This window comes from Bombyx mori, chromosome 23, assembly GCF_030269925.1.
Source record: "Bombyx mori chromosome 23, ASM3026992v2".
Taxonomy (NCBI): Eukaryota; Metazoa; Arthropoda; class Insecta; order Lepidoptera; family Bombycidae; genus Bombyx; species Bombyx mori.
The window spans coordinates 10,289,672-10,352,456 of NC_085129.1; the positions used below are offsets into that span (position 1 = coordinate 10,289,672).

At 37.1% G+C, this 62,785-nt stretch overlaps 2 protein-coding genes across 2 annotated transcripts; both read left to right on the forward strand.

Annotated features, from left to right (window-relative positions):
- Positions 1–1,697: 1,697 nt before the first annotated feature.
- Positions 1,698–11,762, forward strand: LOC101736110 (protein takeout). Its single transcript, XM_004932614.4, has 5 exons — positions 1,698–1,958; positions 4,943–5,162; positions 7,951–8,081; positions 8,870–9,025; positions 10,475–11,762. Exons 1-5 carry the CDS (start codon positions 1,880–1,882, stop codon positions 10,639–10,641), a joined length of 753 nt encoding a protein of 250 aa, XP_004932671.1. The 5' UTR covers positions 1,698–1,879; the 3' UTR covers positions 10,642–11,762.
- A 14,325-nt stretch (positions 11,763–26,087) lies between these two features.
- Positions 26,088–47,334, forward strand: LOC101736245 (circadian clock-controlled protein daywake). The gene is made up of 5 exons (XM_004932615.5): positions 26,088–26,580; positions 39,065–39,284; positions 44,773–44,903; positions 46,081–46,236; positions 47,130–47,334. Exons 1-5 carry the CDS (start codon positions 26,499–26,501, stop codon positions 47,291–47,293), a joined length of 753 nt encoding a protein of 250 aa, XP_004932672.1. The 5' UTR covers positions 26,088–26,498; the 3' UTR covers positions 47,294–47,334.
- The last annotated feature ends 15,451 nt before the right edge of the window (positions 47,335–62,785 follow it).

Genomic DNA, 62,785 nt, shown 5'->3' on the forward strand with positions numbered 1-62,785 from the left:
TTCGTGAATTAGCAGTTACCAGCCACTTACCCCCAGCCACTTGGCAGACTTATCTAGAGCTTGGCGCATTTGATATAGGGAGCAAGAGATTAAAGTGGAAAAATCTACCCAAATGCTTTGAACGAAAGAACCTGTTTGTTCTCTTCTTAGAGCTAGTGTAGACTCAAATCGACTTGACAACGTTCAAAGATTAGAATGGCTTATCCACGATTTCACCAGCTAAACTTTGACGCTGCTCATTTGCACTTTGTCATTTGCAAATTATAATAAACTAGCGGCCCGCCCCGGCTTCGCTTGTGTAGTAGAGCACGCGATGTAAAAAAATTTAGGTAATTTTTTTACACATTGGGTTACATTATTGGAGTTTCAGTAAGGATCCCATTTTTTTTTCAAAAATATAATAATTATAGCCTATGTCACCCGGGAATAGCGTAACTTTCCAACAGTGAAAGAATTTTTTAAATCGGTTCGGTAATTTCGGAGCCAATTCAATACAAACAAACAAACAAATCTTTCTTCTTTATAATAATATATATATATATTAGTATTAGTATAGAAGTATAATAGACTAATAATAAATTAGAAAATTATAATTAACAGTATTCTTTGCCTACTGTAGATGCGCACATAACGGTGCCCAGCAGCAAGCGTAGTGTGGTTGTTCCAACATCATAAAAATGTAAGTTAACTTTTACACGATCGAGAAGTTAAAAACTCGCGGTAAGCGCATTGTTTAGGGTTTGTTTGTATGACACATTCTCTCATTCACTCATTCGCTCATTCACTCATTGAGTTTTCATAAATATTTATTTTAAAATATATTTGGAAGTCGTGAAAATACTCAGATATCTACTTATTATCTTATATACTTACTCAGTTAAGAATTTAAAATTTGCGCTTTTAGTTACAGATTTATCTTAATGTCAAAGGATCTTGATGATAGTCTGTCTTATTAATGAGAAAGTACACGTGATTATCATTCGTATTTTAAAAAACCGAAAGAGGAAAAATATCAAATCATCTTGTCACTTTTAAAATTCCAACTGTGCAATATTTCTTACATTTAGATATATAGTTATATTTGGTTCTAAATTTACTACATCCACACGTTTTATTACACTTCAGTGGCCAATTTTTTAGAATCCTTAAAACCTTGAAAAGCTTGCATCATACGCGTAATGCAATATCAGTGCAATTCTGACTAGGTTACTAACTAGCACTGCTAACCGCCTTGAATGCATTCTGGTTATGTCTCAATTTTAGTCTAATTACAAATACGTGGCTTACAAAATATTTTTTCTAATTCCTATATTCTTTGAAGAAAATGCTCAAAATATTTTTAAAGATATTTTATTTTTAATTTTTATTTTACTAATTATAAGGTATATATAATTTTAGTTTGATTAACTGAAAACGTATTGATTTTGTTTAGTTGCATAATAATATAGTAATACATTAATTGTATCTCAAGTCTTAAAGAACTTGCTTGTACGAACTTAAAAAACATTGCTCAAAACGTTTACTCTTACGAGATTATAAATGCAGACAAATTTAACGTCTCGATGTGTCCTTGAATAATAATAATAATAAAAAAAACGTAATGGACGTAACTCGACCTTGTCACATGACCCACTTTCCCATGTAACGCACGATCCCACCAACTAGCAATAACGCAACCCGATGACAGGGCTAGCCAGCATTTGTGGAACGGATTAGAAGGCAGCGTTGCGTGAAAAGCGGGCTTCTTGGTAAAGAGCCGAATTTATGCAACCGAAATACAAAAATAATACAATACTGTTTTTCGGTCGTGCCGTTCAGTGAGTGCATACTTGTGACCCGATATTGTCGCACTATCGGATCGGCTCGTGCGGTTAACGGGATGTGTGACAGATTAGTTTTAGTTTTCGCCACGGCGATTGCAGCAAGCTTGGTCAGCGGCTCTGCAGCTAAATTAGCACGTAAGTTATTTTCCGCATGCATAAATCGAGTGGGCAACCTTGGATAATATATTCCTATATTGTATGAAACTTTGCACTATTTTTAGTCGTTTGACATTCTGTATTTTCATTCTGTGCTAAATCAAGTATAGTCACAAGAATGGTGATACCTATGAATGACGACAACCATTCACTATTAAGTCTCCCGTATGCTAGTTACTCTCTACCTTCGAAATCAATAAAAAAAGTATTGAATAAAATTGTTTGAATTACGAACTTGATTGATTTAATGTTACTGAAAGAGACAATACGGTTAAATCAAATACGTATTGGTCAATCAAGTACTTAAACATGTTGTTTTTTTTTTGTGATAAAAAATATTCAGACCGTGCAAAACAATAAGTCAATCCTTTTAAAAGTTTCTGCTTAAAAAAGGACAAAGTACAAGTTTACTTCCCCATACATTAAGTCGTATTAATATTTTATCATTAAAAATCACATTTATGACAAATTACTGAATTTCATGACATTTTAGCTTTTCATGTTAAATACCTATACCGAAACAAAATTATCTTTGACTTAATTCACGTAAAGCCTATACAATATTGATGCTGATATCACTATCGTAAAAATAGTGAGTAAATACTTATAGCAGGGCTTGCACATATGGGTAACGTAAATACTGTCATGGAAGCAAGGTCGATTTCCGCAAAACCTGTATTGGCTTAATAACGACAATGACACACATAAGAAATATTGTAAATATTGTGGTTTTTTTTAATAATTACATACGAGTTTTGACAACATCTATCCACTACTCTGACTCTAGTTTTTGGAATGCATCATTTCTCACTTTTTGTCGTAGCGACATTTTAGTTTTCGTCTCCTCCCTCTTTGTGGGGAAGAAGAGAGAGAGAGAGAGAGAGAGAGAGAGAGAGAGAGAGAGAATACACTTTATTGCACACCAAAACACAATTTACATTCAAAAAACAATAAAAAAAAACAGATACATTTGTGCAATAGGCGATCTTATCATTAAAAGCGATCTCTTCCAGACAACCGTTTAATTTATAGAAATTCTGAAAAATATGTATAAAAAATATAGCAGGTATGTTGCGGTGTACTATAGATAATACATTATCATAGAAAATATATACATACAAAAACAAAATATATACCGTTTACATAATATAATATGAAATATAGTTATATACCAATATTTATACCTTATATAGAAGCAGGGATATGAATGTTCTCTACTTCATACTGTCTTCTGATTACTTCCATTGTGGGATCTTCAATACTTATTTACTTTAGAAATAACACCACATTAACCGTGATTAAGTTATATCCAGCTGAATAAATTAGTCTATGTTTATTTGTCAATAGCTAAATTTAATTATAGCCCAAATGAAGATGGTGATGTTGTCTTTACTCTAGCTTTTTGAGTTACGATTACATCTTCAATATCAGTGGATCCAAGCCACAGTTCAGATATTATTTAATGCTACACCTTGACTTTATTCGAATTTGTCATACAAGCAGTTGACTTGTTTTTGTGGCAAATCAATAGGTACTCGGATTTTGCCAAACTGCCAATTCCTATAAAGCTTTGGGATTTCTGGGAAGAGTACATTGACAAACTATAGATTTGTTTACACAGTTATTCTTTGTGTCCGTTTCTTAACTCATATAGATATGACGTGTCTTTTAACTTATTCTACGTGGACATTTTCTTGTCTAAGTTCCTGAATTGAGGTACCGTAAACATCGTTTCTCTTTTTTTCGTCCATCTAACCATTTTCAATAGATTAGCCACGAGCAAAAATCATTTGCTTAAAACAATAACTTTTATTTGCCATATATGGGACTATTAGGCCTTATTCAAGTGGTTAGGAATGTTTAATTTTTGCATAAAGACTACCCAACAAGCTATTAATTAGAATTAAATGAATTTACGAGGCCGTCCTCTTTGAAATACGATTATTTCTCCTCAACTGTCTGTAGTGACAGTGCTGATTTTATTTATTTCGTTCACCACTTCTTCTTTTGATTGATCAATTTTCAATCTATCATTTCCAAGATCAATACGCCTGTCATTTTATAATCTGACATCTCCTGGTTGAATGAATACAAGAAGAATTACAAAAATATTTAACCCGTTAAAACCACTTAGTTTCGTGTAATTTGGAAGCAATTGTTACTGTTATAGCAATTATTTATCTATCTTATCTACAAGCACGAGATGTAAACAATAAGTGGGACACTGACCCACAATTACTGAAGTTTTTCATTTGTTTTAGGATTTTCAATTTATGATCCATTCAAATAAAACACTTTCTATGACAGACATTAAACTGTGTTGGGATTGCGAATAATTTTTGAGTAAGTTTTATATTACAAAATTGTTTTTTGGAAATTATTTATCCTTTACGGACTTTTAATATTTAACAACTTCTACATAAAGTTTTACTTAATTATACGAACCACAACAAACCAACAGAAAAGAACAAGTATATAAAGATCCTATATACCAAACACTTTAAAACATCATTGGTCCGCCACATTATTTAAATGTCACATTAAAGTCGTCAAAATATTATTATAAACAAACAGTACCAACCTTATAAAAAAGAATGATGTTCATTTTCGTAATATTTACACGTATATTATTAAGGTCACCGCCAAAGAACTTGTCATTAAATACATCGTCATTAAATACATGTCATTTAATACACTAATCGTTATTCCAGAGAATTACCTCATCTGTGTTTGTGTTTGTTCTCTATACTTGTAATTTAATCTTTTTCAGTTTCAACAGCATTGCCAAGTAAGGTTTCAAATGATCGCAAAATATCGACTAAATTATGAACCAATATCCTAGTTTATAACTTCACTGCCCTTAGAAATGGCCTTAGCAATAGAAGATTACGCATTCGACTTAAAAATGTGTGTTAACTTTCTTTCGTTGACTTTGTCCGCTTAAGAATGATTCTTTCTTTCAGCTGATTTCATCCATCCGTGCAACGATACCACACCAGCATGTCTAATACAAGCCACAAAAGACGCTATACCGGAGTTCTCGAAAGGTCTACCTCATCTTGGGGTGCCATCACTTGATCCGTTTATCATTGAGGAGCTGCCTATTCAATTACCAGGAATCAAAGTCACGTTTTATGGTGGAAAAGCGACGGGTTTGAGGAATTGCGAAGTTTTGAATGTCGAGTAAGTAAGCATTTTGATAAGATAAATGGACACTGCCTTTTTGCCAAGGTGAAATAATATAAATATAAATAAATATAAATATTTTACTAACAATCACGCCACGTTAACTGGTCCCGTGATAAGTTCGTAAAGAACTTGTGTTACAGGTACCAGATAACGGAAATAAATGTAAGATTTTTATTATAGACATACATATATTTAATATACATCCATAACCCTGGAAAAGACATTTATATTTATCATACAAATATCTTCCCTTGGCGGGATTCGAACGCACGACCCCCTAGTGTAGTGACCATGTCACTTACGACTACACCAGACGGACGTTGGAAAGACTATATTGCGGCCTATCTTATAAAAAGGCTGCTACAAGATATGTACAATGGTGACGGGAATACCGAGCCGAGCCGAAGACATGTCCTTAGCAGTATGGGAATCCTCAGCGATAGCCAGCGGCTTGACTGTGCCTCTGGCAACGCTGTCTTCCACGAGTGACGGTGTTTAGTAACCATCAAATGAGCCGTGTGCTCTTCTGCCAACAAACGCAATATCAACAAAACGTGTTATAGTACTCAGGGACTTCTGAAGGTAAAACTTCATCAGTCTTTACAATTGAGACAGAGCAAATAAATGAAAGTAGTGGCGTTTACGTTGTCTATGGACCCCGGTGACCATGTAGCACCAGGTCAGCCGTGAGCTGTTTTACTTGGCTGGTAAATAAATAAGTAAAAGTTGACGGTTCATGGACGGAACAACTTCTTAATTCAACAACATGTAAATGGCTTAAACAAAACAGTACGAATTTTTGTCCAGTGTCAGTAAACCGTAGTCGGAGAATGCAGATAATGGTCTTTCTTCTTTAGTCCATTGAAGTACTTCCCGTGGAATGGCCAACATGATAGCCAGGAGAAATCAAAACTCCTTCTCTGCATTTACATTATTATTTATTTATCAATTTAGAATTGATGTAACTAAACGCACAAATGAACGAAATAGCAATTATATTCAGAGTCATCGCGTTAGAATTTCATGCAATCAATTCTCCGGAAGTATTGCCCTCTGGACTGGAACATATCGGGTTTTTTTTTTCGCAAATCGATCGTAGCGATACAACATTTCTAGGTTAGCAATTAATTTAAACGGTGTTTCAAGTTTTCTTTTCGTTTTCCATTAATCAACAAAACACTTTAGTGAAATAATATGCTACATTGATCTGATTAATAATACTCGTAAATACCACTAAAAACAATGTTTTTTTTTGTATTCAATTGATTTGTAATATTCATGAATAAGACGTGTAAAAACAATGTCTTGATCTCTTTTTAAAGTATTGATTATAATACAATAGATAATACATAAATTAAAAAATACATAAGTACATACATAAATTTAAAAGGATTTAAAAAGACTGAAACTCTGTAAAACTGATGAGGTCTCTGACCTTCTTTTGAATCCGAACTGGAATTCTCCAATCGCACAAATTTCAAAACAATGACTGGATGTAAATTTACATGACAACTTGGTCTACCCTTTCACTTATTTCGCAATGGAATCCTAAAGACAGCAATTAAGGAAACCTTGGAAAACAACGCTGCAGTGGCGTTCCCACGGTTCTATCCTATGTGGACTGCGTTGACGAAATCTTTTGTTTCGCTGTCGTACGACAAATTAGTTTTATTATTGCACGTTTACAAAATTCCCAAATAGGTAATTCTCTTTTGCGTTTTATCTTTGAGAGATATATGGTTTTAAAAAAAAAATGCACAAGCCTTTTATAAAAAAAGGTTTTTTATTATTCGTTATTATTCATTTTCAACGAGTATTTTTTCGCCATCGTAAAGGAAAATCATTTATGCCATTTAGACAGAACTCTAGAAATTTTAACGCCACTAGTGCTAAGTACGTGAAGACATTCAACTTCGTTACATCTTTTTTATCTTGCTTGATATATTCCTAATTATGAAAAACCGGTCAGCTAGGCCTGGATATAGCGAGTACGCAGGCTTTTACCTATAGCTGTCAACTGCCGATTTTGTAGCATTGTAACCGAATAGCACATCGAGCAATGTGGAGTCTCGCAGCGTCTTCTTCTTGCCCTTAACGCACATATGAGTTCGGCGCGACATGTCCTCTTTTTTCCATTTCTATCAATATTAAGCTACTTAGGGAATTAACATGAGTTTTACGACCAATCACCTACCTGACGTTACCCCTCCTTGAAAATGCTGTCTTTAGCAGATGATGGTTAATAGAATAAGATTCTTGGTCGCCTTTTGTGACACCCACGGGAAGATATGGGTCAGTCTATTTTATGTCGGGAATCGCATGCCATCTTGCGATATCATAAAACAATAAAGGCGGAGATTGACGAGTAAGGGTTGTTGTTCATTCTGAGTTTCGTCATCGATGTCTTTTCTATGACTGAGGTTGGCTTAACGACGCCATTCTAGTATATAATCTGGGCTTAGTCAGTGTATAATATTTGTCCTGTATTTATTGATAAAAAGGGCCAAGTTCAACTTTATAAAAGCAAAACAAACTGTCAAGCATGTTCTCTGAATTTCAGTTAGCTTATTTTCTTCCCTTTCTTTTATTTTCTTTAAAGACAACGTTAGCCTTACGTTTATATTTTGTTTACTCATCTATGCCAAAAAAAGAAGTTCAAGTCTCAACTATATTTAAACAAAGCATTTTCTACAATAAAAGAATTAAGCCCCGATTCTGCGTTATCATCTACCATTTTTTACTAAGCCAGATAGAAAATAAATATTTGGTGTTTTTTTTCCAGAGCTTACCTTGAGAAGAACGTTTTCAAAATAGAAGTTCGCTGCAACATCACCATCAAGGGGAAATATACAGCAGTAGGAAGATTGTTGTTATTCCCTATTAACGGCGAGGGTGACTCTAAGATTAAAATAGGTAGAAAAAGTTTTTATTTCATTAATCTATACTAATATTATAAGGCTGAAGAATTTGTTAGTTTGAACGCGCTAATCTCAGAAAGTACTGGTTCGTTTTGAAAAATTTCTTCTACTTTCAGTGTTAGATAGCCCATTTATCGAGGAAGGCTATATCACATCATGCTAATGCAATACAAGCGGAGCACCGATAAAGAATGTTCAAAATCGGGGTTATTTTTACCTTTTGAGAGCTTCCGCTGCGTGCGTTGCAGAAACGGCTAAAATTTCGCTAAAATAATGTATGACAGAATTGTTCCCCTTTAAAAGAACTAAAAAAAAGTCCGCGACAGCATATATCTATATGTTAAGGTTGGCTCACTATAACGTTTTTTATGCTAACCAAATTTGTTCTAAAATAAAGCATTATTTGTGAACTATTTCACGCGGACGAAGTCGCGGGCAAAAGCTAGTTTTGAAATAAACAAACAAATCGATTTGCATAGCTAATGTGTATTTTTAGCTGTACAACGTTAATTTTTTACCAGAACTATGGAAGTAGCTATCCAACATACAATGTAAATGCCGCATGCATTCTAGTTCTTAATTGAAGTGGAACTCTCAATTGTATTATTTCACTCTTTAAACACGGACGCAGACTGCTTCGTGGCAGAAATAGACCAGATAATGACCGTACCTATCATTCATACTTGTCCATAGGCTTCCATAGCTGATTAGGACCACGAGCAGCAATAAACATATTTACTAGTAAAAATACTATAATAAGAAATTTATTTCACTTTTTTTCAGTGAACTCTGTAATCAAGCTGAACATTCACACCAAATATTACAAAGATTCAAATGGCCGTGATCATTTTGGCATCAAAAACTATAAATTCAGCTTTGATTATGGCGAAAGGATACATTACACCATTACGAATCTTTTCAAAGGAAACCCAGAATTGAGTAAGTGTGATTTTAGAAAAACAATGACCAAAAAGTCTTCGATCTTAAAACAAATGATGTTGTAGATCAAACTTAAACTATGTTTTTTTCTTAAATTATCAAATTTTAGTAAGTTAACATTTTTTTTATTGCTTAAATGGGTGAACGAGCTCACAGCCCACCTGGTGTTAAGTGATTACTGGAGCCCATAGACCTCTACAACGCAAATGCTGCCACCACCTTGAGATATGAGTTCTAAGGTCTCATCAGCATAGTTACAACGGCTGCCTCACCCTTCAAACCGAAACGCATTGCTGCTTCACGGCAGATATAGGCAGGGTGGTACCTACCCGTGCGAACTCACAATAGGTCCTACCAGCAGTAATTACGCAATTTATAATTTTGCGGATTTAATTTTTATTACACAATGTTATTCCTACACCGTGGAAGGCAGGCACACGTGAAGAATTCTTAAGTATGTATTTCATTAGAAAAATTTATCGGTACCCGCCTGCGGGATGCGAACACCGGTGCATCGCTAGATACGAATGCACCGGACGTCTTATCCTTTAGGCCACGACGACTTCGAATAAAGAACTAAACCTTCCTACTTCTTCGCATTAGGACTTTCGATCTAAGCATTTCTCGCGTGCAGACCAAAAAGTACTAAAAAAGCAAATAAAAATAAATTTTGATTAAGGAAGTTACTGACTCCGACGAGAATCAAGCCCGGAGCCTGTGGCACAATACTGTTTGTTACTAACCAACGAAGCCGTCAATTTCCATGATAACTAGACGTGCCGTGTAATTTTGTCCGTAATTACAATGTACAATTCAGAAATAATAAAACACGTTGCATTTGCCGAGGACAAAGAGTCACTTGCGTCAGTCTGTGCCTTAAATAGTGCCAGTCAATTTGTAGGTCTGTTAGTACGAGTAAGTTAAATAACGAACCAGAGAAATATATGTCTTTAATGTCTACTATGAAGCGTAATTGTAGTACTATTTTTTTAAATATTTTATTTTATAATCTTTATAATATTAAGGCAATAATTAAAGTTATTTTTGTCCACTATCTACTCATGTGTTGTATTTAAGGGTGGAAACTTGCTTGGTTTTTGTTTACCTATTCTATGTGGATATTGTGCTATTCGTATCTCAATTATGTAAATAAAAAGTACACGATGTGATAATTCAGGTTGTAAATTTTATTTGTGTAAGCCTACTCTCATTCCAACTTTCTCTCATTTCCAACTCGTCGCCGTATCTCTTACATGCTATTTTTTTTATTGCCCTTGTAGGCAAACGAACATACGGCCCACCTGCTGGTGAGTGGTTACCGTCGCCCATGGACTTCAGCAATGCCAGGGACAGAGCCAAGCCGCTGCCTACCGCTTAATACTCTCCTAAAGCCTCTTTTGAAGGACATGTCATAGCGCTACGCTAAATTAAATATTTATGTTTTCACAGGTAATACGGTACTCCAATTCCTGAACGAAAACTGGCGGGTGGTCACGGAAGAATTCGGCCAGCCGGTCGTGGATTACGCCTTGAACGTAACAGTAAATACGGCAAAGAAATTCTTCGACGCCGTTCCTTACGACGAGCTATTGAACGTGCCTATCCCAAAATATTAGTTGTGATATTCATAAATAGAAGGCTGAATATTTTGTAACGATTTTGCATTATTTTTGGGGCTTACTTAATCATAATAATTTTAGTATACTTTTAAGTGTAAATACTAAGCTTTAAGCGGGCGTGAAGTGAAGCATAGGCTAGGAGAGAATGCGATGGCAACTAGACGCGATCACCATGAACGTTTTCCATCCCACCTATTAAATAATAATGATACAGATGAATTTCTAAAGCCTTAATTAGTGTCGTTTTGTATTGTCATTAGCGGGGACCTTTTATGAGTACGCACGGATAGGTACCACGCTACCTATTTTTGCCGTGAAGCAGTAATGCGTTTCGGCTTGAAGGGTGGGCCAGCCGTTGTAACTATACTGAGACCTTAGAACTTAGATCTCAAGGTGGGTGGCGCATTTACGTTGTAGATCTCTATGGGCTCCGGTAACCACTTAACATCAGGTGATCTGTGAGCTCGTCCACCCATCTATGGAATTTAAAAAAAAAACATTCCCAAGTACGTGTTTTAATAGAAAAGTGTTACCAGCTTGTGGGATTCGAAGATCGGCACAGTCGCAGCGCTCAATGCACCGGGCGTCTTATCCTTTAGGCCAAGTCGACTTCATCTCACGAATCTGTCATGACCCAGACCACATTTGGTTTGATGTAAACTACACAATTTATTGAAAAAGGAAAATCATATTATAGTTCTATTGGTGAAAGAGTAAAAAATATCATTTAAAAAATAATCGAAATTAGCTCGAACAGAAAAGTAATTATTGTTGCTGAGAACGCAATCACGTTGTTATGCCCATTAAATCCGGTAACTAAGAAGAATGTATGTGTATATATTTCCTTACCAAACCGAAAGAAGTAAGCTCAATACTCAGAACTCGAGAAGACATTAAGAGTAAACCATAACGTGATAATTACCAATCCATCTACGGCTATGTGACTGAAAATTCGGTTTCAAACATCAAAATGTATTTTCATAATATTATACTAGTGTTACAAATAAACTTTAATAAATTAGCAAGTCAAATCGATCCCATTTCAAAAATAAAAACAATTTAATTAAATTACTCTTCACATAATTAGGGACTAACAATAAAATATTTTATAATTACCACTCGACTTGTTTTATTCTATGTATCTTGACGGATAATAATTCTCGTTCGAAGTTTATTCTATTGTTTTAATTTTAGTTATTATTTGAAACTATAAACAATAGCCATCAAATGTGTTTGTAATAAAATTAAGGTCTTCGTTATATTATTAATTATAAGGTTCTTGATGCAAAAAATTACCTTAATCTTTTTAATTTAAAGGTAGGTAGCCTACACACGCGTTTACTAACAATTCAAAATACTGTTAAAGCAGTGAGAGGTGCGGCGCTTAACAGATATATAATGTAACCCCCTTAGCCCAACACTATGGAGAGGACCTTTCCGACTTCATTATAGAGGAGATAAATACTGTTTTGGAACAGCATAAAAATAACAAAGCAACCGAGGATGACGGAATTAATACTGAATTGCTGAAGTTAAGTGGTACATCAGGTGTCAACCACTCCTCCTCAACGTTCAACTGCGTCATCCAAAGTACGACTAAACCGGAAGCTTGGAATAAGGGTACTGTCATTTGGGTACTTTTCTTTATGAAGGGAGACTGTGCTCTTCTTAAGAACTACAGGCCTATTTAAATTTTTAGCCATAATTATAAGCTGTTATCGAGGTTCCTTACTAATCGTTTAGCTTCTAGTTTTGAGGAGTTCCAGCCTCCGGAACAGGCTGGCTTTCGCATTCTGAGATACGTTATTCAAAAGACTAAAGAATACAATCGTCTTCTGTGTCGTGCGTGTATGGATTGCAAAAAACCCAACGACCCCTCGAAACTTCGGCTGCTTTGGAATCCTTACAGCGATTCCTAGTCAATTATCTGTACGTTTAAACGCAGATGAGTTTATATAAAGGCGCCACAATGACAGTTCAGAACCAAGACCGGTAGACAAACCCAATTGAGCTTCACAAAGGAATACGACAGGGTGACGCTTTATCGCCGGAACTGTTCACTGATGCTTTTGAGACTGATGATGAAAAACATCGAAAAAAGACTTCGTCTTAAGCTTTGTCTTCAACTGATGTTAATATCGCAAATATGAAGGAAATAATTACTGATAATCTTGATTCAAGCTTGAGAGAGATAATCGCCGACCTTCTTGTGTCTCACCAGTCGGCCCGTAATATTTTAAATAATCACTTGAGATTTATTCAATAAAATAACGTGTTTTAAAACTCTACAAATATTATCAAGCGACCACCTCATTCACCAAATATGGCTCCAATCGACTTCTTTCTTTTTCTAAAATTCTAATTACTACTTTGTGGCACCCGTTTTCATTCGACATAAGACATAAAGGAGAATTTGAAGCGAGAACTGAGCACAATTGCTGAAAAAGGCGGTTAAAAATGTTTTGATGATTGAATCATTCGTTGGAGTGAATATATCCTTTCGAAACATAGTCACAAACATATGATCAAGGATCATAATTGTCAGAATTCAAATAAAACAGTTGCTGATTTTTGTAACTAATATACTTCTGGTAAGTGTTCACGAATGCCTATCATAATGAATAATCTCGTGTAATGGAACGAAGTAACCAAAGTGCCTATTTTAAGGTTTGAAAAATAGGACTGTCGTTGTATCTATACTAATATTATAAAGAGGAAAGATTTGTTTGTTTGTTTGTTTGTTTCGAATAGGCTCCGAAACTACTGGACCGATTTGAAAAATTCTTTTTCCATTAGAAGCCGACATTGTCCCTGATGAACATAGGCTACTTTTTTAAATTTTTTTTTTAATTTTTTTTTTTTTCGTGTGTGTTTTATTGTTTCCGAAGCGAAGCGAGGGCGGGTCGCTAGTAATACATAAACATCAGCCTCATCATACATCAAAGCGGTTACTTATTCACGTTTCGATGTCATAAGGCAACAGTTTAGTTACCATTTTGCACCAGCTGGGTCGTGAACTTCTCTTTCCATCTAAAGGAAAAACACATCTTCGCATGGTTTTGGAACTGAATGGGGAGACTGGGTAAATAATGACCGAAGACGTATAGTTCTTTCGGTGAGCATAAGTAATCATAGTAGGTGTGATTATTCGAAACGAAATGACACGCGGTAGTGATTCAGAATGTATTATAATGTAGGATGTATTATATTTCATTAGTTGACCTCTTGAGGTCGAGCTGTCTCTAACAATTATCATTTAGGCTCCGGTTAAAATAATCATTGTTTCCACTATCAATACATAGGTATAATAAAACAGTATAATCCGGTTTCTGTACATGAAAAAACACTGCTAAGAAACGATATCTACATTTTCTAGAAGAATTTGCTTAATTACTGTTGGTAGACCGTTTTGTGAGCCCGCATACACCGACTACCGATACTATTATCCTACGTATTTCTGCCATGAAGCAGTTATGCGATTAGTTGGGAGAGTGGGACAGCTGTTGATGGCTTAGACCTCATGTCTCAAGGTGGGTGGTAGAAAGTTGTCGTGGCCTAAAGGAGGGGAGAGGAGACGTTCGGTGCATTCGTATCTAGCGATGCAACGATGTTCCGATCCCGCAGGCGAGTACCAACTTTTCTAATGAAATACGTACCTATCAAATGTTCACTATTGACTTCCACGGTGAAGGAATAACATCGTGTTATAGAAATCAAACCCGCAAAATTACATATTATTTGCGTAATTTCTGGTGGTAGGACCTCTGGTGAGTCTGCACGGGTAGGTACCATCACCCAGCCTATTTCTGCCGTGAAGCAGTAATGCGTTTCGGTTTGAAGGGTGGGGCAGCCGTTGTAACTATACTAAGACCTTAGAACTTATATCTCAAGGTCGGTGGCGCATTTACGTTGTAGATGTCTATGGGCCATGTAACCACTTAGCACCAGGTTGATATTTACGTTTTCTATTGGCCCCGGTGACCACATAGCACCGGGTCGGCCGTGAACTCGTTTACCCGGCTGGTAAATAAATAAATAAAAGTTGACGGTTCATGGACGGAACAATTTCTGAATTCAACGACATGTACCTAAATGGCTTAAAGTAAACAATACGAACTTTTCTCCAGTGGCAGTATACCTACGTTGTCGGAGAATGCAAACGATGGCCTTTCTTCTTTAGTCCACTTAGTGAAGCACTTCCTGACGATAATAGTCAGGAGAAATCAAAGCTCCTTCGAATTTACCTTATTATTTATGCATTGATTTATAATTGATGTAACTAAAGCACGAATGAACGAAATGAAATGGCTATTATATTTAGAGTCATCGCGTTAGAATTGCATGCAATAAATTCTCCGAAAGTATTGCCCTTTAGACTTTTCAGTTTTTACATATCGGGTTTTTTTTTGCAAATGGAACGTAGCGATTCGATATTTCTAGGTTTTTTTGGTCAGGAGGAAATCGCCGGACTTCCGCCCTCCCCTGGGGATGCAGGACGGGGCATGTCGGAGTCGAACCGACTAAAACCTCCTGTCGCTCAACAAGCCGCGTCCGAACCTCTCATGAGACAGAACTCATGAAAAGGCAAAGTGGGGAAAGCGAAGCGCTTAGTGCGGAGCACATCTCTCCCATCACCCTCCTCGGGACGCTGGACCGGACTCTCGGTCGGCAGGCTATCTGAAGCCCGCCTAGATGGCGCCGGTTAGAATGGGTTATCCTACGGAATACCCCGCTGGGTCAGAACCAGCGCGGGTCGAGGATAGCGGACCTTCCATTACCCGCATGCTCTTGCATAAAACGCGTGCAGAGCAGCTTGCACGTTGTCTTCTTAGGTCCCCCTCGCCGGTCCCCAGACAGACATGTGAGGGGGACCTGAAACAATTAGAGGGCCAGGACTTAAGTGCGATCCGCCTCCCTGGCCTCCGCTCGACGGCGGTGGGCTTGTGCGTCTCTCTTGCGCCCCGCCGCCTCCTTCTGCAAGATGGTGCACTCGCAGAAGTCGAGCATCGCCTTCCACGACTCGTCACCGCTGAGCATCGATGCCACAAAACTCGGAAACGACAAGTGGTTTTGCGACGTGGTCACGGCGCCACCCCTTCCATGCAGACGACGAGCGTGTGCTCCACTGTGTCCAAGTTGCAACCACAATGGTGGCATTCTGCAGTCGGCTCGGCTCCGATCCGGTGCAGGAATTCACCGAAACAACCATGCCCAGTGAGCACCTGCGTGAGCCGGAAAATGAGGCGTCCTCCGTCACGATTCACCCAGTCCACAAGGGCTGGGCGAATCGCCTCGACGGTCCTACGACCAGCCGTAGGATCGGCCAGCCGCCTGGACCATGACTCCCTTACGGATCGCAGAGATTGGGCCCTTCGCGCTTTGACCACACTGGGGCTGGGACGCGCCACGCTCCGGGCACGAAGGTCAGCCCGCCACTGATAGTCAGCGGCGAGCGCCTCCGCCTCCAGGACCCAAGGCGACGTCCCAGCCAGTACACACGACGCCACTTACTATCAAGTGGTATCTGCCAATAGGCGGAACTCAAATATATTGATGACAAATTGATGACAATGACGGAACCATTTGCGGTTATCACATTCTGCCTCGACTTATTTTTGTGCAAACCTAATTGCTTAAATATGTTGTGGCAATTCTTTCCTAAAATTGAACACGAAGCGCCGGTGTCCAACAAACCATACGCCTGCAAGTCATTAATTTTTATTCAAATGAACGGTCTGATGTCATTGCTATTATTTTTAAACAGGACTACCGCATTCTGCAATTTAGTTTTATTGCAGCAGCCCTGACTTACTCGTTTTTTGGACGTTTATTACATGACGGGCAGCTTGTTATTTTCACTCACACCTTTCTTACCACATTTATAGCAAACTAGCATTTTCATTTTACATTTACACGTACTATGTTCATGTGAACCACATTTATAACATACATTCCGAGAATGCGACGTGATTTCATTACTTTTTAATTAATTGTTTTTTATTATTATTAGATTTTTCTTTATGCATATCTGCCGAAAGCTGTAATTTGTTAACATTTGGTTCTACAAAGTCGTCGGCTTTAGCCTTCGCACTTTATAACCGTTTTAAAATTTGTTTCAATTCCGGAATCGACTTAACATCAACTAATGCCGGTCACTCACATGCGCGCAAACATTCGTACAATGTACGAAGGGAAGTGTTGTTTCAATCCATGATTAAGGTACGCTACACAGTAGACGTCACGAATTATGAAAATGGCGAAACGTCCGTTACCTTCGCAATCGTGGGCGTGACTGGTCACACGAATGTGTGGGAGACTACACGAATAATCACGGTGCGCGTGCTTTGATGTCCGTTGAAAAACCGACACAGCTTGGAAAACCACTAATGCAGCGAAAACTTTGCTTAATCATTTGCAAATGTCGTCCTACACTTGCGGGCTTGCGTATTCGTGCGACGCGCGAGTCCTGACGAACCTTGTGGAACCTGTTTCTCATACCATGTTCAATAACAGGCACTGGGTATTCCAACAAGATTCGGCACCAGCTCATAGAGCGAAGAGCACACAAGACTGGCTGGCGGCGCGTGAAATCGACTTCATCCGGCACGAAGACTGGCCCTCCTCCAGTCCAGATTTGAATCCGTTAGATTACAAGATATGGCAACACTTGGAGGAAAAGGCGTGCTCAAAGCCTCATCTCAATTTGGAGTCACTCAAGACATCCTTGATTAAGGCAGCCGCCGATATTGACATGTACCTCGTTCGTGCTGCGATAGACGACTGGCCGCGCAGATTGAAGGCCTGTATTCAAAATCACGGAAGTCATTTTGAGTAAACTTTCGTGTCATAAGAATCTATGTTTTGTTAAGTTCATTTTGGTATATGAATGGTTACATAATGAATAAACTTGTTTCAATTATTTTACATTAAATATGTGACAGAATTTATGACCTGACTAGGTATATGTACTCTTTTGACTTTTCCTTTGACTGTTTGGCGCGCCTTCGGAATAAGTCGTCCCTTTTTTTTTTCCTATCTAAGCTAGTAGCCTTGAGATGCTATTCCAGCGTAACCTTAACTAGTAGGTGAGCTCACGGGACTCAAACCTGACGACGTTGCTAACACGAACCCTAGCAAGAGCCGTGCTTCGCAGTATCTACCACCGGATCGGAAACGCGACCCACTGAGAAGATCCGGCGAGAAACTCAGTGGGCTGTGTCTGAGGGTTAATTTACTCGTCGAGCCCTTCGTCGCAAGCGACGGGTTTGACGAGAACGGTGACCTGTGCTTGAGGTACCTAAAAGCACCGTTAGTGGATCGGGAGGATCCGAGAAGACGTGTTTTGGGCGTCCACTGCTTTCCATTCTTTCCACAGGATCGGGAATGTAGTTACCGGCGGCCACGATGAGAGGTTTCTCGTGTCGTGCCGCTTTATCGAAGTGGCGCATCGACGCCGACTGCAGATACTTACTGATGGACTCTAAGTCCAGGTCGTCATGGAGGTCGACGTTCCTGACGAACCACGGGGCTCCGACGGCTATCCTGCAAAAACGGGATTGAATGATTTGAATTGAATTTAAGTGAGTGCGGGCCGCGTGAGCGAACACTACACTTGCACAGGTCATGACGGGGCGTATGCAAGTTTTGTAGAGTGTCACCTTATTTCTCACGGACATTTTACTTCGCCTGCATGTCATCGGGTAGAGACGTCCTAGTATGAAGCCGGCACGGTTTTGTACCGTCTTTATATGGGGGCGGAATGTCATCCTTCTGTCGAGGGTGACGCCTAAGTATTTGACCTTCGGGGCCCACGGTATGGGCTGGTCGTACATCGTGATTGGGCGAATGGCGGAGGCGGAGGTGTCGACGCGCCTAGTCGGGAGAGGGATGCTCAACGTGGTGTTCGGAGGGCGAGCCCTTTTGAAGAGCACCGCTGTGCTTTTCGTGAGGTTGATGTCGATGCGCCACTTCCGGAACCACTGTCCCATGGTGGTAGCTGCGGTCTGAAGTCGCTGATGAAGCAACGCCTTCTTCCTACACGAGTTGTAGATGGCCGTGTCATCGGCGAAGAGCGCCAGATGGGTCTCCGGAGACCGGGGTATATCATTGATATACAAACTGAACAGTAACGGGGAGAGGGCGGAGCCTTGCGGGACTCCGGCTGTGACGTGGTCGTCCCTAGCGCATGCATGCCCTTTTAAACGAACTCGGAACAAAAGATGAACCGATGGAGGGAGCATTTGCCAGATTGACTTACTACGAATATGCTAATTAGCAATACGGTGTTACAAGCATTGCTCTTGCTTGGGCCAGTGATAGCAAACTGTCGCAAGTTCAGCTCCGTGAGCTCGCCTTACTGGCCAGAGCCTATACTCCAGCCCACGTACCTACGAAAATAATTTTTTTTAATGAAATACGTACTTAACAAATGTTCACGATTGACTTCCGCGGTGAAGGAATAACATCATGTAATAAAAATCAAACCCGCAAAATTATAATTTGCGTAATTACTGGTGGTAGGACCTCTTGTGAGTCTGCACGGGTAGGTACCACCGCCCTGCCCATTTCTGCCGTAAAGCAGTAATGCGTTTCGGTTTGAAGGGTGGGGCAGCCGTTGTAACTATACTGAGACCTTAGAACTTATATCACAAGGTGTGTGGCGCATTTACGTTGTAGTTGTCTATGGGCTCCAGTAACTACTTAACACCAGGTGGGCTGTGAGCTCGTCCACACATCTAAGCAATAAAAAAAAGAAAGAAGAAAGAAAAACACCTAGGAAAAACAATATTAGCTTCACCGCTATTAATCTCATATTCTTTCCTCTACGAATTCTATAAATATGATATTAGTTTATATAATTATTATATATTTAATAGAATAGATAATAATCAGAATATTAATAAAAAGATTAATATTTTTAACAAAAGATTATTTTCGTATTTAATTGTTTTCAAAAATTTTGTAATTAGTATGAAAATGCAAAATTAAAAATGTACATATTTATTTGAAATACTTAATAATAATAAATTTAAGATCGAAAAAGTTCTTTAATAAAATATCTACGCCGTAATCAGTATCTAAGTTAAAACGATTTGCAATAGTAAAACGGAATCGTGCAAAGGAACAAATTTTAAACTCAAACGCGCTTAGTCTCTCATTGTTTCGTATTTTGTAGAGCGGGATGCCCAGGGCTATTTTAAATAGTGTTACATCACTTAGTACCGAGCTTAGAACGATCGTTAACGCTGGAAGAGAAAATTTTAAATGATGAGTTTACTTCAACTAAACTTTTTTCATTGCAAAAACTGAAGCTAAATACACTATATACTTTTGCGTCAGAACCATTATTTTATGTATATTTTATTTTACCATAAAAATGCATGTGTTTAAAATTTCAGGGCCTAATGTGGGCTGACAAATGGGCTGAAAAGTCTTATAATAGTTCACGTATAACACGTTAGATAGATTTGTCTCTGATAACCACACATAATGAAGCCATAAACTAATAAGTGACAGTTTTAAGTGTCCGAAATTAAACTTTTATTGCTGCGTGATAAAATCATTATATTTTTTTAATTCACCATGATGGAGTAAATTTTGAACGAATCAACGTTTACATAAAAAATACTAAAAATACAAGGAGCTCAGATATAATTTAAATATCAACAGACGTGCGACTGGGATGTTCAAAATATTTTCTTTGTTCAACGAAACAAAACATTTGTTTCCATTTCCAACCCGTCACCGTATCTCTTACATGCTACGCTAAATAAAATACTTATGTTACCACGGGTAATACGGTACTCCAATTCCTGAACGAAAACTGGCGGGTAGTCACGAAAGAATTCGGCCAGCCGGTCGTGGATTATGCCCTGAATGTAACAATAAATACGGCAAAGAAATTCTTCGTTACCGTTCCTTTACCAAGAGCTATTGAACGTGCCTATCTCAAAATATTAATTGTGATATTCATAAATAGAAGGCTGAATATTTTGTACAAAATTTGCATTAAATTTAAGACTTACCTAATCATAATTATTTTAGTATACTTTTAAGTGTAAGCTCTAAGTTGGCGTGAGGTGATGCATAGGTCAGGAGAGAATGCGATGACAACTCGATGCGATCACTGTGAACGTTTTCCACCCCACCTATTAAATAATAATGATGCATGTGAATTTCTGAAGCCTAATATAGTATCATGTTGTTATTAGTGCTGCTATTGTTATTAGTGCTGTTATTAGAAATGCGGGGTTAACCTTTGCATTAGACGCCTTCAGCTCTAACACTAGGAGCAGGCTTAGGGACCCCGGTAACCGTACTCATCGAACTCGACAAAGAGTTCGACGTGCAACCTAACCCATGCATCAGCTCGCTGAGTTTCTCGCCGGATCTTCTCAGCGGGTCGCGACTCCGATCCGGTATTAGATTCATTCGCGAAGCAGCTGCTCTTGAGCTGTTAGGTCTCCTGCGGAGGCGCTCGGGCAGCTGTTAGCAACTCCCACCCCTTCTGGCTAAGCCTTTGCTCGCCCACCTGTCCTGGAGAAACTGGAAAGGCCTCCGGGCCACCAGTAATCCTACAATCATAAAAAAAAATGCCGTGTGTCATTAGAACTTTATCGAAAGGCCGAAAAAAGAATAAACTACAACTGCCCCATGTTTATTATTACTAACAATTTTTTTTACGTGAAAATCAAATATATCTGTTTTTTTTATTATGCTCTGTCGTTTTTCGAAAATAAGGCAATTTGAGCGACAAGGCCGCCTATCGTTGCATTGATAATAAATTTTCTATCGACCGGTGCCTCCATATGTTTATGTAGTTCTGTAGAATCAGATGAAGGCATGGTGTATGGGTATAAATCCCACCTTTTGAATTTCTTTACGTCTCTACCCGTTCATAAGCTATGAACAATTGATAGTTATTTTCGACGCTATAAATTTGAACCGGCAAAGATGATAGTATAATCGTTTTATTTTGAAACAAAACAAAAAAATATTTTATAATTCCTATTCTGCTTGTTTTGTTCTATGTCTTGTTTATACGGATACTAATTCTCATTCCAAAGTTTTTTGTCTTGTTTTAATTTTAAAATAATTATTTGAAAATATAAACCATAATCATCAAATGTGTTTGTAAAAAATACAGGTCTTCCGTTGTATTAATTACAAGGTTCTTGATGCAAAAAAATGAACTTAAACTTTTTAATTTAAAGTTCGCCTACATACACGTGTTACTGACAATTAAAATTTTTTTTTTTTTATTGCCCTTGTATGCTGACGAGCATACGGCCCACCTGATGGTGAGTGGTTACCGTCGCCCATGGACTACAGCAATGCCAGGGGCAGAGCCAAGCCGCTGCCTACCGCATAAATATTGCTAAAGCAGTGTGAGATGCGGGGCTTAACAGATATGTTATGTAACTGATAACAGACACGGCTCCAAATCCATTGCCCACCCAGAGAATGATCACCGAGTTCCCTTAGTCCGCCACTATAGTGAAGACATATACAGCATCGGTATAGAGGAAATAAGGACTGCTTTGGAACAGCTTAAAAACAAGAAAGCCACCGGAGATGATGGAATCAGTATCGAGTTGTTAAAGGCAAGTGGTACACCAGCTCTCAACCACTTGGGCACAACGTTCAACTCCATCATCCAAAAAACGACTACACTGGAAGCTTAGAGCAAGGGTACTGTTATTACTTTAAGATGGGACCGTACTCTCCTTGAGAACTACAGACCTATTTCATTTCTTAAACATAATTAAAACCTATTCCCCAAGCTTACGCTTGGCCTTTAAACTTGACGAGTTCCAGCTTCCGCAAGACCGGGCAGCCATTGTACTGTAAAAATTGGGACCTTAGAACTATTATCTCAAGGTAGGTGGCGACATTTACGTTGCAGATGTTTATGGGTTCCGGTAACCACTTAACATCAGGCGGGCCGTGAGCTCGATCACCGATTTAAGGAATAAAAAAAAAATTCCACATCCACACGTTGACACAGGTTATACAAAAGACTAACGTACGCTAACGATTAACGTCTTCCGTGACGCGCGTTTCTGCATTAGAAAATGAAAATGGATTAGAATATGAAAATGAAAATGAACTGAGCTTTCCTGAAAAAAGCGCTAAAAATATTTTGATTATTGAATTATTCGTTGGCGTATGTGTTCGTTATAAATTTTGATGAATAACTATAACTTGGTGTATTATCAATCTTTTCCCGATTACAAGGGATTTCGGGGGCGATAAATCGATGTAGCTACGATTTATTTTAAGAAAATGTTGTTTTATTCGTGTTTTCAATAATCAACTTTATCGATAATCAACTTAAACATAACTTTTTTTTATTGAAAGAAAATAACATATAATATAATATAATATCAATATGTAATTCGTATTTAAATATTATATAATTAAAAAAAAACACAATTTATCAACAATAAAAAAATCGAGCAAAGCTCGGTCATCCAGTCATTAGGTTTGAAGTCGTCGTGGCCTAAAGGATAAAACGTCCAGTGCATTCGTATGTAGCGATGCACCGGTGTTCGAATCCCGCAGGCGGGTACCAATTTTTTTAATGAAGTACTCAACAAATGTTCAAAATTGACTTCCACGGTGAAGGAACATCGTGTAATAAAAACCAAACCCGTAAAATTATAATTTGCGTTATTACTGGTGGTAGGACCGCTTGGGAGTCCGCGCGGGAAGTGAATCCGCCGTGAAGCAGTAATGCGTTTCGGTTCGAAGGGTGGGGTAGCCGTTGTAACTATACTGAGACCTTAGAACTTATATCTCGAGGTGGGTGGCGCATTTACGTTGTAGATGTCTATGGGCTCCAGTAACCACTTAACATCAGGTGGGCCGTGAGCTCGTCCATCCATCTAAGTAATAAATAATAAAAAACTTTCTTGACAGAGTTTGTCGAAGACAATGTTTTAACTCATATTAGTTTAAACAAATAGTGTGCTATTTCTAATGGCACTCTTTTACAATTTTGCTAAAACTATCAACAACAATTATACAGAGTATCATTTGAGTCAGATACGCACAAAACACAAAAATAGAAAAAAGGCAATAAAAATGCCCATGTAAATATTTCGAGGACTATTTGACATGAAACGAACGTTCTTTGATAAATGAAACTGAAATAGTACAATAGATTTGCCAATGTTCGGCTATGTGTTATATAGTGTTCACTTTGTTGAGTTCGTATGTGCTTCAGCAACCATTAACTCCAGATAAGCCTTGGAATTGGACACCGATTTAGAGTAACAAATAACATACAAAAGGAATGATTTCCCGTTTAAGTGACGGATAGTTGTTATTGCGTCAATCGCAAATTTCTTCAAGTGTCAACGTCAGCTATATAGCATTGAGAGCTATTTATAAAATCTTAAACACAATCATCACTGATTGTACTGGGGTGTCACCATAGAAAGTATAAAATAGTTACACGCTACTGAGCACGTGTAGCGATGCTCAATTAAAGGATTCAATCCCGGCGGCTCATCCTGGAAATTCGAGGAGATTTAACTCATCGTAAAGACCAAGCCGACACCTAGTGTACTATTATTATCGAGGAGCATAATTACGTCAGAATACAAATAAAACAGTCACCGATTTTTCTAACTAATATGCATCTGGTAAGTGTTCACGATTTCCTATCATAATTTTGTGTAATAGAAGGAATTTACCAAAATGCTTATTTTATGGTTTGAAAAATAGGACTGTCGTTGTATAATACATAAACATCAACCTGATCATACATCAAAGCGGTTACTTATTCACGTTCCGATGTCCAAAGGCAATAGTTTAGTTACCATTTTGCACTAGCTAGGTCGTGAACTTCTCCCTCCATCTAAAGGAAAAAAACATTTTCGCCTGGTTTTGGAACCGAATGAGGAGACTGGGTAAATTATGACCGAAAACGTAGTTCTTTCGGTTACCATAACTAATAATGTAATCATAATTATTATTTTATTGGTCAGGAGGAAATCGCCGGACTTCCACCCTCCACTGGGGATCGCGGGCGGAGCACGTCGGAGTCGAACCGACTAAAACCTCCTTTCGCTCAAAAACCAACTTCCAAACCTCCCATGAGACAGAACTCATGAAAAGGCAAAGGGGGGAGAGTGAAGCGCTTAGCGCGGAGCACATCAAATCTCTCCCATCATCGTCCCCTCGGGACGTCGGACCGGCGGTCATCAGCGCCGCGACCACCAGCCCTCTCGGTCCGCAGGCTATCCGAAGCCCGCCTAGATGACGCCGGTTAGAGTGAGTTATCCTACGGTGGGTCAGAACCAGCCCGGGTCGAGGATAGCCGGCCTTCCATCACCCGGATAATGCAATCATAATAGGTGTGCATATTCAAAACGAAATGACACGCTGTAATGATTCAAGATGTATTATTTCATTAATTGACAGCATCCTCTAGAGGTCGATATGTCACTAGCAATTATCATTTAGGCTCCGGTTAAAATAATCAATGTTTCCACTATCAATACATAGGTATAATAAAACAGTATAGTCCGGTGTCTGTACATTGAAAAACACTGCCAAAAATCTATATTTTCTAGAAGAATTTGCTTATTTAGTGATGGTAGACCGTTTTGTGAGCCGCGATACATCGACTACCGATACTACTATCCTGCGTATTTCTGCCATGAAGCAGTTATGCGATCAGTTGGAAGAGTGGGACAGCTGCTGAAGACTTAGACCTCATGTCTCAAGTAGAGTGATATAAATCACGTTTTAATATGTATATAGGTTCCGGTAATCACTAAAAATCAGGTTTGCGCTGAGCTCGTTCGCATTTAAATGGAATGAAAAGCAAACAAAAGGAAGGGGTAACGAAAGTGGATTTATGCAAGACAAATAAAAAGAACAATATTTTATGTACGTTTGTTTTTTGCGTGCGTCTATGGAACTACAATTATACAAATTATAGATTTGTTTAGAACAAATCTGTTTCATTAAAAACTATGAATTTTTTTTTTTTAAATATGCCATAGGAAGTGAGACTTAGAGATCTAGTATAATATAGTTTTAGACACATCATTGAATAGCAGTCGTCGGTCAGAAATATTGACAATTAAAAACACGAGATTAAGCCGTAAAAGTAGTTTTAATTTTATTTTTAAACTACATATTTGTATAGCGAACAATTTTATTTCTACGCAAGTAGCTCTATTTGTCACTACATTTTAACAGAATTGAAATACAAGGAAATAGTTGAACTACGGGGAAAGATAATATTTTAAGCTACTGTTCATTCAACTGCTGAGCACGCGGCTCTGACCACACGATATTTTTTTTCTTTTGTTGCCCTTGTAGGCAAACGAGCATACGGCCCACCTGATGGTGAGTGGTTACCATCGCTCATGGACGTCAGCTTGCCAGGGGCAGAGCGAAGCCGCTGCCTACCGTTTAACTCTCCACAAGCCTCGTTTGAAGAAGGAGATGTCATGTTCTCGCAAGCGAAGCTACGGGCCTAAAGCTAGCTCCACTTAATTAATATCTGGTGGTCAATGACCATATCATCACAAACTTCTTAGTATTTTAAAGTTTACGTCGAAAATATTCGAAATTCGACAACGGTCAATGGAAACCAGCAAGCGAAAATGCACTTTTTGCTTTTAGCTTTAGACGTATTTTTGTAAGAGCAACAAACATCCATAAGACATGCTTAGATCGACCTACAAACACGCCGAGAGCTGAAGGTCTATGATCAATATTTTTGTATTTAGTCAATATATAGCAGTCGATGTCGCCGCTGCATCCAGTTCTGATTACGGCTTTATTTGTAGAACTTTGATTTCGAATTTTTTTTTTTTTAATCAACATTTGAAATGAATTTCCACATGTCTGTTTATGGTATTACGTTAAGTATTCTTCTACTTTTTTTCCGCAGCGGCTCAACAAAATTAGCACGTAAGTGTTTTTAATTATCTATCTTTTTATATTTTCTTTTATTCGTGAGATATTATGTACCCAAAAAGCGTGTTTTTAATTTACAAATAACTGATGCTTTTGGTCATGATCGATGCAATTATCCACTATCAATCCACAGTTTAGACACTGACTTATTAATTGTTGAAGCTATCCAATCCAACGGAACAAGTTGTTTTAATTTTTTTTATCATTCGATTTGGTTTATCAATATTAACGTCACCGCGTTGTTAAACTCCCATTCCCGCGCTTTTTTAATTGACTTTGTAGGCAAACGAGGTGAGCCGTATCCACCTGATGGTAAGTGGTTACCATCGCGATGCAATGTCAGGGGTACAGTCAAGTCGCTGCCTACCATACCATTACACCATACCATACCATGCTTACCATTTCTGTGAAGAATCTAATCGGTTACTATCACTGTAGCGAGCCTAAATTTTATATACCTATGTTAAATAAATAATATTCAATACGTTTATACATTTAAATTATAACAAAACAAACAAAAAAAGTCCAATAGTCTTTGAGTGATATTTGAATGAATAAATAAACCAATAGATACATACAACAACAAATAGATACATACAAAAACAGGTATAAGTATTAAATTGTTGAAATGGCTTTTTGGAAATAAATATTCGGGTTTATTTATACATAGTTTCGTTCTTAGTAAGCCTATATATAAACATAAGAAAACCAAGGAAACCATTTTAAACAATGACTTATTTAACCTTGCTTGAGGCCAATGTTAACTGGTTGTAATAAAACTTAAATAACCAGTACAATCAATTAGTATTATGACACTAAGCTTTTTATGAATCCGACAATCACCTTCGTAATCTTTACGTTCATCAGTAATAATGATATAATAAAATTTTATAACTTTTTTTTTATTTATTTATTTATATTGAGGTCAGTGAATATTAAGCCAAGGCTAAATATAATTAAGTAATTTTATCGCTTCGAATAATCTATGCGAGATTAGTTTGCGATTTATCATCGAACGTGCAAATTTTTGTACACCACTTATTTACGAAAAATTAAACAAACATCCAATATGAAAATAATAAATGTTCTTTTAAATGAACAAGAGGCTCGAAAATTAATTTTGGTTTAATTATTTTCAATTGTATTATCCAAATGTTTCCTCCACAACATATATTTACCTAACGATAATATTTAAAAAAATGTTAAATATCTGAGTTACCAACTGCTTTAAGCTATTCGATTAAAAACGCTAACATTGTGATCTTATTTACGCTTAATACAGTTTTCGATACATACATCAGATAAAAAAGTGGAGCCTGTGTAAAGCCTTAGATGTTTTTACAACAAGAACCACTCTGTGGCATATACGATGAATAATTAAACCCAACAAATGTTTTTTGAAATAATTATCCCTCTGTGCGCTTGTATATAAAGGCACTCCGTGGTTGCAAAGGTATTGGATTTGTAATTATATATTTCCGCACGGCAGTTATTCTTTTTACATTGTTGCGTGAACGAAGAACGAGCATTTTAAAAATATAGTTTTAATAAAAATCAAGATTTGTACTAATGTATCTATACATTATGTCCTTTATGCGTTCTTAAAACTATTCATCCTATTCATTCGCGAAGTAGTTGCTCTTGAGTTGGTAGGTCTCCTTCGGAGGCGCTCGGCCGGCTGTTAGCAAATCCCACCCCTCCTGGCTGAGCCTTTGCTCGCCCACCTGTCCTGGTGAAACTGGAAAGATCTCCGGGCCACCAGTGATCCTTCAATAATCTATATATAAAAATGAATTGCTGTTCGTTAGTCTCGCTAAAACTCGAGAACGGCTGGACCGAATTGGCTAATTTTGGTCTTGAATTATTTGTGTAAAATTTGTGTGTTTGTGTAAAAAAAATTACAATTTTGTTTTTCCTTCGATGTGTCTCCCGTCGGACGGATTCCTTTTGTTTGTTTTAAGTATATTTTATACAAAAGTTTAGGTCTTTTTTTTATCGATTGAGGCACTACGAAGTCTGCCGGATCAGCTAGTAAATAAATAATAAATAAAATATTCACCCTATTATAATAAAGTTTGGTACAGCAGTTGACATTCCAGGGAAGGCCTGACAGAGAACTATCCAAAATACGATGCGTGTATGTATGTGGTGTGCGAATATGGTGCGCGAGTAATTTAAATTTATCAATGTTTTTCACACAATTAACGACAGCCACCGCGGATCCTGATAGTATTTAATTGTTATAATACTAATTATTCGCCTCGTTGGTTTAGTTTTGACTCTAACTACTACATCAGGCTTGATTCTCGGTTGGAGCTATTAGATATGTGGTTTTGTTATAATTGATGTTATCGGGTCCACTAGGATATTACAATGATAAAGCCTGATATTACAATGATTAGCGGTAGGCAGCGGCTTGGCTCTGCCCTTGGCATTGCTGAAGTCCATGGGCGACGGTAACCACTCACCATCAGGTGGGCCGTATGCTCGTCTGCCTACAAAGGCAATAAAAAATTAAAAAAAAAAAGCCGCCGCCTATTTAAAAACATGAGTTTGAAATCACAATTGCACATATTGTATTATACCTATATATATTAAATAACTGGCTGTTTTACTTATATATCAAATTAGAAAGCTTGACTGCTTCGCTGTAGAAAGGCCAAATGGTAGTTAGTACCTTTTTTAATGATTGAAGGATTACTGGTGGCCCTGAGGCCTTTTCCAGTTTCACCAGGAGCCTGTGCTGGTGAAACTGGACTAATATAGTACTGCCAGACTCCAGTAATGACCATCGGTAAACATATTACCGAACAGATACCGCTCTGGGCACAACTAAAATAGTGCCACGCGCCGAGCTTCGAAACAAAAACACTTAATCTTCAACTCATAACTGCTCGTAATTCTACCTGTTTTTTAGGTAAAGGTAGCCCGCAAAATTATAATTTGCGTAATTACTGATTGTAGGACCTCTTGTGAGTACGCACGGGAAGCTACCACCGCCCTGCCTATTTCTGCCGTGAAGCAGTAATGCGTTTCGGTTTGAAGGGTAGGGCAGCCGTTGTATCTACGAGTATACTGAGACCGTAGAACTTATATCTCAAGGTGGGTGTCGCATTTACGTTGTTGATGTCTATGGGCTCCAGTAACTACTTGACATCAGAAGGGCTGTGAGCTCGTCCATCCATCAAAGCACTAAAAAAAAAAAAAACTTCAGATAATCTGTTTTCTGTCAAATATTTTTTACATCCAAAAGTCTGCCTCACAAAGAAAGCATTATTTAAATTGGTGCATAATCATGATACAATCGTGAATTTCGCACTTAATCGCACGAATCACAGTACTTCCCAGGGGAAATTACACGAAAAGAATGTCGTTCAATGTCTGTCTACGTCATAAAATTATTAGAAGCACCAAATACGCGATTAAGCAATAATGTCTAAAAGATTAAATTGATTTTAAAATAATAATATATTGTCTCTAGAGACATGCACCAAATATGCGATTAATTAAGTAATAATGTCTAAAATATTAAATTGATTTTAAAATAATAATATATTGTCTCTAGAGACATGCACCAAATACGCGATTAAGAAATATTGGTCTAGACATTATTGCTTAATCGCGTATTTGGTGCATGTCTCTAGAGACAATATATTTTAAAATCAATTTAATATTTAAAATAATCAAATCAATAGAGGAATTTAGTTTACAAAAATCTAAGTTTTTCCGAGTAACATTCTAGACATTGTTATTAATGGAACCCACAGTAAATAATTCTACCCATCTAAGCAATAAAAAAAAACTAATAAATTGGATATAGATTTATTGATTTGATTTGAAAAATAGAAGTAGATCTACTTGTGCATCCAAGCATGTGATCTAAATATGATTTAGCTTAGCATTTATTCTAAGTACTTCAGTGATGGTTTTTAAATCAGTGCTATCGAATTAGAAGAGGTATTTTCACGTGTTGTTTAAACATCAAATATCATTTCTGTTTGTTTTGTTTTCGTATTTCATAATACTTCAAACGGTGGTCATTATAGTGGAACATCGCAGCGATATATCACCTTAATCTAATCTTTAAAATTAGTTTCATTACTAACGCAATTTGACGAAATGCATTTTCAACAAATGCTTGTATTTTTTTGTTGCCTTTGTGGGCAGATCACCATAGTGACCCCTTATGATTAGTAATTACCGTCAACCATACGTATCAGCAATGCCAAGGCCACAGTTAAATCATTGCCTAAAGTATTTCGTATATTTGACGACTCAGCGGAGCGTGGCAGGCTTCGACTTTAATAATTGTTACTTTTAATGTAGTATCTGGGGTAGCAAGGGGGCGTGTAAATAGCCCTCCTGCGGCGGGAGCATATAAAGCGGGGTTGTAGAAAGGCGTGTAAATAGCCGTCCTAAGCGGTATGTGACAAATGTTTGTCACTTATAATTAGCGGAGCGGTAAAACTATATAGCGGTAAACAAAAGCTAGTAATCAAACTAAAGATATAAATTAAATACACATAAGCGAGCGGGCGGGCGAATGATTACACGGACACAGCAATAAAATGGCAATAAATTAAAAGAACTTGCACTCACCTGTAGATCTTGCCAGTGACTGTTGTGCGGGCGTCGGCGATGGATGCACGCGGGCGGCGGGAGGGGGTGACGAAGCTCACGTAGCTTTTCGTAAGCACAAGCACCACACAATATACAAGTGCCGCCATCTAGGCAGCTAGCGGTAAAGCGTGATCGATCGGGTAGAACCACGCTTTGGATAGTCGCGGTAATTAGTAACTAACAAACTCCAAAGGTGGCGCCATCCCAATAATTCATTAGCATCCCATTACTAAATCCGCGCGTGACCATCCTGCCCGCCTTGAAAGTTCGCAGGACTTTCAACAAATATATAAAGATACTAAGATAGGAAGCATAAAGCTTAAATAGCGGGAAGTTATTTGAAAAGAAACAAATTTTAATTAATAATAAGCCATCATGAATGTTTACGAGTAGAGTTGAAGCGGTTGATGACATGCGGTACTCTAATTTATTCTAGCGGTAGCGGATATAATTTTACAACTGGACGTTTAAGAAATCCAGATTTCGTTTTTACCAAAGCAACGCGTATAATGTTATCGGCACCTGGATACACCTCTTGTATAACGCCAAGTGGCCAGCGGAGCGGTGGAATGTCATCTTGATGAATAAGAACTACTGTCCCAACCTTCACGGGGTTATCTGATGTACACCACTTCTGTCTGACTTGCAACGTATGCAGGTACTCTAATCTCCATTTCCTCCAATAGGAATTAACCAAACTATCTAACAACGCTTTGCGATTAGTTAGACTCATCTGATTTGCGGACAATTCAGACGCGGGTAAATACTGCAAAGGAGTGGACATCAAAAAATGTGCGGGTGTGAGAATTTCGGGGTTGGGATCTGCGGATAAAAGACATAAAGGTCTGGAATTCATAAGACATTCTATTTGATTCAACACAGTTAACATCTCTTCGTAAGTGAGAATTTGTGCGCCTATTACTCTATTTAAATGAGTTTTAACGGATTTAATGTTTGATTCCCATAAACCTCCAAAATGTGGAGCCCGAGGCGGGATCATCATCCAAATGATTCGGTATTTAGTTAATTCATCATTCCATGCGGATATAAAATTATTTGAAACTAGAAGTTTATACATTTCATCTAACTGAGCCTTTGCGCCAACAAAATTAGTGCCATTATCTGAATACATGAAAGAAACTGGACCTCGACGAGATATAAAACGTTTGAAAGCGGCAAGAAATGAGTCCGTTGACAAATCCGAGGCTAACTCAATATGTATAGCCTTTGTCGTTAAGCATACGAACAGGCAAATGTAAGCCTTTTGTGAATGATGACCACGTTTGCGTACAAGCGTTATCTTAAATGGGCCCGCGTAATCTACTCCCGTGTGACAGAAAGCTTTGGCCTCCATTACACGGCTTGACGGAAGGTCAGCCATCATGGGAGTTGGGTGTGAAGGTGATACTCGAAAACATGATTTACACATATGCACTCTTTTTCTTATAACGTTTCTAGCGGACAATATCCAAAAGCGTTGACGAATAATGGACATCAAAAGGTCCGGACCGGTGTGCAAGTTTGTATTATGAAAATAATCAACAATAATATTTATTATGTGATCGTGTTTTGGCAATAAAGCGGGGTGTTGCGTTTCAAACGGTAAATCAGAGCTCGAAAGTCTACCCTGAATACGCAAAATTCCATCTTCGTCAATAAATGGACTAAGTTTACGAATATTTTTCGAAGGTAAATCTAATTTTCTAATGCTGGCAATATCATGACCAAAATATTTAGCTTGAAGAGCTCGAATAATAGCTTTCTCAGCAGTATTTAAATCGGATGCGGTTACAAACTTGTTTCGCGGTAGTTTTCTTATAAATCGAAGTACATAAACAACACAGCGAAGAAGTTTTGACCATGACGAAATTCTCAACCCAAGTTGATATATTGGGGAATCTTCGACAACAGTTAAAGCGGTAAGTGTTACAGATTTTTTCATTTCAGGTATGTCACTTCCAGATTTACAAGGTACAAAAGGTTCAATAGGCCATTGTGAAATAGGATAGCAGGCCCAAGAAGGACCCTGCCACCAAAGCGAGTTATTAATAATTTGTGACGGTAAAAGACCTCGTGACACACAATCGCTAGGATTTTCCTTACCATTAATATGAAAAAAGCGGTCAGGTGATAAATTCTCCTGAATTTGAGCGATGCGGTTTCCTACAAATATTGACCATCTATGCGGGGAAGATTTAATCCAAGAAAGAGCAATTGTAGAATCTGAGAAAGCGTATATAGCGGTGATAGGATGTAAAGAATTATAAGCGTTATAAATAAGTTTAACTAATTTTGACAAAAGAAGAGCGGCACAAAGCTCAAGGCGAGCTAATGTAGTTATCTTAACCGGAGAAACCTTTGATTTTGAGCACAATAATCTTAAAGTAATATCTCCTGTGGGATCTGTAATGTGTAAATAAACAACGCAACCGTAAGCGTTCAAGCTTGCATCACAAAATGCAACAATATTTACTTCACAGTCTTTAAAAACTCCAATATGGCGCGGTATTGCGATAGTTGAAAGCAATGGAAGCTCTTTCACAAGTGAAGAGTAGCGGTAAATAATTGTATCTGGAGGTGTATCATCCCAGTCTATTTTAGAATTCCAGAGTTCTTTAATAAGCAATTTAGCGAACAGTATAACTGGAGCAACTAAACCAAGCACGTCGAACAAGCGTGCGACTAAAGATAATATTGTTCTTTTAGTGCACTTTTCATTAGTGTTTGAGCTCGTCATAAAAAATGAGTCATTAGCGGGAAGCCACGCAAGGCCTAAAACTTTCATGGTATTATTAGCATCATCAGAGAAGCTTACAGAAGAGCGGTGCGTTTCCGGAAGGCTATTAAGAAAGGCAGTGGAGTTACTTGCCCATTTTGTTAAATTAAAACCTCCTGATTTAAAGAGTGAAATTAGTTGTTTCGATAGTTTGATAGCTGAAATATCTTCGTGTAGGGATGTGACGAGATCATCCATATATAATTGAGACTCAGCTACACTAGCGGCTTCTGGATAACGATAACATTCTTCTGATGCTAATTGACGTATAGTACGCATTGCTAAATAAGGTGATGACTTTAAACCAAAGGGCAGACAGTTAAAAGCGAAAATGCGAAGTTTATCATTTTTAAAGCGGTACAATATTTTTAAATATTTATGGTGGTCTGTGGTCACCCTAATGCGTAAGTACATTTGTTCCACATCAGCGCACAATGCCACAGGGAACAAACGAAAGCGGAGTAAAAGCAAAAATAAGTCTGCCTGTAAATTTGGACCAGTATGCAAGACGTCATTAAGTGACAGTCCACTAGATGTTTTAGCACTAGCATCAAGAACTACACGTAGTTTAGTGGTAGTCTTGCTTGGGCGGATAACTGCATGGTGCGGTATATAATAACCGTTATCGGTTTCCTTAGCGGTGTCGTTAATTTCAGTTAAATAACCTTTACTAATGTAATCCTGTATAACGATATCGTAATCATCGCGGAGTGAGGGTAATTGAACAAACTTACGTTCGAGCGAAAGAAAACGGCGGTGAGCAACAGTATAAGACTTGCCAAGGTCAGCGGGATTTCTACTAAATGGTAACTCAACCGTATATCGGCCATCATTATCGCGGGTAATTGTAGAAATATATTTGTTTTCACACTCGGCTTCCTCAGGGCTAAGATGACGCTCATGAGGAATCTCCTCTAATTCCCAAAATTTATGTAAAAATGACTCAAGGTCTTTATGCGTTATAGATGAGAAAGTTTTATTTAAAGTGAATGCAGAATGAATTTTAGTATTTTCGAAAGCGGGTGGATTATCAATATAAACTGTACTAGATAGTCACAAAGAGGTATTATTATCATTTATAACAGAAAAATTATCATGTTGCGGTTTCATAATGCCGGTGTAACTCACTTCAGGTACGTCACCCATAAGAACATAACCGAAGGTTGTCTCTACGGCAGGTGGCGCTAGTGAGCCGGTATCTATACGATTACCTAAGTATATATATGGAAATAACTGAGCACCTAACACCATATCAATCACACCTGGAACGTTCCAGTTTGAATCGGCAAGCGGTAAATTACGTATATGATTCATATTTGAGGAATTTATAAAATAAGCGGGTAATTTATCTGTAATACAGTCTACTACTAAAGCGTGAATATAATATTTATTAGGAGAAAATCTAGATTCAATATTTAAATAAACATATCCGTGAATCGGGCGAGCGGTTAATCCAATACCTCTAATATAAGAATTATTTAAAGGTATAATCGGTAATTTAAGTAATTTACAACAATTGACAGTTATTAAATTATTTTGGGAACCATTATCTATTAAACATCTAACTATTTTACGTTCCCCTTTATTCGAGTGAGCGTATATTTGAGCGGTTGATAATAAAATATTACTATTCGATTTTATTTCCGAACTGTGAGTCAACGTGGTAGCGGTCGTATTATTTTGTTGTTGTATCGTTCTGTTAGAGTGTAAACAAGTATTCGAAGCGGCATCATGATGATCGTAACTCTGAACAACAGGTTGAGATTGAACCTGGGACCGACCGTAATCGGGCCGCGCGGCATCACTCGGAATTCCATGTACCTGCGACCGACTGACCTGCCTGTCCATATCAGCGTAGTCATTCGATGGACTGGGTACGCTTTTACTTTTTCGATTCGCCCGTTTATTACCAAAACACAACAAAGTATGATGATATTTCTTACAATTATTGCATGTTAACTTTGATTGACATGCTTTTAATGTATGCGATAAGCTTAAACAATTGATGCAACCCTTGTGCGATTTAATAAAATCATAACGTTCTTGCGGTGAAATAATATTTTTAAATTCATTACAACGATATAACTGCGTGTGGTGCGAGCTCGAGCAAAGATCGCACGTAGATAACGAAACCGGTTTGTTAACCCTTTCAGTGCGGACTGGGTCATTATAACTACTAGAAATAAACGATTTGTGATTTTTAGATTTCTCTATGTTACACTTCGGTGCAGAGCGTTCTAATGTTTTTATCTGATCCTGTATGAATTTAATAAACATTTCAGTTGTGGGTATTTCAATACCACGAACCGATGCTTCAAACGAATGTAAAGTTTGAGGATCCAACCTTCTCAGTGAGCATTGTAATAAAATAAAATCAGTCAAATCAAGTAAATTTAATTGTTTTAAAGCGGCAATCGAAGATGAAATTTTTTCAATATACATATTTAAACTATTTGCGGTAGGTGAACAATTTTTTAAATCTAATATATTATTCAGATAATGACATCCTAAAGCTCGTTTATCCTGATATTTACTAATTAGATTCGACCAAATAATATTATAAGTTTCACCTGTGGGTATTATACCAGCGGTTAACTTTAATGCACTATGTGTTAATTTGCCCATTAAATACTGCACACGTTGCGCATCAGACAGTTGCGGGTTATCGTGGATGTTAGCTTTAAAAGCCTGGTAAAATGTTTCCCATCCTTCAAGAGAGCGTCCGTCAAAGGAAGGAAGTGAAATGGTTGGCAATGTTACATTTATGGCGGCGGTAGTTCTCATTACATTTGACGAATTACCAATTGTAATTTTGTTACGAGCGCGTCTTACGTAATTATATAACGTGTCAAAAGACGATAAAGCTGCGTATTCAGGCTCAACTTCGGGGTTTTGCTTTAAATTTAAATCATTGATATCATCCAAATTGCTTTCAAATCTAACACGCATGTCATCAATCGATTCTGATTCGGCAAGAAAAGTTTCAATTAATTCCGAATCAAACTCCGAAATATTTTTTGATTTATTATATAAATCATTAATTTGTGCAAATACTAAATTATTCTTCGCGATAAGTTTCTTTAGTTGTCTATTTTCCATAATGAAGTTTTGAAATAACTGACTAAAAAATAACACTAAATGAACTACGTTAATAAATATAATTCAATATGCGGTTACGAGTTATTATTACTAATAGCGATGAATGTAATTAACTTTTACATACAATACAATACTGTAACAAAATGGCGAATGGGGGTAATCATAAATTAATTATAATTTTAATTAAAATTTAAGCTGGATCTAATCCAGGCTCGCAGGACCAAACTATGGGGTAGCAAGGGGGCGTGTAAATAGCCCTCCTGCGGCGGGAGCATATAAAGCGGGGTTGTAGAAAGGCGTGTAAATAGCCGTCCTAAGCGGTATGTGACAAATGTTTGTCACTTATAATTAGCGGAGCGGTAAAACTATATAGCGGTAAACAAAAGCTAGTAATCAAACTAAAGATATAAATTAAATACACATAAGCGAGCGGGCGGGCGAATGATTACACGGACACAGCAATAAAATGGCAATAAATTAAAAGAACTTGCACTCACCTGTAGATCTTGCCAGTGACTGTTGTGCGGGCGTCGGCGATGGATGCACGCGGGCGGCGGGAGGGGGTGACGAAGCTCACGTAGCTTTTCGTAAGCACAAGCACCACACAATATACAAGTGCCGCCATCTAGGCAGCTAGCGGTAAAGCGTGATCGATCGGGTAGAACCACGCTTTGGATAGTCGCGGTAATTAGTAACTAACAAACTCCAAAGGTGGCGCCATCCCAATAATTCATTAGCATCCCATTACTAAATCCGCGCGTGACCAGTATCTTTATACTTTAGATCACATTATTTAAAGGTTTCTTGTGGTAGGTTGTTGCCGCTGGTAGGACATCTTGAGAGAAACAACGGTTAGGTACCATCACCATATCTATTTAGGCTGTAAAACAGTAATGCATTTTGGTTGGAAGGGCCAGACGTTGTACTATAGAAGTGAGAGTTAAAACTCATTTTTCAATTGGGGCATTTAGGCTGTTGATGTCTATGGGCTCCGGTAATTACTTAATGCTAAACGGTTCGTACGCTCGTTCATCCATTTTGACAATAAAAAAATCAGAATTTCTACATTTATTATGTTCTCGATATTTCGGCACTGTTGCAAACGCTATGATCAAGACGAAACGAATAGATTGAAGATTGCGGGGGTAAAATTTTGGGAGTCAAAAAATCGGTCTACCTTGGTTTTAGACCCTAATGGTATAGACCCTAATGGTATAGACTAATAGTCCCGACATTTTTTTCCAAACACTTATCTCTGTACTTTGTGACTACATAAGCATATTGGTTAGTAGCCATATAATCATTATTTTTATTGGTTTTGAAAACCAACCAATATGAATCAAAAGGCCACTAATATTCTTCAGGCATAAGTGTAAATCTGAAGGACCATTGCCTTTAACCTGAAACGAGTGATTGCAGTTTTACATACAGGGGTAGTGTAATCATATCCTCCCAGCCGTGTTAGATCGCTAGTGATGGAAACTAGAACCTTCTGAAGCCCTTATTCGTCTGTATCTTTTAATTTATAGCTAGCTAAACAATTTTCTGTAGATCTTCTAAGTGTAATAGTAATCCATATATATAAAAGAAAGTCGTGTTAGTTACACTATTTATAACTCAAGAACGGCTTAACTGATTTGGCTGAAAATTGGTGGGGAGGTAGCTTAAAACCAGGAGAAAGACATAGGATACTTTTTATCACGTTCCCATGGGACGTGACATAAAACGTGGTATAACAAAACGCAACTGATATGGAATAACAAAACGCAACTGACAGCTAAACGTAATATATTCTATGGTTAATTATAGTAGAATTTTTAAGTTGAACGGTTGATGTGTTTGAAACAAACCCTGTGGCGGAACAATGTTCGCCGGGTCCACTAGTTATTAGAAATAATCTTTCATAGGGCAATGGTATTGATAGACATTTGATGAAAGTCCTAAGATTAACATGTATTTATTGATTTCATTTATTAATTTCAGCTGACTACATACATCCATGTAACGACACGTCCAGCGAATGCTTAGTGAAGGCAACACAGGACGCGGTTCCGCATTTCGTAAGGGGTATTCCCGAACTTGACATTCCGACATTAGACCCGTTCGTGATCGAGGAGCTGTCCATACCGTTGAGCGGTGTCAAAGTCACCTTCCTTCAAGGAAAAGTATCTGGATTTAAAAACTGCATAGTCGATAATGTTATGTAAGTTGTTTTGCTTAACTCCAAACATTTTGGTGAAACGTGGCAGGTAGGGTACTAATTCGCCGCTTAGTCAGTATGCGGTAATTGTGATAAAGAGAAACCTGGGCATAGAACACAACTTTTTCAGATCTTACTTCGTGGTAGGGGTATCTCAGTCATCCGAGAGGGCCGTCGGGTTAGGTGATCAAAGGGAAACAATCTGATCTAGTGTTATGCCTCCCCCTCTCATCCCATTTCCAAGTTATGTATCGCTGAAAATTGGACCTTAAATTGCAAACGCGTCTGGGGGATCGTTTAGTAGGTTTGTCTTTCCACACACCGCAGCCCCAACACGTTGAATGATGGTCTGGTTTAACTTTTTATTCTTTAGGCGTACACTTTAGAATGCACTTTCTTCTCTATTGCCCTAGTCTACTGATTTCTATTTTGATTAAAGTACAAATCGACATATTGATTACCATGCAGTTATTACTGTAGTTATTATCATTCGTTTACAATTAAAAGCGTTTTGTCCATATTTTGCCCTAATTCCTTGGGCACGTATGAGTTGATAATTCGATTGCCACGTAACGTCATTCAAGCCGTAATCTAGGCATAATGAAACAAATGAACCAACATGTAGCATTAGAGACACTTTCGCTTGAAAATCGAAAAATTCTAAACCACAATTGCTCTTCTTCAACAAAGTTCAACAAGACATCGTGCTGTTTTAATTTTTTCTTTTCATTCTTAAAGCGGGCCTGTCTTAAAAATGAAAACATTTCTATTATTTTGTAACTTAACCGCATAACATACCGCACAACAGCAGTTGAAGCGTGAGCTATATTTCACGTACTCCATTAAAAAAACAAAAGCGGTGGCCTTAAATTAATCCTCACAGTTCTTGTGCTGATTTGTCGCATTGTAATCTGCCCTTGTTAACATAAGAACACCTCACGCTCATGCAACATTTTCGTCATGTATATTCTATGAAGGTAATAAAGACAAATCGAGACTAAAGTTCACTTAGTTGGGTCAAGGAAGACTTGAATACGAAACACGTTTTGAAAATGCCGTGAATCTAAAAGGTAAATAAGATCCTTATATTTGTCGATTCAATTATGTTAAGTAAAATGAAATTTGTTTTTTATGAATAAATTTGAAAGTTGTTAACATCGATCGCATGGGGTTTACGAAAGATTGAAAAATGAAATACCCGTGAGTAGAAAATAGGATTGTGTGGGAAAATAATATAATCTTCAAAGTAATAAGTCCACATTAAATTATAGCCGCTTTCCCGATATCAATATTTTAAAAATCTCTGATGTATTGTATTGTGCATACTTTGTCTGTGGAAACAGTCTATTGTGTTGAATTCATGTGTCTATATTTTGCATTATCAACAGCTTCATTAATTCCTCAGTTATCTAATTTATGATATATACCTTGATCAGAACTCACAATAATATTAGATATAATTAATTTGTGACACTCTATCCTTCCAAACTTGTGAAATTCGTTTTGGTAAAATATTGAAAAGTCATAGTTGTTTCTTAAGAGATAAAACTCCTGGTTTACTCATATCCAGTATTCGAATCATGCATACAGACTAATAGTATTCTAAGGAAGTGTATCCTTAACAGCTACTCACTAGGTACTTTCCCGATGAAGGAACAGCAACGTATAATATAAAAAATTACATTCTCAAAATTTATGAGTACTTATTTTGGACCGTATTATGATTATATGCGGATAACAGGACAGCAAAAGCCAGGATGCAGAAATACGTTCCAATTTGAAGGGTGGGACAATCATTATATAATACGCTTGAGACTTTTGATATAAAAGACTTTGACCTCACGCCTTAAGGTAGGCGACGGCTTTCATGTCATAATATCTACCGACTCCGACAACGACTTAACACCAGGTGGACCTGGTGGCAGTGGTGAACTCATACACAAATTAATGCAATAAAATACAAATCAACAAATTCAATACAAATCAAATAAATTTTTTTATTGCTTCGATGGGTAGACGAGCTCACAGCCCACCTGGTATTAAGTGGTTACTGGAGCCCATAGACATCTACAACGTAAATGCGCCACTCATTTTGAGACATAAGTTCTAAGGTCTCAGTATAGTTACAACGGCTGCCCCACCCTTCAAACCGAAACGCATTACTGCTTCACGGCAGAAATAGGCAGGGTTTCTTGTTATCTTGTTTGTACAGTTGATAATAACTATCTAAATCTTAATTATCTTTAGGTTAGGAATATTATGTTCTTTTTTTATAATAAATAAAGTTTGATTATTTAAAAAAGTAAACAATACAAATTATCTAAACTGTATTATAAATATGAATCTTTATGGATTTCAAATTGATCACATAACAAGAATTAAATTACATTTAAAAGACTGTGATAATCAAATTAAAAATTTAATGACACGAACGTTTATCTGTGTGATTATTGGCTATCAACTATACGAGGTGTAAGATGACAAAGGTAATTAATAACGTTAATTGTAGCAGTTACTAAACAAACTGAGATAATAGAATTCTAATCAAATTTTGTTATGAAATGAAAAATCGAACTAATAACAAGTACGGAAAAGATGTAGTATTGCAAAAGTTTTATGTTTACAATTTTATTTTAATTTGAAATTTACATCTTACTACACTAACTAAATAGAAATTCGAACTCGTAAATTTATTGTATGAAATTTTGGTATTTATACTAAGCAAGCACTAAAGGATTTTATAAATTTCACCCATAAATGGATAAAATAAAGGATGACGGATTTGAAATTAATACGCCGGGTAGTTTCTCGATTTGGAAAGAAGTAGCATCAAATCCGATATTAAACATACTATAAAATAAGGAGTTGAAGACATAATTAACTTCGAGGACTTTCAAGGTTGTCACCAATCTAAGTAATAAAAAAAAAAAAAGATCACAGAAACTGTTATGTCATGTATTTGAAATATAAAATTATTAAAATCGCGAGATCAAAACGTTCAAGTAGTTCTGTAATACCTATACTACGAATACTGTATGAAATAACAAAATAAAATACGTCGAACTTAAATTTTATTAATAACTTGTAAAGTACTGGTGGTAGGACCACTTGTGAGTCCGCGCGGGTATATACCACCACCCCGCCTATTTCCGCCGTGAAGCAGTAATGCGTTTCGGTTTGAAGGGTGGGGCAGCCGTTGTAACTATAGTTGAGACTTTAGAACTTATATCTCAAGGTGGGTGGCGCATTTACGTTGTAGATGTCTATGGACTCCACCACTTAACACCAGGTGGGCTGTGAGCTCGTCCATCAATCTAAGTAATAAAAAAAAGAAAAGAAAGTATGTCAAATCTCTTAAACGACAGTGTGTGCTATACAATAATTCTATCTTTCTTTCGCTAGCATCTAACTACTACTACTACGACTCCTAATCATTATTCATGCCAGGAACATCACCAGTTAGCCACCTACCGCTAAGTTCTTTCAAACTACTTTTGAACTAGGAACTAGGAATGTCATAGCGGACGGGAATCATGTAAATACTCGAACACTATTCTTATCGCTCATAAACATTAGTAGTTTTATGGACATAGCCAATTAGCTTAAGCCTAGCCTAGCCAACGCCCTCAAGGCGAGCTCTCGGCTCGTCGACCGAGGGAACCGGCGGTCGTGTTGTCGACCACTGCCGTTACGACGTCTGGAGGACGGCGGGATGGATATAATATTCTCTCTGCGTCAACCCTGTCCCACTGTCTCAGTGGCCCCGACTGGGCTCCGACCCGGTCCGGGGTAGGGCGCCGGCTGTGTGCGGCAGGAGCTTTTAGTGAGATTCAACTCCCACATATCCCCACCCGCGCAGCGAGCTCCCAACTCGCCGATAATGTTCTCTTATAAAACCTTGTTTAAAAAAGCACTGTACATGCGGTCACAGCATTAGGTGAGGAGCACTGGAGCACGTTTTGACAAAAAACATTACTCCCCTTCTGGGGCACTCGACTAAAAAATCTTCCGTTGAATGCTCGCAGTGTACAAGCTTAATAATCCATAAACATTAACAGCACGAGCTCTTGAGTTGCGTAACACGGCAAACTGGTTTACAAGGCAAAAACAATTTGATGCTTAATCTATGTTTATATTTTGCATTTTTTGTAACTAATCTTTGATGGTATCTTTGCATGTATCATTCATTCTGAAACGGTTCGGTTCACATCAATTCTGAAGGTCGTGTCTTGTTTGAGCACTGCTATCTGATAATTTGTTGCAAATTCTTCTCCACGTGTTTCTATATCTTTGGCAGTCATTAATGCTTCAGTTATGGGCATGCCGGTGAGTGATGCGATCAGTTTTGACCAAGAGGTTAGCGATCGACACGTAGTCTTTTCCCATCGATATCACCATCATCTCAGCCTGTACACTGTCCACTGCTAAACATAGGCCTCCCCAACTGATTTCCAGTGTGTCCAGTCTGTTGCCACCTGCATCCAACGTGACCCAGCGATTTTCACTAGGTCGTCGGTCCATCTGGTATTCCCATCGATATGGCCCTCTATTATTAGCTCTTCGTGGTTGTCAGTAACTTGTCCGAAATAGTTAAATATGCGCTAATAGAATGTAGATATTCTAAATGTCATACGAAGCTCTTTGACAATGGATGAGTTTGTTCGGTAGACAAAAAATTAGCTTAGATGTACAAACCGGTACTCATAAATGATATATTTCCATAATTAGATATGAAGTTAAAGGCTTAATTGCATCAGAATAACCTTTCTGGGTTACAAATCTAATTATTGACTTGAGGAATAGGAAATTGGCATGATGAATAACAGTAACCTACAAAACGTGTTTTAGTCGATGCACAGGCATCAGTTGAAGGGTCACTCGTTGTTAAAGTAACATAATAATTACATCATACAGTATTTAATGATTATGGTATGTTATAATGCTATGTCGATACTTAAATGCGAGACAAAAGTATGGACATAAGTAATGATTTTAAATTTTATTTGCTAACTGTTATGTTATAATGCAATGTAATGTAACTGTTATACTTGTGGGTGCGATTTTCGATCGGTTTTTTTAACAATACTTTTTGTTGGTATTTTTTTGATCCGTAAAACAATTGAAAATAGGCTGGGACTATTTCTGTGTAAATATAAATTTCTTCATTGTATTAAAATTATTCAACATTTTATTAATAGTAACCTTGTTTAATTTGGATTCAATACCGAAGATGAAATTGCAAAAAAATAATCGGAGTAACAACATTATGTGCATATAAAAAAATGTTAGATGTAAATATATTAGAGCTGTTTTTTTTTACATGTTACAAACAATTCCACTCTGTATTATTGAAATAAGATAAAATACCATGACATATTTATCTGATAAAACACAAATAATATATCTGAATCATACTAATCGCAGCCATTCTGTGGAATCTGGAAGTGTAAATCTACATTGAAATCAAATTAACTGGTTTCTTTATTTTCAGATCGGAATTAGATAAACGACATTTCGTGCTCCAATTTCACACTAATTTAACGATCAAAGGACAATATACAGCTGTGGGAAGACTGTTATTATTCCCTATAAACGGAGAGGGTGATGCCACGATAAAATTAAGTAAGTGTCTTGCACAAAATTCAATGAACACAGCACAGCACAGTAATAGCGCACAGTAACACATTGTTTTAAATATTACGAGTATTGTGAATTAAAAAAAGTGTAGTGTAGGGGTGAATAAAATTAAATTATCAATGAAATATTTTTAAATCAATACTAAATTTATAAAAATATTTAGATTTCAAAATTCTGTGGCCAATTTATATTATTTGGAATTGCAATGTGTCAGTTTGAGTTAACAACAAAGATATTACAAAATAATATTTTTATTTTATTTTATAACAACTATGAGGCAAACGAGCAAGACGGGTCACCTGATGGTAAGTGATTCACCGCCGCCCACGGTCACTAGCGTTATTAAATATTTGCTAAAAAAAAATCGCAGAAACTTTGCCGTATTGCTTAACAAATTTAATAAACATTATTTTAATCAGATTACACAGTATCGTAATGAATGCATAGTTTTTATATTAATGAGGCTTTGTTTTGTAGTTGATTTTACGGCATATAAGGCCTTGAAAGAAGGCTACTTGCTTGTGGGCCATGTCTAAAAATGTACACACAATTATTAAATGTAAAAATAGATAAATTAATTTGCTATGTAGGTACACTGCTAATTTTTTACAATTACCTACAATAGTTGGAGTTTTTTTTTTTTTAATTTAAATAAACTTTATTAACAATAATTATGTATTGACCCGATTTGATTACTTACTAATATGTTTAGTCCTTATTTTTTTGCATTCGTCCGAACTGTGATAGTGTGTAGGTCCTTAAGCTTACTGCACAATAAGCTCTAACGATGTCATTAATTTGTTGATCTACTAAATGTTCGTATCACATGGGCTCACAACAATTTTTTGTTGAACTGATTCAGATCTTATGCTGCATTGATTGCAAAGGTTCTTAAATGTTGGAAATCATCGGTTCATTTTTGCTAGTTTCTGTGATTGTCCAGAAAAATTCGGGTTCATTTAATGCCAAAAAACAAATCAGGTCTTCTCCTAATTAAAATACATTGGTTTTTTTAATGAGTGAGAATTGAATAGGTTTTTTCAATAAGCCTATTCTCAGAGTGCTTATAGAAACTAAAAAAATAAACTTATTATGGTTAACTTATTTAACTAAAAAATTCCGAACTATTATATAAAATAATAATACATTTAAATGTTTTTAGCTAACCTGAGGATGAAAGTAGACATCAACACCAAATATATAAAAGGCAAAAACGGACTTCATCACTTCGGATTGAGAAACTACAAATACACCTTTGATTACGGTGACCGGGTTTCCTTTGATTTGCAGAACATATTCAAAGAGAGCAAACAACTTAGTAAGTATTATTAGTAATATTAGTAATATATTATTAGTAGTAGTATTATTAGTAATATATTATTAGTAATATTATTTAACGTACGTCGATCGCTTCACGTTGCGTATTAGATCCTACATATTTATAATAGTATTATAATCTATATATTTAGACGAAGGCAAAACAGTTTAGAACAACTCTTCTTTGATTAGCTTCATTTTGATAATTATAAATGTTAAATAAACTCGAAAATACCTTGTTTTACAAAGTTTCAATAACAATAGAGAATATTTAATAAGCAACATCTAAATATTTAGGTATCAGAGATTATGGTCTATTTTAGGTATAAGATCTTAAGAATTTTACCATTGTTTTTTGTTCGTCAGAAGCTGTAAAATAATTTAGACTAAGTAACAATAAATAAAATAAGGTTTATGATGTTTCATAGCACACTACTTTTTATGTCACACTTCACACCATTTACATAATTATTAAGAGCCGATTTTAATAAACGAAAATATAGTGTCTCTGGTAAAGAAGTAAGTACAACAAGGAACACTTTCATACCGGTGGTAGGACCTCTTGTGAGTCCGCGCGGGTGGGTACCAGCGCCCTGCCTATTTCTGCCGTGAAGCAGTAATGCGTTTCGGTTTGAAGGGTGGGGCAGTCGTTGTAACTATACTGAGATCTTAGAACTTATATCTCAAGGGGGGTGACGCATTTACGTTGTAGATGTCCATGGGCTCCAGTAACCACTTAACACCAGATGGGCTGTGAGCTCGTCCACCCAACTAAGCAATAAAAAAAAAACACATATGCATTAATTTGTCTTAAAAGGGGTTCGCACTAGAAGTAGGTAGGGGTTGGTACGCCCTACTACCAGTAAACTACATATGTTACCATTTGTTTTACAGGTGACACTGTATTAAATTTCCTGAATGAAAACTGGAAAACAGTTGCGGAAGAGTTTGGGAAACCCATCGTGGATTACGCCGTAGAACTGGCTATCAATACCATTAAAAAATTCTTCCTAGCTGTCCCCTACGAAGAACTTATCAACGTTCCGATACCTATATAACATAAGAATACTATTTAAAATAAAATATTTTTTTACGTTTTCTCAAACGTTTAATTTCTTAGAAGTTAGTAGCATAGTTAGAAAATTTGTTATTATTATATCCCTTCCTGCATTTTAAATCGCTGCCTATTTTGGCTCTCCACAAATGACATTAAAACGTAGGATTAAATAAAAATGCAGCTCTTATGATCGATAGAATTAAAAAAAAGATAAAACACAAGCCTTGGAAAGCAAGGGCGAGGCTCTCGCTGTGAGCCTTGACATCACGAAGGCCTTCGACAGGGTCCGGCATAGGGCACTTCTATCGAAGCTTCCAGCTTATGGGATCCCTGAGGGACTCTGCAAGTGGATCGCTAGCTTTTTGGATGGACGGAGCATCACAGTTGTCGTCGACGGCTGCTGCTCCGATACCATGACCATCAACGCTGTTGTTCCACAAGGTTCGGTGCTCTCCCCCACGCTTTTCAATCTGCATATCAATGACATGCTATCTATTGATGGCAAGGAGTATCCCTGCAGCTTTCCGCGAGTATCAGCATTCTGGGGGTCGATATTTCGAGCGATGTCCAGTTTCGGAGTCATTTGGAAGGTAAAGCCAAATTGGCCTCTAAAATGTTGGGAGTCCTCAACAGAGCGAAGCGGTATTTCACGCCTGGACAGAGACTTGCGCTTTATTAAGCGCAGGTCCGGCATCGTGTGGAGTACTGCTCTCACCTCTGGGCCGGGGCTCCCAAATACCAGCTACTTCCATTTGACTACATACAGAAACGGGCTGTTCGGATGGTCGATAGTCCTGCTCTCGCGGATCGCTTGGAACCTCTGGGTCTACGGAGGGACTTCGGTTCGGACAGAGATGTGTTTTATACCGCATGGTCCATGGGGAATGCTCTGAGGAATTATTCGAGATGATCCCCTCATCTATTTTTTATCATCGCACCTCCCGCCATCGGAGCAGGGTTCATCCATATTATCTGGAACCGCTGCGTTCATCGACAGTGCGTTTCCAAAGATCTTTTTTGCCACGTACTATCCGGCATTGGAATGAACTCCCCTCCACGGTATTTTCCGAGCGCTATGACATGTCCTTCTTCAAACGAGGCTTGCGGAGAGTACTTTATGGTAGGCAGCGGCTTGGCTCTGCCCCTGGCATTGCTGACGTCCATGAGCGACGGTGACCACTTACCGTCAGGTGAGCCGTATGCTCGTCTGCCTACAAAGGCAATAAAAAAAGAAAAATACATAGGAGACTAAAACGATTACATACATTTTTGGGCCCGAATGTAACGTGATGAAACTAGTATGAATTAATAGATTCAGATTTATCATTACCTTGCTGAAAATTCTAAAAGTTTTCATAATCTTCTCAGATTGAGAAATCATAGCAATCACAGCAATAGAGAAATTCTTATATAAAAAATATGACAAATTTTTTGGACTACATTCCAAGTTATTACATTTTTGGCCCACGATTTTCCGTCTCCTTTGACCTCATCTTAAGAAATAAGGATTGATTTAATATTATGACATAATCAAGACAAGACTGAAGCTTTTTTGTCAACATTCTCATCATTCTATGTCTATTCTTCCACTGATTAATTAGCAAACGAGGCAGGTAAGGTACGAGGCAGGTCTCTAAATGTAAATGTATGTATATATTTACCAGAAATGAAATAAATTACGTAGAGCCCTAGAGTAGCATCATCTTTTCCTGTTGGTGTTTTATAATACGCTATGCGATTGCTATGAGCTCCGGTAACCAATTTACACCGGGTGGACCGTGAGTTTGTTTCCCCCATTTCAAGTATACAAATAACGAAATATGGTTCAGTTTAACTTATAAGTGATTAATTATAATGTATGTTAACTTATTATTACAATAAAAAAACTCTAAATTTCAATTTCTACCAATGATTGAGAGTAATCTCTAAAATAAAACTGAGATTCTGTTTTTTGATGTTCATAAATATAAAAGCATTCACATTTTAATTTTTTTAATGGTCACAAACAAATTTACAATACAAAGAAAATTGGAATAACAATATTAAAAAGGAATTAACTGTTGCGGACACCAAATTTCGCACAAGGTCAATTCAACACTGTACGGAAATACATTTATCACGTCACTAAAATTCAATATAACCTTTAAATAAGAAATACTAATAGGCACGAGCTTCCACAACTTTGACCTCTTAAATTATAATTACGATGTAATTCGCAAAACTATTTCATTTCATAAGTATATTTGGCTAAAAATATGGCGCGAACGATACATTGCTTGTGACTTTTTAACAAGTGTAAACAAAGTTTGTATTATTTTTTATTAAATGTAACAATAATGACTGCATTTGCCCTTCAACATGAGGAAGCTTAATATTTGACTACAATAAACCTTCAGTTAAAGTAACAAAGCAGTTAAAATAAACACCTTGTTAAATGTATCTTGTTGATTTCTTAGCGATACATTTGCTATCGTAGTCAATGACTAGCATGTTTAATTATTACATGCTTTCTGTTAACCTTACAATCGTACGTTTACTTATTATTCTCGGCAGACTCTACTTCGACCTCATGATCTGTAAAGGGAGGAGTAAAATGTCCCTTCAGAACAAAGTGACACTTTACAAAACTTGCATAAGACCCGTCATGACTTACACGAGTGTCGAGTTCGCTCACGCGGCCCGCACACCTATAGAAACCCTCTAATCCTTATAAACCCGCTTTTGCAGGTTAGCCGTCAGAGCTCCGTGGTTCGTGAGGAACGTCGACAACACGACGATCTGGGCCTGAAAACGATCCGGAAATATATGAAGTCAGCGTCGGAACGGTGCTTCGATAAGGCAACCGTTATGATAACCTTATCTTTGTCGCTGCTGACTACTTCCCGAATCCTGATCACGCAAGAGCCAGTCACCGTCAACGTCCTAGACACGTCCTTACGTCAGATCCCATAATCTTTGCATTAGACGCCTTCTGCTCTAACACTAGGAGCAGGCTTAGGGAGCCCGATAACCGTACTCGTTGAATTCGACAAAGAGTTCGACGTGCAACCTAACCCATACATTATTCCGCTGAGTTTCTCGCCGAATCTTCTCGCGATTCCGATCCGGTTTAACATTCATTCGCGAAGCAGTTGCTCTTGAGTTGTTAGATCTCCTTTGGAAGCGCTCGGACAGCTGATAGCAAATCCCATCCCTCCTGTCTGAGAATTTGCTCGCCCACCTGTCCTGGTGAAATTAGAAAGGCCCCGGGCCATCAGTAATCCCTCGTTCATGAAAAAATGATATAATTAGATACATGTATTTCACAATAAAGCCAAAATTCATAACAAATAGTATTTCTGGAATACTAAGCAATGTTATTATAGTAATGTGTTCGAAGCGCAAGTCCTGTACTCATTCGTCTTAGTTACGCGTAGATCCAGACACGCCCCTCTCGCGTTTCTGTCGCTGTAACACGATCGCGGCTCCTATTATACGCGACGTCTTATTTTTTATGTCACACTCTATTAGTAACGATCGAGCTGATGCCTGCTGATGTGAGGAATTTGATTGAATTCTCGTGTTTTGTTTTCCTTTGTCGGTACTTCGTTTGGTTTTATTATGTGTATCATTTCGGGTTTCGTCCACTTTTTTAGGGTATCTTAGTTGAATAGGAAAATACGAAACACTCACTTTTTTTTAATTTATTGCTTAGATGGTTGGACGAGCTCACAGCCCACCTGGTGTTTTAAATGGTTACTGGAGCCCATAGACATCCACAACGTAAATGCGCCACCCACCTTGAGATACAAGTTCTAAGGTCTCAAGTATATTTACAACGGCTGCCCCACCCTTCAAACCGAAACGCATTACTGCTTCACGGCAGAAATAGGCAGGTTGGTGGTACCCACCCGCGCGGACTCACAAGAGGTCCTACCACCAGTAATTACGCAAATTATAATTTTGCGGGTTTCATTTTTATTACACGATGTTATTCCTTCGCCGTGGAAGTCAATCGTGAACATTTGTTGAGTACGTATTTCATTAGAAAAATTGGTACCCGCCTGCGGGATTCGAACACCATTGCATCGCTTCAACACGAATGCACCGGACGTCTTATCCGTTAGGCCACGACGACTACAATTTGTCCATGCATCACAACTACTTAAGCTGAATACTATAGAGATTACTTGAATATTTGGAAACTGGATGCTATTGACAAATTGCAACGTATAGAAATATAGTTAAGATCCAAAAATTATGTATCTGCATAACGACGGGGCCATTAATATTTCTTCCGCAATTAATTTTTTATTATTTGCCCTTGTAGGTAGACGAGCAATTGTAATTGTTTTTTTTTTGCTAAACATGATCCGAGACGTACTCGAAGAGTTTTTTTTTTCTTACGTAGATAAGCGGTATTTATAAGGTATATACCTACTTAAGTCATAAGTGTCACCGGTGTATATACATATATTCCTGGTTTTCCAGTTGATTTCTAAAATCAGATGAAATGGCCGCCTAGACATCATCAGAGGAAATACCGCCACTCACCTTAAGATTTTCATCTACATAGCGATTATTCTACTTTATAAAAATAACTAAATAAACTACTGTGATACAGTGTGAGTTGCCTTCAGCGAAGTCGATTCAGATAGATCAGACATTTGAGATCCTCTGCGGTACCCATAATATAAATTCACTGTATCTAAAAATAAAGGAACAGCTTTGTTTTATTTTCAACTACAAGCTTAGAAATTTCACTGCATTAAGGCGCCCAAAGTTTTAAAGCCTCGTAAAACCGAATTTTATACGAAAAAGTTGTTTAATATTCCATCTTCCGTATTTTTAAATGTTAAATTATACTATCGTGATAGTCTCCACCGAGAGATTTTAACTCCAATATTGTACGTCTGACAATAAATGTTTTTCAAGTATCTTTGTTTCTCGTTTAGTTTTGTTTTACCCTCGACATATTCTTTCACGATTTTAATTCCTAATGAATGAAAGATTGCGGGTCATTTTGCAAGAAAGAATTACTAAATTTTTAACGGTATTTAAATACTGTACCATGGGGAGTGCTCTGAGGAATTGTTTGAGATGATACCACAACCTAATTTTTCCTATCGCACCAATGGCCACCGGAGTAGAGCTCATCCATATTACCTGGAGCCACTGCATTCATCCACAGTGCCTTTCCAGAGATCTTTTTTGCCAAATACCATCCGGCTTTGGATTAAGCTCCCGTCTACGGTGTTTCCCGAGTGCTATGACATGTCCTTCTTCAAATGAGACTTGTGGGGAGTATTAGGCAGTGTCATGGCTCTTCCCCTGGCATTGCTGAAGTCCATGGGCGACAGAAACCATTCACCATCAGCTGGGCCGTATTCTCGTCTGCCTAAAAGGGGAATAAAACAAAAAAGAATTCCAAGATCTTTTTAGGATAGATCAAGACGAAAAGCAACTAAAGCGGTTACACAAGAGTTAGATAAAGGTAAAATGTACTTAAGCTCTTAGGGATTGCATTAAATGGTTAATTTTTTTTTTTGTTTCTTGCCCGCTCATAGTACTTTTCGCATTTAAGATTTACAAACACTCAGACAGGACAATCGGGCCCACAATGATTTCATTTACAATGACGTCGAAATTTCACGAAGACTCGAATCAACCATAACCTTGTGTCAACAAGTTGTTTTGTGAGTACCTACTAAGTTATCTCAACTGACCGAACATTGTTTTACTCTGTGAGATTGTATAAAGACGTTGCATTGAGCGTCGTAATTCTTAGAGGAGGAAGACGTATTGGCTGTGATTTTGTTTTATGGTTGTGTTATTTTTGATGTCCTGAACATCACCAAGGCTTAACACTAATTGGCTAGCATTGCTGATAGCTCACTCAATTATTACAAATGAACATATGTATAACAAATTGAACTTCTTTTAATGGAAAATAAAAAAAAAGTGTGTGTGTCCGCTCCGACGCACGACTGGAGTTTACTGGATATAAATATAAATTTGTGTCAGTTGAATACAGTAAAATATGGAAGTTACGTATTCTAGTGAGAATGATCCGGGAGTTGCGGAACACGTGGATGCGGTAATTAAGTAAGTCTATATAATTCACTTTTACAATTAATATATAAGTTGTCCATTCACTGATAGAAGGAATTGTTTATATTTAATAAGCTTTATTAATAAATGATTTGTAGCGGGTTATATTCGGGTATCAACCCACTAACAGTTGATACGTTCAGGAATCGAACCCGAACGGCGTCCGGCCACAAGCAAAACGATGTCGGTAAATTAAACGAAACAATACGAGAAATAGTTCTATATTACGACAACACGATACACTACAGATTATTAACAAATTAACGAGACACAAAACAAACGACTAACAAATATATGAAAATACAATAATGAGAGAAACGCGCGATCAGTACGAGGCTTTGTGGCGGACTGCCGGCGCAGCAGCCCGGCGTCACCTGCGATAACGCGGCCGCGCGTTGGCTCCTGATTGGCGCGCGCACGCATCACCTGGCAATGGTGATGCGTGCGCGCGCCAATCAGGAGCCAATCAGGCGCATAACGCATTTCGTGTGACATGCTATACTCTCTAGTACGATTTTGGTCCCCATAATTTTCATACCCCGGGCCTATATATGTAAATCGATTCTTAAGGAGTAAACTCCAAAAATCCTTTTTTGGAAAACTATTTTACGTTAATAATACTTTTTTTATAATATTGTATTTAACATGCAATATTAAAATTTGTGTGTTTGTTAAGGTTAAATTTTGCAAGTTAAAATAGAATCACTTTTTCATATCGTACCAATTTGATTGTGTTTAAATTAGTTCAGTTACAAAAAAATCATTGTTATGGCATAAGCATGGCCTGAATTGACATTCAGAGCTATATCCAGATGACCTCTTGTCAGCTATAGAGAAATAACATTTTGTGTTGGATTATGTTAACCGTTTTATCATGCATTTTTGTTTTGTCATCCATTTTTGAGTTTTCTTCTAAAGGGTGGGATAGTTATATATGTATACCATACAACTTTTTTTGTATTGCCCTAGCAGGTAGACTAGCATACGGCCCACCTGACGGTAAGTGGTTACCGTCGCTCATGGACGACAGCAATGCCAGGGGCAGAGCCAAGCCGTTGCCTACCGCTAACTATCTACGATCGCACGTGTCAAAGTGGGCATCGACATCTATCCTATGATGAGTATAGAATTCTAGTATTTATCAACTTATGGGAATGAAACCTATCTAGCTTGAGCAATAAAAATCACTTGAATCCACATTTGATGTATCTTGAAATCGCTCCATGATATTTTTTTCATAATGATATTCCAGTTGTAAAATAAGTGGACTTAAATATTCCATCATTTACGCAGCCCTTACAAATTAGATTAAAAATATAATTAAATTATAACGTGTATTTCTCACTTTACATGCTGTTAAACCCATAAGGGACTATTCCTTTTCACATTTAGGAAGTTGCGGACGTTTGCTTGTATACTTAAAGTAATTGAATTAACAGTTTCAGAGTTCTCGCATTCTGAGGCGCGTTAATGTCTTAATCGAATTTCTGTGCGGTCGAGAAATAAACATTTTACTCCCCTAGGACCTTAGAGGTGATTTTTAAAGTGTGACCACATTTTTACGCAAAAATATATATTTTTTTTTAAACTTTTCTAACGAGTGACCCTGGCTTAGACAAATTTCGCCAGCTTACCATAAGTAGGTGTAGGATTACCTCTCATTCTAAAAACATTCAACCCAACCGCAATCAGGCACTTTTCAACATGCTTTTATTAGATTTCTATGTTTGTTGGTTTGTTTGTATGTAATGGAATCTGTGAACGTCATTTTTACTGACTCCTTGAATTTCGATTAATTAAAAAATTTGCAAACGCACCAAGGTTCGACGACAATACAATAATTTTATAACTTCGCTCTAATATCTTGACCAGTTTTCAACAGAAAAAAATATTTATATAGAGAAATTACTTGTTAGTTTGTTTCGCTATTTAAGAACGTTTTTATTTTTATTTTTGATCTACTTTTTTTTTTATCTGTGGATGCTGCCAAACATTCGTTCTGCTTGTTGGTAAACGGTTCGCTGTAATTCATAGACATCAATCAGTAAGGTCAGGGTACGCACGGTAAGCACAGTCAAACCTATAAACCACAGTAACCTATTTTTTCAATAAATTTATAATGAACGAACCCAAAACCTATGTAGTATTAAATTTTAATGGACATCGGAGCTCACAATGCGATTGCTATATGAAGACATTAGGTTAATCACATCACAATTTGTGATGACGCTTTTCATTATTGATTATTTATGAATTTTCGGGTTTTTGTTATTATTAAATAATTTTTAAATGAGAAGTCATTAGTGATAACGTATTTCATTAGAAAATAGATACCTGTCAACGTGATTTAAACATTGACAACGATTAGACCGGGTGCTCTATCCTTTAAGTCACACGAATCATATCAAGAATGTGCTCATCTTAATTACCTATTTAATAGCGTCGTAAGTATAATTATAAATGACACAGACTCGCTCTGATTAATCACAGAAAATCACCAAAAACTTTCATCGCTTGAATCTTAAACATAAAGTGAAAGTTTTAGTAGATAGGGATTAAGCTTATCATCGATAAACAGAAAGTAGATCTGTTTGTTAACTACGCTGCTAAAAGTATTGGTTGGATCGTATTTTATTTAGCTATGTATTTTGAACTGAAGTGAAGCACGCCGAAGTGGCAGTGGGCAGGCCACATAGCGCGAAGATCGGACGGCCGATGGGGCAGAAGGATGCTCGAGTGGAGACCACGTACTGGCAAGCGCAGTGTGGGACGACCACCTACGAGATGGACCGACGACCTAGTAAGAACCGCTGGGTCACGTTGGATGCAGGTGGCAACAGACCGGCCGCACTGGAGATCACTTGGAGAGGCCTATGTTCAGCAGTGGAGAATGGACAGGCTGAGATGATGATGATTTTGAACTAGCCGTGACCTAATTTATAAGGTCTCTGACGAATCTGCGTCAAGTGATGCCAAATTGTAGAAAGCCTGAGGGTCAGAATCTATTTTCCAAAAGTAATACGTATGTACCTAGCACTTATTCACGAGCAATTTGTATGTTACCAACGTAAGAGCCGCAAAATTAGAAACATGTTTAACTATTGGCGGTGGAACGTTTTTTTAAGCGCTGCGTATTTTATTTTACTAGTGGTAGGACTTATTGTGAGTCCGCGCGGGTAGGTACCACCACTCTACCTATTTCTGCCGTGAAGCAGTAATGCGCTTAGGTTTGAAGGGTGGGGCAGCCGTTGTAACTATACTGAGACCTTAGAACTTATGTCTCAAGGTGGGTGGCGCATTTCCGTTGTAGATGTCTGTGGGCTCCAGTAACCACTTAACACCAGGTGGGCTGTGAGTTCGTACACCCATCAAAGAAAAAAAAGGTAAGTTTCACCGTCATACTTATTTCTGTTTCGAGTCTAAGAGTAATATAGCCGTTATAAAATACAATTGAAACATTAAAAGTACATCTCAAGAAGCAGATAATTACACCCACGGTCACTTATGAAGAACATTCTACATTATTATGAACTTTGATGATTTCACTAAAAACATGTCTTAAATAGTAATATTTGCATAAAAAAGAGATAATTTAATTTCTAGATAGAACGAATGTAAGCTTAAGGTGTCAGTTATTAAGGTCGATTTTGGATCACAGGACGAACACTAGTCAAACAAAATTCATGAACAACAAAATACGAATTGCGGAAACATTCGGTTAACCTTTAACAAGTAGTTCTCGAGCCCTGAAGTAAGCGAAGCTGCGAAAACAAGTAAACTTTTATATTTTGTTTTGAACGAACTTTGTAAATAGCTCGTTCAACAGGATTGTTCGATCCAGGTCAGCCGCAGCTTATTGACGGCAAGGCCATAATTATCTTTAAATAAAGTAACGATCACACATCTTTTCGTTGTTTTTATATTTTCATATGACCTTTCAATGGTGCTAGTTGATCCTAAGTATTTATAAAACGTATCACGTGTAAGGTTTGTTGTAAAATAATTAATTTTGTTAATGTTAAGGCAATTTTCGGATTGCCAAATAGCAACACTGTTGGTGGGAGCAATTACAGTAGCGGGGACGTGATATAATAAAAAAGGCGGTAGTCTGAAAAAACGGGACAGAAATCAGTGCTTCGCTAGAAGTAATAGTGTTCTGTGAATCAGTGTATTGGGTGTGAGCAGATGTCTAAAGATTGTAAAAGTGGAGTTGCAAATAAAGCAATACAGAATTAAGTAAACTACTGCAATCTGTGTATTATTTCCTGACTGTTGAAAGTGGAGTTCTACACACGTAATTTATGCTTTTGTTGTCTAGTTGTATTACTGCTGGTCCCTATTTATCGTGATTTCGTTTTTGATTTATTGACAGTGAGACCCGTTACCTACTCAGATCTCCTTTGTGCACTATTGTATCGTAGTTTTCAACTTAGATTTTAGCATAACAATAAATTATATCTATTACCAATATAACATAAAGCACAAATACTACAAAGATTTTTTTTAATAGTAAATTTTTATGTCAGTAAAAATTCAAACTAAATTTTCTGTTCACAGCAATTTCATAAAATCTTTCAACATTTTATTTGTCTTGACCATCTACATCATAGGGGTAGACAAGCCGGAAACAACAAAAGGAAATCAGTAGCCGCATCTCTTATCAACATAATCAGGGTTTAGTCTTATTTAAACTTATTGAGTGGAAGTAAAGGCTCTATGACAATTTATTTACTGATATAAGATCTGATTAGAAGGGTCATACCGACATTCACATCTTAAGAAATTCATGCTTCGTGTTTTTTGACATAAAACTGCGTAACCATATACTTTTTGACATGAAAAGTATATCAATAATATTTGTATTCATCAAAAGTGTGACAGCAAACAATCATTAAAGTTCAGACCAATCAAACTCATCATCCACAGCTATAACTTAGAAACCCATTAAAAATACATTCTTGTAATTATACCTAAAACAAGTAATTAATTGGCCGCGGGACACGGTGGTGTTGCGACGTAAATTACCTAATTAAGCCTTAAGCGAAGGGACGGAAAGTATCGTACGGAATTAACGAATTAAATGAAATCGATACCCACGAAATCGGAAGTACGCTACGCGATTTTCCATTAGGAGGCCCAAGAGCGTCGCTTAATAACAAACAACAAAGTTCGAGGTACCATTACTTAATCGTCAACTCTTCGTTCGATGTGTAATTAATACTCGTACATTTGAGTTTTATTTACTCAATTATCAATGAATTGAGGTTATAAATAATGTTTAAAACAAGAGGAATAATTTTTGAATTGGCAATTTTTATTGTTGCACGTTGCAGGATTTTTATTAAAGATTTTGATTTAAGGTTGGCTTGAGGGCAACGACCCAATTGAAACTTCAAACTCGTGTATTAAGGTAGACCATATTCTCGCTGTAGTTGATATAAGCTCAAATGGGAACATAATAACAGACAGGCGGTAAGGCTGATTCAAATACCTAAATCACCAATAATTGAAATTGATTCATAATGAAATCAACATAAATGTTTTAACATTTTAAAATCATTTATTGTCAGCACACGAAAATACTTTTAGAGAACAGCATTACACAGAATTAGTATATTGTAATATTCATTTACCAAATAGTCTTAAATCAATCTATGTCTGCACATATTAAATTGCTTGAAAAAATATTAACCCCTACATATTCTTAGTCAGCAAATACATTTGGAATAATTTCGATTCCACTAATTTGGTGATGTTTTAATTTAAGAAGTCACTCGTTAAAGCCAAATGGATACTGAGCGCACTAATATAATAAACACCACACTTATTATAAAATTGTTACTTTTCTCGTATATACAATAAATGAAAAGTGTGGTCTTTACTGATGCAAAATGCAGAAATAATATACTGTAGCTAGTGAAATTCTCTTCAAATAGAAGAAAGAAATCTGCGGAAAACAGATAAAAAGTATTGTTAAAAAAGTAAGAAGTTTGAATGCATGGTATTATGTATATACCACACCCAAGTATCCACACAAAAATCCCCCTAAAAACCCATGCTCGACGTTCTCTTTAAAGTTTAAAATGTTCATATTATTTTACACTGTATCTATCTGTATTCCTTGGTAACTTTATTTACTTTTATGCTACTATTTAAAAGGCTGGAAGATATATAGTACACAATGATTCTTATCTAATAAATAATAAGCGTTCATATGTATTTTATCTTTTGTATTAACTAGTTTCAATGCAAAATCCAACGCATTATTTTACTGACTATATATACCCATCTGCAAGCGCCGTCATGGTAATTTAGAATGGCCTGTAGATACGATAAAGCTTCAATTAACGGAGGATTTAAGGTCAGTTACTCTGATGGCACCAAGTCTAAAATACTGAACTAAATTCAGAATAATGGGACTTTGATTACGTGCTTAATTTAGATGCAAGTTTTAGAAAACGTAACATTGTCACTGACAACTATTCCAACGACAGATGCTCTTAGAGTGATGTCCACTTACCATATAATATTTTTATATCAAAACATTTTCGTCAAAAATTTTTATTTTGAAATCCTTCGTATTTAACAACCAATTATTTCTTACCTTAAAATCTGGAAAACAGATTATAAAACTTCATTCCCGAATGACAGATTCAGCTTTAAATTATCTCTTCGCTAAAATATATTTTTAGGAAGACAATATTGCCTGATATTCCTTTGAAAAGTTTTTTCGTTCTTATTCAAGAGTAAATTTCGAAAGGGTTGTTTCCTCGAGTGTGCTCATTCATAGAATGTAGCGGAGACCTACCGATGTCTAATTAAATCTGATTCCTGCCGCGCCTTCTACTTCACTTCCTAATTAGATTTCGAGCACAGCACTACTGGAGATGTCAATATCTTTGTAATTAATAAGGAAGCTTTTGTTATTTCTGTATGTGTTATGTGAACGATATTTAACTCCACTCATAAATACTACGTAATTATTTACTTAAATGTTTTCTGGAAATGTGACATAGAATTTGAAATTTATTTGAAGAATAAAGTACCTACTTGACAAATATCAATGATTTTACCCTCGTTAAATTTTTTATTCAAATAAGAAAAGACGATCCATTTTCCCGGGATCAAAAATTACTTGGGTCACTGCCTGGTCTATAAACTAAAACTCGATTACGACATCAATTTATAGGTAAAGCAACGAACTAAGAAACAGACTGCCATATTAATCAGATGCCTATAGCGTTATTAACAATTATAAAATTAATTATCCTATGTATTAATTCAGGCTATAAAGCTATAGGTATTTGTGAGAAATTTCATCTAAAGATTTCTTACGTTATTTTGAGTGATTTAGTGACAAAAATCGATACAAACTATTAAATTATAATATTAGAACATATATCTAGAAACAAATTGTAAAACTGCCTTTAAAAACGTAACTGAGACATAGAATTCATACCTTGATGTTTATTCGGTTTGGTCTCATGTCCAATTCATAGCAAATCATCTACCGTGATATGATTACCATACTATGAATTCATAGCAACGCAGTTATCTAGGGTAAGCTACTATGAAATTTCTGATAATTAAAAATCGACAGTATCACACATACATTTCTTCAAATTATCTCTTTTTTAGACAAAGCTGGCGGCACTCTTGCACCTTGCAGCAATTTCGCTGTGCTCCTTGTATCGCTAACGTTCATGAGCAACTGTTACTATTTACAATCAGGTGAATTTACAAAAACTCTCGGACTAGTAGATATTTGAGGAAATGCTCATGGAAAATAAAACAACTGAAAGGATTTTCATATATCACTTACCGACCTGACAATAACTATGTACGAAATAATAATAAATAATACTAATGTACAAAAAATACCAATAAGAAAATACTTCTTATTGTGAGTTCTAAACTTCAAAACATAAAGTCTTAAATATAAAGCAATTCTCCAACAAACGCTATTAAAGAAATTAAATCAAACTCGTCGACATTAGCGGGAATTGGCCATGAATCTTCGGTCATCATCTAAAGTGCAGGGAGATTTTAACTACCGGCTTTCAATTCCCGAAACTTGCCAGATAAGGAAGCTACGTTTAAAGGCGAGATGTAATAGAATGTTTTCGCCATTAAAAATTATTTCTCTTCTGCAAGATAAATTAATTGAGAAAAGAATACAGTTATTTTCATAAATAAACACCTTTTGTACAATAATATTCTTTTATTATTTATGAATAGGGGACTACAGTTGCTGGTGGCCTGGAGATTTTTTCAGCTTCACCAGGACAGGTGGGTGAGCAAAGACTCAATTAGGAGGGGTGGAATTTGCTAAGAGCTCGAGCACCTCCAAAGGAGACCTAACAACTCAAGAGCAGCTACTTTGCGAATGAATCTAATACCGGAATCGCATCTGCTGAGAAAATCCGGCGAGAAACTCAGCGGGCTGATACATGGGTTAGGTTCCACGTGGATTTCTTTGCCGATTTTGACGAATACGTTTACCGGGGTAATCAATACATATGTATCAACCTAATATCATGAAATCATCAAAATTTTTAGTTTGTTTTCGATACGAGATCCGCATGTTTCATAGCTACATTTCCTTATTAAATGTAGGTACTACGATTATTAAAAACGCGGATGAGGCTATACAATAATTTTATGATTTATTCGGTTTTGATTATCACTCGTGACTCGATTTACCTAACGTAACATCGAGAAATATATCTATCCACTTCAATGCAATTATAGTAATTTTAGGTTTATTCCTTAAAAATATATATTTTTGTTAGATACCGGATAGTAGGACGTTTTTTTTTTTTTTTTTTTTTTTTTTTTTTTTTTTTTTTTTTTTTTTTTTTTTTTTTTTTTTTTTTTTTTTTTTTTTTTTTTTTTTTTTTTTTTTTTAAATTCACTTGCACTGTCTTTCTTGTTCATAGTAACTCTTTTTGTATTAAACCTATGTAATTCGGACTATGACTTCGTTGTAAAATAATATGAAAACATTTTGTTAACATTTAACATAAAACCGGTATTATGTTAAGAAAGCCTAGAGTTATAATAGCCCTCCGACCGCGTCCGAAAATCTCGCTTTAGCGATCGACTTCTTTCAGTCGATCAACTTTGAGCGCGTTAACGCTTTGGGCGACGCCATTCGCGCTGCCTCCACTGCACAACACTTTATCGCCGTTGTGCAGGAATACGCCGACGTATACGCGTCATTAAATACGTACGTCCTCCCCTCACTCCGCCGGTAATCAATGGCGTATATAAGTAGAATAAAGCCCCTATCCGTAACGATAGGATTTTTTAACGCTTACGGTCTCGCAAATCAACGTGATCAGGTTTCTGACTTTTTGCGTGACCACCAAATTGATATCTTTTTAGTGCAGGAGACCCTACT

Bases quoted from the DNA above. Each gene is read 5' to 3' on its own strand.
- LOC101736245 (XM_004932615.5), top strand. From the start codon at position 26,499: ATGAATTTCCACATGTCTGTTTATGGTATTACGTTAAGTATTCTTCTA. The intron at 39,285-44,772 runs GTAAGTTGTTTT...CTTTATTTTCAG, and splicing joins TGCATAGTCGATAATGTTAT to ATCGGAATTAGATAAACGAC. The intron at 44,904-46,080 runs GTAAGTGTCTTG...AAATGTTTTTAG, and splicing joins TGATGCCACGATAAAATTAA to CTAACCTGAGGATGAAAGTA.
- LOC101736110 (XM_004932614.4), top strand. From the start codon at position 1,880: ATGTGTGACAGATTAGTTTTAGTTTTCGCCACGGCGATTGCAGCAAGC. The intron at 1,959-4,942 runs GTAAGTTATTTT...TCTTTCTTTCAG, and splicing joins CTCTGCAGCTAAATTAGCAC to CTGATTTCATCCATCCGTGC. The intron at 5,163-7,950 runs GTAAGTAAGCAT...TTTTTTTTCCAG, and splicing joins TGCGAAGTTTTGAATGTCGA to AGCTTACCTTGAGAAGAACG.